Source organism: Amphiura filiformis, unplaced genomic scaffold (assembly GCF_039555335.1).
Source record: "Amphiura filiformis unplaced genomic scaffold, Afil_fr2py scaffold_21, whole genome shotgun sequence".
In the NCBI taxonomy this organism is placed as follows: domain Eukaryota; kingdom Metazoa; phylum Echinodermata; class Ophiuroidea; order Amphilepidida; family Amphiuridae; genus Amphiura; species Amphiura filiformis.
In genome coordinates, this window is record NW_027305485.1 from 336,454 (window position 1) to 400,469 (window position 64,016).

The following is a 64,016-nucleotide window of genomic DNA, read 5'->3' on the forward strand; positions in this document are numbered from 1 at the left end:
ATTGACCAAAATAGGTCAAATGCATAGTTTCTGCGACACCATGTGTAGATAATTGCGTACATGGATATTTTGGTGCGTACCAACGCGCTGGTATACACGAGTGTATGTTAGAGGTATAGGGCATTGCCACAGAATTCTCTAATTATGTGGCAATGCCCTATACCTCTGACATACACTGTTTGTAGAGGACACACGTCAATGGTGAGAGCACTGTGTATTGTTTATAGGAAAACGGACAGTAACTGCAGTATGGTTTATATCGCGGCTTATTTATAACGTTTTTGATAACTTTTTTGTGAGGTTTAAGATTAGGCCCATAGTCGTAGTATATTATTTAAAAACAACTCATGATTGATATACATACCAAGATTCGCTTTTTTTCATCCCGGGTCCATTGTGAACTTTTTCCAGTTACCAATGTAGCTCGGGCAATGTAGTACAGTTGATACAGATTATTGTTCTTTCCCAATATTATGAACCTGATGAAAATAGTCAGGGGTTAGAAGACAATTCACCCCAATGATGAGAATACTATTATATAATACCCGACATTGGTTTTTATACTGCACAACATATAATTATATCAACATGATCAATGAGCGGTTAAGGTCCATACGGCAAATCAGTAATAGGACGCTATTAGTTGGGGAGCAACATGTCATCAAGTACATTTTTGTTGGTGGCGAAAATAAATATGTCTAGATACTTTTAAGATAGGGGGTCATAACGAACAAGAAAATACATGTTGCCATAAATTATGAGCATAGGGCAGCAGTATTTGGGGTTGCCACAGGACTAGATTTTTTGCATGATTTTTCTTGTTCTTTGAGACCACTGAAAATATCTAGATAGGTAGTTTGCTTTCACCACAAAATGCTGACGGGACTTCATCTTGTCCCTCACTATAAATGGCTTCTCGTGTGGCGCTGCTACACTTCTGATCAACGCACTTCGATGCTATTGATCAATCGTGAACGACTGATCACCGCACCTCGACGTTATTGGTCAATCGTGAACGACTGATCACCGCACTTCGACGTTATTGGTTACACATAGACTGTTGACGTCAGCCAAAATGACTGGCCAATCATCACAATCAAGTAGATTCCTTAAGGTGGCGCACAGGATCACTCAAAGTGGGAAGTTTTGTTTGTATTGCAGGCCTATCTTTAAAAATAATGATGATAAAAAATAAAAATATAGGCCTACCTTAAAATATCCAAAATTTTGGTCCAAATTAAAAAAGTCAAATTTTGATCTTTTTTGACCAATATTTTTAAAATGAAGAAAAAAAAAATCAAAAATTTGAGAAAATCGAATCTAGTTTTGTGTCTTTAGAACACAAATATGCCATTTTCGCCAAATTTAGCTCTTTTCTCAAAAACTGCCCATTTTGGCAGGAATCTGCTGTGCTAGTTGGATTCCTTGCATCATTTCCTTTCTGAAAATGTATACTTTTATATACTTATCATTATTACTTTAAACGATACAATACAAAACAATGTCTAAAATTTCCCACTTTGCGTGATCCTGCGTGCCCAAAGGGTATATCTATTGCAAAACAAGTTTAACTCCATTCGAAGAGAATAATTATTACATTACAAGTTGACACCCGTTGTAATTTTTTTATTCGTATTTCTCCTGAAAAAAGAGAAACAGTGTTGGTAAAATGCGGGCTCGTACGGGTCCTTCCCCCGTTCGAAGCGAAATTGATTTTCAAGGCAGCGGGCTGAATGACGTAAGTAAATGAAGAGGACACTATTATTAGGGGAGAGTGGGGGTAATTCCGGACACTTTTTCATTTAAGCCTATTACTACACATTAAAACAACGTAAGTTGCAGTGGTGAATCACTAAGCTTGTATTTGTGAGTGAAATTTGCTATGTAGCATGTGTAATTTTGAGAACCTGGCATTTATCTGGATGAAATCTCATCTACCAGGTTTTCTCCCATTTTGATAAAGTATCCAAATCCTGTTGCAACACTTGTACCATAGCGTGTACAAATATCATAAAAACAAACATAATACAAAATACATTAGAATTAATATAATTTCAACAGTCTCTTGAAAGTATCAATGGATGGATTGCAATGGGGAGTTCATTCCAGGCTTGGGCAGCAATGATGTGAAATCGCTTTTCACCAAAGGCAGTGTTACTTGCTTTGGGAACTGCCAAGCGAGTGGTATCACCCCAGGCGGCGGAATGACATGATAGAGAGACACGGCAAAACTGCTCAGCCGTATGGCACTTTCCACACAATCGGAACACGGAAGTAAATTTGGACTGCATTTCGCAGCTGCCGTGATCACTGGTACGCGCCGTTCAATTTGCACACTGAGTGACCGGAGCCTAACCAACACGGCGAATTTGAAACGGCCACAGCGACTCTCACCCAGTAATAGTCAAATTTTTACTGTATTTAATTAATTTGAAGGTTTAAATGCGGTTGGAGATGGGAAGCCAGTGTAATTTGACCAGCAGTGAGGCAGCGTCAACGCTCCGACTGACAGCAAAGATGGCTCTTGTGGCGGAAGTTGGAGACGCTGTAGCCGACAGATGTCTGTGCCAGATGAGTGAAGAGAGCATTACAGTAGTCAAGCCTTGATGTAATATTAGGCTCGTGCAACATCATGGTGACAGGTGTCAAAGTCGATAAAACTACGGATGCGCCATAGAATCTTGATCTGAAAATTGATAGTTTGGCGGAGGTGGATTGTGATTAGTGAATATCATTGTCTGGTTATAAAATACACCAAGATTGCGGATTACTTGAGATGGTAATAATAATCGGGTGCATCACATACTGGTCTATCTTGAATTTTTGACTTTTTTGAGAAAATTGGTATATAGTTCTTTTTTACGGAGCTCTTCCAATACAACAAATTACAGACCTCAATTTTTCCTAGATAATTAGTTAGAAAATGTTAAATTTAAACTATCAATGATTTTTTCAAAATACGTATTTTCACATACTGATCTATCTCGAAAAACACGCATTTCTAGAAAATCGCAATTGAAAATCTTCGTATTAAGTTTACCTTTCTATAATTTAATTAGACTATGGATTTTTATGAAAGTGGTTTTAAATTAAAGCATATACTTAACAGATTTATTTAAGTGGAATCTTTAATTATATTTACGTATGTGATATTGCTTAAAACTACACTTAAGTTGTAGATCTGTATGTGAAATCGTTAATTTCCCGATATCGTATTGAAAGTGCATTACATACTGGTCTATCTCGAGATAGACCAGTATGTGATGCGTCTAAAGTCACGTCTTTGTCATGATTGTTCGCGAAATCGAGATAGCCCCAAGATAGACCAGTATGAAACGCACTTTAAATACGATATCGGGAAATTAACTATTTCACATACTGAACTACAACTTTAGTGTAGTTTTAAGCAATATTGCGTACGTAAATATAATGAAAGATTCCACTTAAATAAATCTGTTAAGTATATGCTTTAATTTAAAACCACATTCATGAAAATCCATAGTCTAATTAAATTATAGAAAGGTTAACTTCATACGAAGATTTTCAATTGCGATTTTCTCGAAATGCGTGTTTTTTAAGATAGACCAGTATGTGATGCGACCGACGGTATGATCTTGGATGGGCTTTGGGGTCTAAAATGACCAAATATGAGGTTAATTTGGTCAGAAACCCACATACAGGCGCACACCGACATCGCCCGGTTAATAATTACATTATACAACCAGAGACACTGAAATGAATACACGGGATCGATACACGTAAATGTGCTATGCACGATTGATATTCAGACGATAAATCTTTGGATACCGGGGTGGAAAATGATGAATATCTCCCGTAAATGATTTCGTATAAAGAAACCAGATGTGGTTCCTTGCACTTGAATATATATTTTGAACATACATGATAGTCGTTAGTTTGCGCTTTGAGAGAGTAGCTTGCATCTTGAGCTGAAAAAGTGACCAAAATTCAAGATTTTAAATAGCGCAGCGTAGACCCTCGTGGAGGTAGTCTCGGGCCAGACTGTATGTGGCTATCACGAACATACAGGATCGACGAGTGTCAGACCGACTGACACAAACTGGCTGTGTAGGAGACTATCGTAGAGGCAGTCTATAAGCAGATGACAATGGCGAATGTATGCTCGCTGACCGTACAGAGGTCAGTCACAGGCTAATGTCATTAGCCTTAGTCGGATGTCCTTCAGCCCACTATGCATTTAAAAACTATTAAACAGGTGGGAACACAATGGCCATGTGTGGCTGTGGATTCAACCTACCATGGCATTTTCTGCCATGAAGATATCGGGGCGATGACACTGTGAGGCGTCAACATGGGGGGTGATTGTATGGACCATCCCCCTGGCAAAATATTGGGGGGGGGAATTTATCCCGCACACCCTCACCCCCGGGATCTACGCCTATGGTGAGAGCTGTGGAAGAAGTTTGAGGCTGTAGACTGAGCCGGCAACTGAGCCTTTTTGCCGTCATGTATAAAGGCTAAAAGGATAACCCACTGGGTGCCTCCAATCCCCGTAACTTACTAGTTTAGCATGTTACTTCTCTAATAGCTACTCCCCAAAAGGCCATGTATTTTAATAAACTAGAATTTGGGGGAGCTGATCTGAAGCGTGACCAGGTCTAAAGTTGGTCAACTTCACACTATTTCACGAAGCTGGAATTTGCTATTTAAAGGGCCTGTGCGCCTAAAATTGTGCAATATTACCCTATTTTGGCCCCAAACATGGTGTTTTCGTGCTCAAAAGAAAGAAAGATGCACAGGGTTATTTGGTCCAACGTCAATACCACCAACAAGTTTAGATAACATAACACAACAATAAATTGTATATAGCGCTTATTAACATATACAGCATACGCACCTTAAGCCATAATTATTATAACATTTCTTTAAAAATAGATTAGTATTCATTTTCAATAAAATCTTAGCATTTACTGTCAGATATGTCCCATTCTAATTTTGAGCCGAACAAGTGAGGTAAAGCAAAGAAAATTGGAATTTACTACTAGCGCCAATGCATGTTACTCCGGCGGTTGTAATATGGTACGATCCTCTGGCGTGTGTGTCCCGTACGTAGTACCTTGTTGACATCGCATACGCGTTCGACTAATATTTCTATCGTAATAATAAAACGACGGTTCCGGCGGTTTATTCAAAATCTCGGATTTTGAGAAAACTACAGCACCTAAAGTCTTGATTTTTGCAGAGAATCTTTGTTTACTAAAGTACATTACAATCGTGTAAAAACCTGAATTAAAAAAAAAAAAAATTGAGGGCGTTCTCCTCAGCAAATGTTATAATATGGCTTTAAGAAGCAAAATAAACTACAAACTTTAGAAAACAACAACTACAGAACAAAGGACCGTACCAGACTATACATGATAAATAACAAATAACATAGAAAGCAAAATTTGGCTAATTTAAATATAATGTAAATAGCGCCCTCAATTTCCACACAAATGTACAGATTATAGAATTAAAATGCCACAAAAAAGTAAAAAAGGATGAATAATTTGAAATAGAAACGAAAATCTATGTTAAAAGTTGCTACAATACATATGTGTATATACAGTTTATTTGTGTGACAACTTTTGGTATTATTCAGGTCTAGAGTTGAACATGATAATGTTTTGTTAGAAAAATGGTCACATGACCGTGTCATATGTACCAAACATTCTTGCTTAAAATGTTAAATGCATTAGAAGTCCATTATCACTATTATTATCAAGGTTATATGTTGTTATGCTAAAGTCGCTATTTGCTATATCGACGCTGGAAATCAATTACAGGAAAGTAAATGTATCCAAAATTTTCGGAGCCTAATGAAAACCAACAAAATACTGCTTCTATATATTTTAGAAATATGTATCCAGTTACTGACAACCCAGCAAACACAAAACGTTTTCGACATCATTCGCAAAAGGTGATAAAAGGTTGTCAGAAAACGTTTAAATGTCGGGTTATAAAAAACGTATATTAAGGGTATAAAACGTTTTCATAACATTAATAAACATTTTATGATAATCTACTGCCAGCAAACACAAAATGTTTTACAGAAAACGTTTAAATGTCGGGTTATATAAAGGGTATAAAAACGTTTTATTAACATTCCAAAAACATTTTTGAAAACTTGATACAAAACATTCTAAACAGAATGTTATTTTGGGGTTGAAAAATATTTTGCGAAAATGTTTGCCCAAAATATTTGCAATAACGTTTTAAAAACGTTTTCATGACATTTATATAACCCGGCATTTAGATGTTATTAAAACGTTTTGAAAAAACATTTTAAGAACATTTTTGGGTTTACTGGGTGCAAATATTTTAACATAATGTTATTTAAGTGTTGACAAACTATTTGGCAAAAAATGTTTGCAAAATTAGTTTACAATAACATTTTGAAAACATTTTAGAAATATTCTTGCAGTGTGTTTTCACACAAAACGTTTTAAAACGTTTTCATGACCTTTATATAACCCGACATTTTAATGTTATCAAAATGTTTTTACCTAAACCAAAAGCCAAAATATAACTTATTTAAAACGTTTTTAAAACGTTTTTGTGTTTGCTGGGAAGCTACATTGACTGTTCTTTGTTCAAGTGTTTTTAATATTTAGAAGTTTATTAAAGATTTAGTGCCAGATATATATCATCATACATCACTCTCCTGCAGGTTGCATTTGTTGCTGTAAACTCATTTCATATTCAAGCAGGATTTCTATTATCTTGCAAACGTCCACTTATGTTACTAATGCCAGTCTGGATGCCACGGCTACTGCTAGAAGATAAGCAACGACAGCAAAGTTTTTTCAAAGCATCGCGCATTCCATGACGAAATTTTTGACAGCAACAGACATACAGGATTGGGTTGATACAAGAGTTCAGCATAAGAAAAGTAAACCCTATGCTGAAAAGTGTTTTGCTTTGTTTTTCATTTAAAAAGTCAATGTTAGTCATATCTTCAAGTATTTCATCCAGGAATCTAAATCGATGTGGCAATTGACAAACGAAAAAGAGTATGTTGTTGAGAACCAATGTACGAGTAACTTGATTCTGAGCTAACTGCATTTGTTCACTATTGTTTGTAAGTTTTCGGTTCATTAAAACTGAAATAATTTTAACTGAAATACAGCTGCTAATCAGAAAACAACTAAAAAATACACAAGTTGAGATTACTTGTGGATATAGAAGATCATGGCAAACTGAAATTCAACATTAATAGGGAGATGTGAGAATGCTTCGTCAGGAGGCCAAATGAAACAGGTTGGATGAACTTTAAACCCAGACGTTTGTACTGCACCAAGTGCTGAACCAATCAACCATACTGCAATTATCATCTTCAATGTACGCCTTCCCCCCTTCATCAGGCGATGTTTAATTGGTTTGCAAATGGCCAGGTATCTTTCCACAGAAATTAATGTGACAAATGCCAATGACACATAGTAGGGGATATCGACAGATATAATAAAAACATAACAATCTAAATTTGAACTATGCAGATAATCTTGGCTAACATCCGAGATCCAATAATCCAAACCTCCCCACAAAAATACAAATGCTAGAAATAAAATATCTGCGATGGCCAAGTTGCTCATAAAGGCAGTTAAGCTACTCTTCATTTCTGGAATTGTCAAGACTGATATCAAGAAGGTAACATTTCCAAATATACCAAAAGCACAAATGATAGGGATTATAAACATGTACTTAAGTGTAACAGTGAAAATCCATTCCATGGCTAAGGCCGGATCAGTTACATTGATGATGATATAATCTGCTCCCAAACAAGCGTTGTTCTTTTGAACGTCACCCATGATGAAATTTCTTAATGTCATTAACAATTTCTTTCAAAATCAAGAAAGAAAGTTGTGGTATGTTGGTATTGCAATCATTGATTTAACATAAGTTGTCACTTCACAGGCTTGCTACTTTCCTTACAGTCCATAGTGGCTTCGTTCAGCTTCTGTACCAAATATGGAAACAGAACAACTAGAAGTGCAGTACGGTACCTGTGAATTTTTTTCTATATCCCCAATTCTGAACAGATTACTAGGCATTGAGTCACTGATCGTACCAACCAATAGTGTGATTTTATATAAACATCTCAAAAAAAAACTAACCCCCTTAAATAATTGCCATTATTCAAAAATGGGCTATTGTATTACAAATCTGTAAAATGCGTTGGAAGCAAAATTTTGACACCTCATTTGTAGCAATTGACTAAATATTGACGTCACAGCGTACATTTAAATCAATGTAACCCAAGATTTGAAAGTTGCAGTAAATTGTATTGATTTTGTATTCCGTATTAAAAAAAAAAGGAAATTTGTGTAATGATATCTGAGTATTTTTGTGTTGTGCAAGTGCAACATTCAAATCTGGACCTCACTACATTAAATTGACCATGTTGACCGGTGTTTTATAGTTTTCTGGGCTATCGGGGAGAGCGTGGCGCAATGGTTAGGGTACTTGCCTTTAGTGCATGAGGTCCCGGGTTCGATTCCCGGCGGTGGCGATTTGCTGGGATATTGACTTGGAAAAAAAAAGTCTGAAATTAATTGGCAACTTCTGTAGATTAAATTCAGACTTCCGCTCTCCCATGTTCATTTACAGTTGGGTAAATGAATCATGAAAGTACTCCGTCCTTCGGAGGGGACGTTAAGCCGTCGGTCCCGTGTACAGAGAGCCATACCTGTACATGTATCTCGCAGCCAGTTTCGAAAAGAGTAGGGTGTTAACCCCTGACTGTTCCCAACCCGTCCCGGTGTTCAAATGGACCCCAATGGAAATAAGCTTCAATAGAGGCTTTCTTGGGTTATCCAGGGTTGTCAAAACCCGAACAAATCAAATCAAAAAAAAAAATCGTATCAAATGAGGTGTCAAAATGCGCAGACATAAATTCTGCTTCCAACGCATTTTACAGATTTGTAACACAATAGCCCCTTTTTGAATAATCGCCATTATTTAAGGGGGGTTAGCTACTTTTTTTGAGATGTTTATCTGTATTCGCTGGTCTGAGCATGATCAGGAAGAGTGTTTAGTGTTTTGTAGTCGAATGATGTTCCTCTTTTGCTTATTCTTAAAATTACTTTGGGTTCAATTGTAATAATATTTATTCAATTTCCCACAATGAAGATTGAATAGATTCATCAGGTTTGTTCAGTAAATAAACATTTTGTATTTTTTGCTTTTCAAAACCAAGTGAAATTTTACTCACTACAATATTTCGTCCTACGCATCGGAGGACTTCATCTACGATCTACTTTTGAAGTCTGCAAAAGAGACTAAGGAATACCGGAAACCACTCAACTTTTTTGCCGAAAAAGTGGATCAGATGACCAAAATCAGTCATACCTGATGAAGTCCTCCGATGCGTATAGGACGAAATATTGTAGTGAGTAAAATTTCACTTGGTTTTGAAAAGCAAAAAATCCAAAATGTCTAATGGAGTAGGCCCCCCTAATAATAGTAATAATAACAATAATAATAATAATAATTTTCCTCAATATATTGAACATGTTGAATGATTAAATAGTAGAATTATGAATGAAAGTGAACATAATCATGATCTTGAAAATGCCGTGTCAACAGAGAAAATGGATCTATCCATTGTCCATAAATAACTCGATGAATGTTTCTCATTTCATATCATATAACATAAATTACTTCATGTTCATGATTCGTCTGTTTTTACACTTTGCTGGTATAAGTAACATGACTAAAAACCATCTTCACGATAGATCTGTTTTTTCACGTAATTTATTCTAGATCTGTTATTTGTTCTCATCATTCCGACTCTGATGTTTGTATTAGTTGTATATTTTGCTTGCTAAGTGCTTAGATCGTATAAATCGTTATTGTATAATGTGCTATGTTATCACAATCTTTAGCAGTAGTGATGTTGCCTTATGACAATATCTGAGAAATATGTCATACAAAAGTAACAAAACCTTGAACAAATAAAGTAAAACGAAATATTGGCATAAAGATCAAAACAGCTTCTTATTCTAAGAGAATAAAGTTTCTATCTGAAACTGTCATGTCACAATATACATGATAACTGTGAATTAGTAACTATACGGCCCACAACTTATAAGTTCCCCCCTAATACTTTTTAGAATAAGTCAAAAAATATTTTATGAAATGTAAAAAGATACGTTTAGCCCTGTTTTACACATGTGGACCAAATATTTATAGCGTCACACGTCATTTGTAAAACAAATACGGCTACCCATATACCTTTTTACACGTTTGCATTTTGTCAAATATTTTTCGATTTATTTTAAAAAGTATTTAGGGAACTTCAAGTTGTGGACCCTATATATGGCAACTCTGTATCAAAACAACTTGTATCTACTTCAAAAGATAAAGCCTCCATGGATTTTGATTAAAAGATCAGATAACTCACATGTAAGGGATGCTTGGAAGTTATGTTCGGACCTATTTCCCAACTGTAATAATTATTTTGCCAATTCTTTTATTAAAATAAATATATACATTACTATATACTATATTTATTGCATGCTCAAAGACATGAAATCAGCATAAATATAATTATTTGGATTTATTTTTAACCATGTTTCAAATCTATATTAAAAACACACCTCATTCAATATTGAAAATTGTAAAAGTTGTAATTGAACTTCAATCAATAAATATACGGTCAATGTTATGAGATACATCACTTTCTGATACAGTTTATTTCAAGAGACATTATGATACTAGTTTTATGGTAATTATGAATTTATATGGTGCCCATTTTTTGTGGGAAAATAATTGAATGGGTGGGCAGTTTTAGCGGTGGGCACACTCATAGAAATTGTTCGTTGGCATTGTGCAGAAAATGATCCAATTACGTGAATTAAGTAACAAAGTACCAAATTGGAATAACTCAAAACAATAAGTAGGCCTACCAGTAACTTAATATGAACGAGTTACATCAACTTACATGTTGAGTTATACCAAGGGGGTGACACTAAATTCACGGTTGTTCTATAAGCAACGCAAAATCTATGAAAAATTCAGCTGGTTTACTACCTCGAAAGTGAGGCCAGTTATCGATCCGTTATAGCTCGTTATGAATAATTCATGTTCGACCCCTTGGATCATGTTAATTGAGTTTGGCAAATAACAACGTTGTTAGTCTTGCGAACTTTGCCTGTTCAATGAGAGTATAGCGCGCCCCCAATACATCTGGGCACAAACCAGGCGAAAACCAGGGCGAAAACGATCCAGTTTAATGAAATGGCGGACGGGTATTCCCATCAGGCACCAGTGATATGTTTTTTCAAAGAAAGTCTACTAATTTGATATGAAATGACATTTTGCAATAGCAAAGTCAAAATTAGGACTTGCGGTCAATAATATGAAGGAAATATGTGACAGAGGCAAGGTGGGATATACAAGTAGTATTTAAGTTATAATAACCTTTGATACCCGACCTGACCTTCCATCATGGCGCCTTATTCGTCTTATGTATTTCTATTATATGCTCTCAAGTAAAATAAAATACCAATCTGCACTGAGCAGACAATGTTACTTGGGTCCCAGCATGAATTATTGATTTTATACGGAGGTAAAGAAATGCACAGTGTATGTGCATGATGTGCAAGCATACTCCAAATATTTACGGTAAATCTGAATAGTGGTCACATGTTGACATATCATGCGGTCGGGAAATCACGTGGCAACATTTTAAGATTTAGTTAATTGCCATTTGTAATCTTTATTATTTATCTTTGTTAATTAACATATATTTCAAATGCTGATAAATCGTGGTTGGCTGCCCATAATATCTGTTAAATTCAATGTTTTATGAATATAATTCTACCACGCAGAGGGGGTCACGCAGCAGAATTTCACATCACCTGACTTAGATAGATTTCGAAGCTCTGCTCTTCAAATTCATGTAAATTTCAAAGTTTATACATTTAATATATTTAATATGATACTAATTTTTGTTATAACCAACTGGTACACGAAATATACTAGCTTATTACCTATACAGAAAGGTGATTATCAGCCTTCACTCAGCAAATTGACATGCCCGGCATATGCAGCCATTCTCCGTCTGGATAACATGACTGTCGGCCTCAATACGTCTGGGCACAAATTTAAATAATAATACGCTATTTACATATCAATGCGGCCTCATGCTAATTAAAGCTGCCCCATCCAGGAGTTCATCTATGGTTATACCATGGAGGTATATACATTAATTTATATATGGTTATACAATAACTCAACTAATTGGTTCTTTGAACCTTGTTTATTTTTCTAAGTTCGGATAACTAAAATGAAACATCATCAAAAATATTCACCTTTTGCGACAATTTTGCACAAAATTTGTTGATTTTGTACCCCCCCACCATTCACTTTATTGTTCCTCCAATCTGAGAAAAAAATACTGGGGAGCGCCGCCACTGATAAATGTGTCATTACTTTGGTTTTCTTTATGTTCATGTTGAGGCCTTACTTCCTACTTTCTGCAAGATCTCGAATCATCTTAGAGTTGATGTGACAAAAATCCATCCCCCTCTTATCCCCTTACCATCCCCGGGGCAAATAATGAATTTTTCTAGCTAAAATTATGTGACTTGAAATGAAAAATATTGTAAATTCCTGGGGAAAAGTCTCAGCTATAAAATCCGTACACTCTTCACTGAAAGGCCTATAATGTATACAATCTTAACTTATGAAATTGTTTAATTTTTTGCTGAACCATGAAATGGTATCAGCCTATATTAGTGTATGTTACTTACTTAATTAGTTAATTGAAACCCAATGGGGTTCTTGTCGGAACCAAAAAAGTTCTGTAGCCAAGAAAAAGGTTCTTTGTAGAACATTAAGCTTGAAGAACCAAAGGAATCTTAAAGAAAGAACCCTCAAAGGTTCTAAGTAGAACAGAAAAAAATGTTCTTTATCCAAGGAAATGATTTTTTAGTACCAAAAAGGGTTAACACTGCGTTTTACTTTTCTTAACTTTGTGATGCATGAGTCCCTGAATGAATGAATTAGAATGTCCCCAGGCCTATTTAAATCTTTAAGGTTCTTTATAGAACTTTTAAGGTTCTTTTTAGAACCTTACCGTATTACTGCTTAGGGTTGTGCATACAGGAAAAAAAAAGGTTCTAAGTTGAACCTTTTTTTCTGAGCCAGTGGCGTAGATTTCTTTTGGACATGGGGGGGGGGGATGGAGTTGGAATTTTTTTTTGAAGTAGGCTGGCCTATAGCCCGGGCCTATAGTGAATCATGGAAGTAATACACATGGAAGCTGGTCAAATACTACATCAAAGTGAGTATCATACTTGCCGCGATACTGAACAAAAGCAGTACAGTTGAAAGTGGAACAATTGAGTCATCGCATGGTCAACGTGTACCATGTCTAAAATCAAAGTTCCCGCTTAATAATCAATAGCAGTACGAGGTCGTGTACTAAGTCCTGACAATGGGCTGTGTTATATTACCGCAGTGCATGACTAGTTTTATGAACACAAACAGATTTTATAAAATCCCTGCGTAATGGTCAGAATGCTATCAGTTTAATTTATACAATTTTATTAAAAGTATGTAATTATGTGAAAACCTACCGATTAAATGTATATATATGCTAGACTCTCAGATAGCAGTTTTAAAACAGAAAATGAAATGAAATACAATTTAATTTACGCAAAATGTAAAGATAATACCCGACTCTGGCACATTCTGGTCAACAGCAATTTCGGGCAGCCCCGGGCACACAAATAGATGCGGGATTCATTTTATAATGTAAAGTATGTGCCAAGTGCGCATATCAATTATTACCGATAATTAGCGGTTTAGACGTAAATGCATGATTTCCAATATTTTGAAGTTTAAGAAATCCTGTAAGTATAGGGTAGAAATCGATATTTTGAATGGATTTCTGTAATTATGGATTACAAATCTAACATCCCTGGCACTTTTTTTCCGAATAAAAACAACATACTTGAAACATAATCAAGAAAAACACGATTTTTGCTCAAAATAATAAACCTGTAAATAAACGAACTGGCAATACAGGCGGCAAGTCTGATCCACATCAAAGACACGCTGACTACATTGTTATCACAATAGCTTGATACGTACCCTCTATAGAATGTTACGTAAATAATTCAATAGGTGTAGGATCGACCAGCTTCCATGTCTCTTATTTCCATGAGTGAATCGAGCACCTTTTAGCGACATAATAACTTTATGTTACTAATGCGTTGCCAACAATAGCTAACAATGTTGCCATATTGAAGCTAAATTTATGAAATATGGTGTAAAAGTGGAGTAAATGCAGGCGTCAACATAGGGGGGATGATTGTATGGAGCATCCCCCCTGACAAAATATTGGGGGGAATCCCCCCCCCCCGGATCTACGCCTATGCAAAGAGCCCACGAAGAGGAAAATAAAGAAACAAAAAGAAACCGAAAAAAACCCAAAAGAATGTGACGAACGTCTGCAAAACGAGTCTACTGGCCAAATACAGCAACAGTGCTCATAAGCTCTGTGAAAAAAATGTTTGCCTATGAGGATTTACACGGGTTGACCTAAGCCTTGTGTAAAATTATTGTCGGATCCGATATCCGGCCACTGAGCCAAGATGGTTCACTTTCAAGTGATACAAAATTTGTCTGATAAATTGGGCGTACGCTATGTCGAGGTAAGTTATTTGGGCACATTGAAAGAATAATATACAATCTGTCAGATCGCAGGTAACAATAGGTGGGCACTCATTTATCTATTAGCTGGCCCGGCCCGTAAAGCTACATGTAGATCGTGCATGATATGCATTGGTTTGTTGACATGCCCAAGTCCGATCGTTCCGATTCGTAGCTCTCTCGGGGTGTGTTAGCCTTGCCCTTGCCATAGGGAGGCCGGAGTGTTCGTAAATACTTTGGTGGGGTGGGGTGGGGTTGGAAATATGGGTGGGGGGGGGGGTAAAAAAGGGTCCTAAAGGTGAAATGGGGAAGATAAAAAAATTCAGTAAAAATGTGAGGGTATGGTCATGATGAAGGTCCGGCATGTCCGGGCCGGGGTACCGGGTACGACGGACTACAGGGTATGTACGACAAGGCCATGGCACATGGGCATGGCCGGCATGCACATTCTAAATTTTTAGCGAGCATGAATGTCATGAATACGAAGTATTTCGATTGTGCACCCCCAAGGCAAGCTTAAATTCAACAAAATTTGCGCACTTTGTCTTTGACTAAGTTACAAGAACTTGCTAGTTGGGTGTCAGGTGTAACACTATGACTCCAATCCAATGGCAATGACTGTCACGATTGCTGAATAGGGTGCATCTCTACAAGTCTTATTGCCTGCCCTACATCAACCCATGAACCCTACAGGCTTAGGCTTAGCCTAAAGCCTAAATTCGGTAAACGAGGACTGGAGTCAAGTCTAGCAAGTTGCACCCTATTCGGTAATTGTGTTAATTATGGTACCATATTAACTCCAAACGGTAATTTTCATTAACTAGCTAATATTAATAACATATATTTTTGGTTTCTTTTTTAGGACATGAAGCATGGAAGGAGGGGATCAAAACATTTTATACCATAAAAAGGGGGATAAAAAAATCCACCTTTTTTAGGGGATCAACAAATTTGGTTTGCAAGGGGTTCCAACTTTTTAAATTCCAACCCTCCACCAAAGTATTTATGAACACTCCCTTACATGATTACGACTAGAAGTGGGCATGTGGGTGTACAACCTGTGTTACTTTCCTATTCGGCAAGGATGGCAATTTTGTCATCCATGTCTGTTTTAATACAAACATAGAGAGACAAAAGACCTGTCAAAATGGTTCCGGTTATCCAAACATGGTACACTCTTCAGTATCAGATGCGGAATCAGGACAGAAGGATGGTCCACATGCACAATAGAGTGATTCATGGAGCATGAGCATGATGAATAGGCCTGGGATAAAAAGCTGTGAAATGTGTCCTGTGAAGTGTGTCCACAACATGCATCTTTTGTCCACTTTGCCATTAAGATTTTGAATGGAAACGGTTCAGGCCCAGAACACGCGCACGATCGTGTCAGTAAAATGAATATATTTTATTTGCCTGATTATTTGAACTAATGAAATTATGACCACTTCTCATGATGTCATGCATCATTGCATGTGTCAAAGGGGACATGATTGTTTGTACAGGGCCTTCCAGTTTTAGTCAATTATCTCAGCACAGAAAATACCATAGATTTGCCTTTTCTTCTTCTTCTTCTTGGGATTGAGTCAGTAGTTACATGAAAATATATCGAATGAACCCCTTTCATAAATACTCAACATTCTATGTGCTGTTACTTTCCTCCACAACTAAGAAAACAATTATTGCATTTCAGCCCCAAAACTACCATTTCCTTTTCCTGTCTAAAAGTTTTTCCAATTCCATATCAAATACATATTGGGCGATTTCACAAAAGTTCATTAGTTCAAATCTGCTTCCAGAAGATATGATGCATGCATAAAGCACAAAAGAAATCTCCAGTTGAAGTGTATTGATTAACTCAATTTGCTTTGTACTTGTTCCATGCATCATATTCATATGTCTTATTCGAGAACTCGAGCTTCAAATTTGCACACGATAGTTATGCATTCGATGCTAGAGTATGTTGCTATTATTTTTCGGCATTTTTTGCAACAGATGTTATTTATTCTGTTTAAAATGTTGAAATTTGGATGAAAGTTATTTTGATGAGTTAACTGACATAAGTAAAATTTGCCTATTTTGAACAGTCTAAAATTTTGTTGAAGTGCAATTTTAGCAACATTTTTGATGTGATCACCTGTCGTGAACTGAATGGCTGTGTTTACTTCTGACCTTTTATATTGCTTTACGCGGTGTCATACTTCAGCGAATCTGACTAGATTTTGAATGCAAAGATCTCTATCCTCAAATGTGAAGCTATTGGTGAGCAAACTTGTGACCAGACTTCTCGAGCAAATGTCTTCTGTGGGCAGATTTGAACTAATGTCAACTAATTAACATTGTTCATGCCCGGCTCTTGACCAATGATGCATGCAGCACGCTGTTAGTATTAATGTTGGAATCTCTGAACTGTTACATAGCGAGTATATACATATGAACTTGATTTCCCTGATAAAAAATTGAACTTTCGGAATACAAGAGGTACCAGTATAATTTATTTATGGAATTTTTGTGATTTTCTCCCCGTGAATGTAAGAAGTTACAGATAAGCATCCCCTTCATGTCAGAGGGCACAAGAAAGAACAGCCAAATCCCAGTAAAACATCCAATGGTAACTAGAAGCGATCTACCGCAATTTACATCATGCCGACCGAGCGAATCGCATCACAACCGACGTAAATGATACATATTATAATAATTCTCGGATAATTTGAAAGCAAAGAATGTGTGCACAAGCTTTCCACACACATATGATGTTGTAAACTAAATCTACACATGACTTGGCACTGTTGGCATGGCACCCTTTTTAAAGGGTGCCACTTTGAAATGTGGAAAATCATTTAAAAAGGTGGGGTATCACGGACTTTAAACTTTGTTGGTATAAAGGTGGATTGATAAAGGGTGGGAGTAAAATAAAAAGGTTGGAGTTGTTTCAACTTACAATATATTTTTATTGAATGATAAAATCATCCTAGTTTCCAAGAATAATTGCCAAACCTGCAAAGCATATCGCAAGATAAAATTTGATGCATGTTTACATGTTTCCAGCGCAAATCCATTAGGCTGACATATATTATAAATAACTATAGTTGCAAGCACCGCTCGTGCTTCGCGCTTTGCTTCGCTCTTTGCTTCGCATACACCCGTAACAAATGTTAACAAGTTACAGGGACTTAAACACCAGGCTTAAACAGCGGCATTACATTGGCTACAGCTTTTTGAGGGATTTCAGTGTATATGCAAATGGTGGATAAAGCATTAAGTGATGGGATCCTGACTTTGTACATAAAAAGGGTGCCAGAAAAATAAAAAGGGTGGGGGTCTGACCCCTCTGCCAGCAGTGCTTGAAAAAACAAACCTAATGACGCTACACAATTGTTAAAACCCCAATCATGCTCCATGATGTAAGTTGTGAGAACTTAGGTTAAATTTGACTCTTTCAATACAATATGTAATATTTTTGTATGTTTGTTTTATCACAGCTCAACTTTGTCATTTGCCAGTGCTTGGCATTGCTATGCTCCTATATCTTCAGATGGTTCTTTAAACCAACCAAAGTGTCAGCAACAACCCGTCATGCTGTACAGCTCGTTGTCGGCTTCTTACTGGCCATTTTAGCATTTAACATGTAAGTCGACTTTATAATGAACGACAGAGATAAAAAGACTAGTTCGCATCCGAAATTCTGACAACTAGACAATCATGGCGCCGCCTTTGCCCTGACGTCAGACGCGATCTAGTCTTTTTATCTCTGTCTTTCATTATAGATATGTTGCCAATGTTGTTGTTATATTTAGTTCAGAATCATAGGGAGCCCAACCAAGAGGTTAATGAAGTCCAAGGAACAGATGCCATGATAAGCATACTCCACTAACCCATTTTTTATGCCTCCACCTGAGGTATTATGTTTCCTGGTTGTCCGTCCATCCGCCCGTCTGTCCGTCCGTCCATCCATCCGAGCTTGCGAGTGCAATTTCTCGGAACTGGTAAGGTGTATAGTGATGCAATTTGGTGGAGGGGTGGCAATTGGGGGTCTCCAAATTTTAGCAGGTTTTTGTCGCAAAATATGGTAATTAAGTACCTAATTTGCTTAATTTATGCATATCAAGCAAAATAACCTTGTGTACAGATTATCTGGAGATCTGTACGAGTTACAGTGATGAAGCAGAGAGTAGCACAGCCAGAGGTTCTTGACCTGATTTGCTTTTCAGGGCAAAATTTGCATAATCGCAAGGTCATTGTGAGGTTATTTGGGGTCATCCAGGGTCAAATGGCCATATATTGTTGCAGGTTCATGAAATTTGGTGGGAACGACTACAGTAGGAAGAAAAAAATGTCAAGGTCATTTTGGGGTCATCCAAGGTCAAATTGCCATAGATTGTCGCAGGTTCATGAAATTTTGTGGGGATGACCAGTGAAACAAGCTAAAAATGTCAAGGTCATTTTGGGGTCATTCGGGGTCATGTGGGGTCAAATCGCCATAGACTGCTGCAGGTTTATGAAATTTGGTAGGAACAGCCACCTTAGTGAGACAAAGAAGTGAAGGTCATTTTGGGGTCAAGTGAAATTGCACCGGTTAAAATGATGGGCGTCAAGGTGGAGGCATTGCGGCCGACACTTTGTGTCGAGAACCGCGCAGGTCGAGAACCGCGAAATTCTAGTTTTTAATCGCTTAATACCGAAACCAAAACCAAAATGTTTTATATAAATATTTTGTTTTAGGTCCTATCCTTATTAAAACCCAAGTTTCCCATCCCCCCAACTTTATCCTAATTTTACAAACCCAGCTCAGTTCAGCTAATCTTTACCCTAATGCAGAACCTAACCCAGGGAATAAATTGCTATTGCTGAAATGTGTGTAGCAGGTTGTCCAAAATGGCTGAGCATTTTGCTCTGCTACACCAGGTAAATCGAATGCTGGTTGTCCATCAACAATTATGTAAGACTTTTAGTTAATCTTTGATCTCATATGAACAGTTTAAAATCCTACTGGAACCAAAATTGGGTCATAGCTGCATTATGGGTGTCTTCATGTATTGGTGGTATTCCAAGGTCACATACAGAGGTCAAATGTCATTTGAGGTCAACTTGTAAATAGGCTGAAAATGACAAATCTGGACTCACATGAACAGTTGCAACCAATTGCAATCATTATTATGTTTTGATGAATCCAAGTGTGTGAAAATATTGGATCCAAAACATAATAATGATTAAATTGATGCTTTACGTAATATTTATTGGTCTAAGCTATGAGTTTTAAAATATTGGACTCGACTATGTCTCGTCCAATATTTTAAAACTCATAGCTCGACCAATAAATATGGGCTCAATTGTTCCTATTTTAATATCAAACTTGGACCATAGCTACACTTTAGGAACTTTCATGTATTAGTGGTGTTCAAGGTCACACTGAGGTCAAAGGTCATTTGAGGTCAACTTGTAAAATAGGCTGAAAATGAAAAAAAAATTGTCTCATATCTTCGGATGACTTATCAAGGACCACTCTATTTTTAGTAATATGTAAATCTGGTAATCGTCAGTATGTGGAAATTAAATTTCCAAAAGGATTATGACGATGACTCTGACTGTTTGTTCTTGTCTTTATTTCAATAGGGGATTATTCCATGTGCTAATAGATGCAACTGTGTGTTACATCATGATGTTAACCATCGATCCCCACTTGGCTCAATACTATGTGTTTGCGTTCTCCATGTCGTACATGTCTGCAGTCCATATTTACCACCAATCACTGGAGTTGGGTGTCTACAACTTGGATTACATAGGGTGAGTACGGCTAATTACTAATACACACTCTTAGTATCGTAAATTCATTTATAACCTCATGAAATTAATATTTAAGATTTATTTCATCCATTATACCGTTGAAATTATAGCCAAAAATGTTCATCGCTAAACCTAACATTTAGTCAAACATCTTCTGTGACCTGTGCCTAACCATTTTCTTCTCCTTAAGGGGTACTACACCCTGTCCAATTTTGTGCCTATTTTACATTTTTCTCAAAAATTATAGCGCATTGGTGACAAGTAAGATATGTATATTATAGGGGCAAGTACTACAACTACTGCACTCGAAAAAAATTTTCGGCACAGACAGCAGTTGTGGAGTTGCAGTCAAAAATGAGGGAAAACCAATATTTGATCAATAAATCAGTAACTACTTGCCTTGAGTTGCTGAATTTTCAGAGCAATACTTACAACATGCATATCTTAATTGTCACCTCACCAATGTGCTATAATTTTTGAGAAAAATGCAAAAATAGGCACAAAATTGACCAGGGGTGTAGTACCCCTTAATGCTAGCCCTTAAAAGTAAGTTTGGTTCTTGTCCTCCTCTTAGTACAATTTCTGGGATTTGCCAGATTTTTTATTCTTTTATTTTCACTTGGGCAGTGTTTTTGTGGTCCTATGGGGTTTATCCTTGAGAATCTCATTTGAAAACGAAAGAACCTTCCTCATCAAGCACTGTTGGAAAAGACCAAAAACTACTAACAATACAAATTTTACATTGAAGGTAAAAAACCAAAAAAAAACCCAAAACAACAACAACAACAACAACAAAAAAAGCAAACACAAAAGAAACGGCAAAAAAACAAACAAAAAACAAACAAAAAACCACCTCCCTCCCTTCATGAAAATCCTCTGAACAAGAACCAAAAAATTAAACCTGCCAAGTACTGGAACAAACATGATATTATATTCTAATAATGTGTAACCCTAATTGTAATTTATAAAACGTAATGGGTGAACTTGCCAATTTCAATAGTTCATGCATTACATCATCCAATACATTTATTTTGCCTTTGAACAAGGACAAGCTTACACATAGAACTGTTTATTATTAACATTGTCCACATACCAGCAAAGTATTAAATATTTTGTTGATATAGCAACCCAATTGAATAGGATTGTGCAAGTGAGTGGTTTTGACCTTGGCCCGCATGTTGGTCTTTCAACCATGGTAATTCTAGTATGGTAACTACTAGTACATGTTTTTGCTGAACAATGAAATGGTATCATCAGCCTGTAATAGGGCGATTTCACAAAAGGTCATTAGTTCAAATCTGCCTCCAGAGGACATGATGCATGCATAAAGCACAAAAGAAATCCCCAGTAGTGTCAAATGAAAGAGGAAAAAAGTACAGAATATAATAACAATAATTTCCCCACCGGGGGTGACACTCCTCATAAGACTCTGGTCACAATATTCCTATTTTGAACTCACAAGAAGGTATGACCCCCTGGGTGACAGTGGTACAAAATGTATACCACAATATAAATATACTGCTGAAGCCCAATTGTTCAGCTATGGGTGCGGTAACCGCTCTAGTTTTTTCACTGATTTTGGGGGCATTTTGATTATTGGTGTATACATGTATTTCCAATACCAGGGACTGTCTTTTGGACTTTGCAGGAGAGCATTAAATAGCTCCTCTGGAGCCTGCAAGCAGAGCTGTTTAGAGCATTTACAATAAAATGCAAGGAGAGAATGGTCAACTAAGGAGAGTTAAAAATCACTCTCCTATATCAGATTTAAGGAGAGAAGGGGAGAGAAGCAGAGAGTGATTGCTCTCGCTCTCCTCAAAAGGCAGTCCCTGAACACAGAAGACTTTTATACATGTTGATATTTTGCGTTTGCGTGTTGCAGGCCCCTGATCCCCATTTGGCTCATGATTTGTATCGGGAGACTTTCATTTACAGTGAATTGAATTTGGGCAGTTTGATTACTATCAATTTTATGCAGTGAAAGTTAATCAGGATAAAATGTATTTGCATACTATGTGGTTCCAACTTGACAAATGTACTTTGGTTCTTTCTTTGTACGTCTTCATCATGAGGCATGTTCAGATGGGTACGGTGAGGCCACACAAAAATGGTGGTGGTGTTACGTATTTTCAAATTATGATCTGTTCAATTCATCATACCTCAGCTAAACAAAAAGATTATGTCATGGTTTTGGTCTCATTTGAAAGCTAAATAATACCACTAAATAACCTGTAAATACTAACGAAGCTGTGGTTGATTGAATTGCGAGCAGTCAGGGTGGTGGAGGGGGGAAGCGGAGGGGGGAAGCGGTACACACAAACTCTATGGGAACGCGACGTTTCACGTGTGTAACTTGAATAAATTCACTGCTACAGGTTTTGGTTTTGGTCTTAATTTACAGCTAAACAACTCTGCCAATTGTTTTTAATCATTTTGAACTGTTTATGATTGGTTTAGGCTATAAAATTCAAACTTTTACGTACAAAGCCACCCGTTTTCATATTAAACACTTACATGTAAGTAAGTTATGCGGATGTCTTCAAAATCTAATAGTTGCTGTAAAATTTGTATTACTTATCCTATCATAGTCAAAGTATACATTTTCTGATAGGAAATTTGATGAGGAATCTAAATATGGACTTACTTTTTCTGTATGGGTTAGGGGTAAAATGTTGCAATTCAAAATATGATAAATTGTAAAAAATTCTAAGATACTTTTGGACACCCTGTATTCCGAGATTACCAAACAGCTGTGATTTTTTTTTCTTCCAAAGTCTGTAGGCTCCTTCTATCCTCTAACTAAATAGATGTTGTTTACTTTCAGTTTATTACTGCAAGTTAGTAATAAGCAATTTTTGTCTCGCCTGATAAGGCAGGAGACTATATAATCACTTTTCCGTATGTATGTGTGTATGTGCGTATGTGTGTATGTGTGTATGTGTGTGTGTATGTGACAAATTTGGTTAAAGTTTTGGTTAAAGTTTGCTTTCCGCCTATTTTCTTGGAGACTATGAGTCGCATACGTTCCTCAAACTTGGTGGGTGGGTGCATCTTGACCCGAGACAGAACCGGTTCGTATTGGTTAGTGGGTCAAGGTCACTGAGGTCATCTAGGGGTCATCTGAGGTCAAATTAGTAAAAACTATCATATGGCCATGAAACTTGGTGGGTCCAGTCAACATTTAAAGCCAAATTTTTGGAAGGTCATTTCAAGGTCACCAGAGGTCATCTGAGGTCAAATTAGTAAAAACTGTCGTATGGGCATGAAACTTGGTGGGTCCAGTCAACATTTAAAGTCAAATTTTTGGAAGGTCATTTCAAGGTCACCAGAGGTCATCTGAGGTCAAATTAGTACAAACTGTCGTATGGGCATGAAACTTGGTGGGTACAGTCAACATTTAAAGCCAAATTTTTGGAAGGTCATTTTGAGGTCACCAGGGGTCATCTGAGGTCAAATTAGTAAAAAGTGTTGGATGGGCATGAAACTTGGTGGGTACAGTCAACATTTGAAGCCAAATTTTTGGAAGGTCATTTCGAGGTCACCAGGGGTCATCTGAGGTCAAATTAGTAAAAACTGTCGGCTGGGCATGAAACTTGGTGGGTCCAGTCAACATTTAAAGCCAAATTTTTGGAAGGTCATTTCGAGGTCACCAGGGGTCATTTGAGGTCGAATTAGTAAAAACAGTCGTATGGGCATGAAACTTGGTGGGTACAGTCAACATTTTAAGCCAAATTTTTGGAAGGTCATTTTGAGGTCACCAGGGGTCATCTGAGGTCAAATTAGTAAAAACTGTCGGCTTGGCATGAAACTTGGTGGGTCCAGTCAACATTTAAAGCCAAATTTTTGGAAGGTCATTTCGAGGTCACCAGGGGTCATTTGAGGTCGAATTAGTAAAAACAGTCGTATGGGCATGAAACTTGGTGGGTACAGTCAACATTTTAAGCCAAATTTTTGGAAGGTCATTTTGAGGTCACCAGGGTCCATCTGAGGTCAAATTAGTAACAACTGTCGGATGGGCATGAAACTTGGTGGGTACCGTCAACATTTAAAGCCAAATTTTGGAAGGTCATTTCGAGGTCATCTGAGGTCAAATTAGTAAAACTGTCGGATGGGCATGACACTTGGTGGGTGCAGTCAACATTTGAAGCCAAATTTTTGGAAGTTCATTTCGGGGTCACCAGGGGTCATCTGAGGTCAAATTAGTAAAAACTGTCGTATGGGCATGAAACTTGGGGTCATCTGCGGTCAACTTAGTAAAAACTGTCGGATAGGCATGAAACTTGGTGGGTCCAGTCAACATTTAGAGCCAAATTCATCAGCCAGATAATCGTGCCCAGCCGATAACCGCCAAATTCATTTACCGGTACCAAAAGTAATTGAAAAAGCAGGCGGTCGCAAAAGCAGGCGAGACTCGTGGTTCGAGAACCGCCTTTTTTTATTCCACCCTGTATAATTTCAAGGTCACCCTGTATAATGAGTTGAAATATGTATTGTTACATTCCTTATGCCTTCAGCTTTCCAAAAATGTATACTTTGGCTAGTTTAGGGTTGATAATTGTGGAGATATTTTAATTTGAAACTCGATTGGTGTAAAAATTCATATATTTGTGATGTAACGCTACGGGTGGCGAGTTCAAAACACATGGCCGTAATAGAATTCTTGAAGATCGGTGTACTTGAGAAATGCGATTCATAAGTCAATCCCCAACTGTGTGTGCATACGACTCCATTGAAGACTGTCCAGAAATTATTGGGGCCCAATGGTACTTTTCCATAGCCACCAAAATTATTGGGGGCCGACCCCCCCCTCCCCCGGCCACCCCGGTTTAGGAGCCACTGCAAAATTGGCCTAGAAAAAGGGGTCATTGATACGATCGATACCAAAAGGCTGAAAAAGCCACCAATGTTTGCGGCACGTTCCTGTACGGTCATTTGTAAGGTAGGGACTAAGTCTAAGTTTTTTTTTTTCGGTTTTGTAGTGTCCCTGGACCTAGACCTAAATGCTAGGATCATTCATGGTTGACCTAAAAAACAAATAAAAAAAACATTCAAGATGTTTTGTATTTTTAATATGAAAATTGATACTTTGTATTCATGTCATACTCTATTAATGATTTCAAAATGCATTCAAATTCAATGCATTTTTTTTTTTTTTTTGGTACCGGTACCCGCCAAAAATAAACGGGTACCGGGCACAAAATTACCCGAAAATCCCAACCCTAGTCATTTGTACTGAGTCCCCCCTCCGGATTTTCCCATGTTTTTCTCAAGAACCATGTTGCTTTTTAAAGTAGAAAGCCCTCCATGTGGATATGTACCTATCATCAATCTTTAAATGGTATGTTAGTTGTCAGCAGCAATTGAATTAAATAGCAGAGTCACATAGGAAACATGTACTCTGCTAGTGCTGAGCACTGCGAGTGATTTCAACAGTATCTCGTAATTGATGATCAACTCTTACACAAACAAATGTCTCAGATGTCAGAATAGCTAAAAATAGACAAATTGATGATATATGTTTGTGCTTTCTGACTTCCTACCTTTTACAAGTAAACTAAAGCAGACGTGACAAGTTGCTTCTAAACGAAGAGCATTTTGGCTAGATATACTTTACTTAATTATAATATTTGTCATAGTATAATTTGTGGATTTGTCACAGTGCATTTACTTTAAACAAGCAACATTATAAAATGTTTTTGAACTGTTTGGCTGGTTTTTTTTATTATACATTGTTAAGCACCGGGAAAATGCGCAATTTTTGAGAGCAAATTTCGCGCACCAGTTTTAGAAAATTCGCGATTTGCGCGATTTGTCCATAATATTCCCAAAATGCGTGCATTTTCCCAAAAAAGTTCAAATTTGTAGTTTTTAAAAAAAATTTAAATGTTATATTTTTTCCTCGAAATCGGAAATCCTTCCACAGCAGGGTGGAATTTCGACGCTTGAGTCGACTTCGTGCAGAGACTCCCGTAAAATGCCTTCAGTCAACTTGAACGGCTCATTCACTCAGCAAACTTACGTTCAAGTTCAACACCGGAATTCAACCACAGATTCTCAACACATTGAGAATCTGTGATTCAACACTCCCCATCGCGAAAACACAACCAGCTTTCAACTCCGCTCATTTCTAACAAATTAATCAATACTACCGATTAATCAATAAAAGTTTCTAACCAATGTAGTGATTGGACATCTATCCACTAACAACACGATAATCACAAATCAGCCAATCATGTTCTGGTTTCTATACACGACAGCACTGCGACCCGAATTGTGTGCTCACTTCCGGGTTCATGTTTACGACTGTCAATGCACTGTGCTTTTTTCTGCATGGATTGTATTGCAGATCGCCATGGATTCTTTCAATTTTAGTAAAAACTTACGTTTTTTGGAAAATGAATACTTTAAAAATGGATATCTTAGAAACATTTAAAAATTCGCGGCTGAACCTAAAATGCGCGATTATACCCAAAATTTGTGAATTTCGGCGTTTTTTGCGCATCGCGTATTCTCCCGGTGCTTATACATTGTAGACATTTGTCAAGTTTTTCACCTCCATAACTCTGCTGGTTAAATTAAGAATAAGATAATTCAGAGTTTTTAGATTGAGTGAAATAGATCACAAATATAAAGGACAAAGTCTAGATGATATATTTTCATATCATGCATTTTTTAACTGCTCCCAATTTTAGGAATTCAACTTGTGGGACATATTGAATTGATTCAAGAATGGATTCTCTCAGCAATTCTCCTAATTAAAATGGTTAATTGCAGTTTTGCAAAACCAGACAGTTGGTGAATCTAGCACATTGTGATGAAATAAGCCAAATCGGCATTAAGATGCAACATTTGCATTGAGGGACAGCAGGGGCGGATCCAGGAATTTTTGATAGAGGGGGCGCCTTTTGGTCGACGACGAAAAAATGGTGTTAAGGGGGGTTACCTCCTCGAAAACTCAACGGTTTTGGCCCATTGTTTTGCTGTTCATGGCCGAATTTGTTCATTTTTAAAAATTTCTTTCATTTGTTGTATTTTTAAGTTAGGCCGGCGCCCTTTGCTAGTCAAAAAATAGAGGGGGCACCCCCCCAAATCCGCCCCTGGACAGTTTTTGCAGGTTTGGGACACTTTGCACTATGACTTATTGGGAAAATTGTTTCTTGTGCCTACAAAACTATTGTTTAAAATGTTTTACTGGAATAAAAAAATGAAAAAAAAAAAAAAAAAAAAAAAAAAACATGGTGATTTCATGATTATTTAAAAATATTTTTAATATAACATTATTACAATACAGTAGTAAATGACTGAATAATAATTAAAGCAATTCCCGATTAGTCAGAGTTCAATGTGTCCTAAAACTACCAAAACTTAAAAAAATGTGTAATGCTGATGTCGCTTATTGCCTCTTTAGTTCAGTTTACCTTCACAAAATTGTAAAAACATGTTTCTGTTTGATTTTTCTCACCAATAATTAGCAACATCTGTGGAAAAATATTCATTAAAGTCGTCATTTATGCTGGTAATAATTTTACCATGCCTGTGTGTGGTATTCATAAATCAAGGCAAATTGCTATTGGGCTAGCTTTTAATATTTATGAAGATGTTTTGTTTATTACTTGGGTGGCGAAATTATCAAAATATGATAAATAATATTAATATTGTTATTATTTATATTGTTATAACTTACTATATCATAATTATTACTTAATAGACAGATGGCAGTCCATGTTAGAGAGATCAGGTTTTTTTTGGGGAGGGGGAGGGAGGGGCAACCTACAAACTCTTACCTTTTGTGATTCGAATGGATATAACTTGGGGGAATAAAGTCACACCATCAAGTGAGGTATCAAAATATTATGCACTTTTTATGCAGAATAAAATTCTCGGGAAAATTCTCCATCTATCGGCTACTTAATTTTGTGATTTAGTTTTAGTGTCTTTTTAAGAAACCACTTTTGAGTTCTAAGTATAAAAATGGATGAAATAAAAAGGAAACTATGCACAGGATTATTTTATACCTTGAACTAAAAGTATTACATTACTACATGAGATGGTATCGGCCTATTCTGTCGGTCGGACATCCGGGCTATCTCTAGTCTCGGGCCCAAACTGCATGTGGCTCACGGTTTGTTGTGAACAACAGAAACCGGCTGTGAAGGAGGCTACATAGCGATGTTGCTGGAGTGGCATTCAATTTCGGAAAAAACGACACTCGACCATGGAATTTAAAGTTTGTCAGTATATAAACGGTAAATCAAGTAAGTTTCTTTCACTCTGAAGACTTAGAAACGGTTGTTTGATTCCACTGACTATTTGCGATCGAAATTTACATAACACCAATGACAGAAATCATCAACAAAAATCAAATTAGGAACTTGTTTTCACTCGAACATCATCAACCGGAAGTGACGTGACACGGACCCGACAGAATATAAGTGTACCTTTTGGTCTGAAATGGACATATCTTGAAATGCCACAAAGCAGTGTCCGAAATAAGGAAAATATGTGACATGATCAAGGGGAATGAGTCACATGTCGACCCTGGTCGAAAATGAGTTTAACATTTGTTTCTAAAGAGGACATTTAGAGCTTTCAGAAACTGAAAACCCCATGTTGATACGGCTTTTCTTTGTGTAGTTACATCAATTTATCAATCCCCGAAAACAATATGAAACAAAAGAATTTTAACACTTTCTTTGCCAATATCTCAAAATCAATATTAGCGACATCCGACTCATTTCTCTTGATCGTGTCACATATGGAGGTTGTCCCGAGGACAACTTAAGCATAAATTCTGCTTGTCCTCAAAACATTTTGGTTGTCCCCAAAATGTGTCATATTTTTTTAGGTAAAATATAGTGGTTGTCCAGGGGTACATAAGTACATAGCTCAATTTGGTTGTCCCCAGTGATTTTTGGACAAGAGGACAAGAGGATAAGTGTTTATTTCGAATACTGCCACAAAGATATGACCCCCTACATTGTATGTTTGAATCTCTCTTTAATTGTATTCTCTTCTCTCTGTCTCCCTTTACTACATACAGGCCTCTGATGATACTGACTATGAAGTTGAGTAGCTTATCTTGGAGCATCCATGACGGTAGGTGATGATAGACATTATCATTGCATATAAACTGAGCTCAAAAAGAAACATATATTTTTCACAAGGTCATATCTTGAAATCCTGTCAATCAAAATGAACCAAAATTACACACAGGATTACTTTAATACTCTACTCTACAGTGCATTTTGCTGTTGTGTCAGTTAGATAACTGCTTGGTTACTGACATGTGTTTAGAGTAGAGTATTGAAGTAAACCTGTGTGTAATTTTGGTCCAATTTGATGGACAGGATTTCAAGATATGACCTTGTGAAAAATTATAAGTTTCTTTTTGAGCTCAGTATATTTGCTAGAAAGATGTGATTGCATTGGAAAAGGCATTAGCTATAGTATTATGCATGTATTGAGCTTTTCCAGAAATGACTGGATCCCAAAATAAATTTCAAATTCATTTAAACATATCATATCGCACATGTTGGGCAGAAAATTGTGTTGGATTGAGCTCAAAAGAACAAAAATTTTTATTAGGATTTTGTGGAGCATTGAGAAAATTAAAGTCAAGAAATTTCAAATTGATGGGAACATGGTGTATAGCCTCCATTTGGATGAGGCTTAGAGGCTGATATGATTTAAAACAAAAATCCACCAAAAAACAAAACATTTTGTTTATTCTTTCCCAAAGTGCTGAAATAATATTAGTAATAGTTGCTGGGAAGGGTTTCTGTCCATTGTTTAGCTGAAATAACAATGTAAAGTGAAAGAAACCTTACTGGTTATTTTGGCCATTTAACATGGAGTTCTATGGAGAACTTAAAGTCATTATGACTTGATGTCATAATTACTATAAACAAATTTTACAAATATGCCGAAAAATCAGGTTTGAAAACAGTTACCCAATTTTGATATTATAAGATAGTACATTATGGCTTTAAAGGTGTATAACCCAATTGACAGATTCATCCCCCAATTTACACCATCAAAATGCAGTAAAATATTGGTATTAGATGAAATATTTCGCTCATAAACCTCGGGAAATTTTAAGAGTGAAATATGTTTAGTTTAAATGGTGTGAACAAAGAAGTGATAGAAATTAGTAGCCACAATAGGAAGTATGTACATGTACTACAGTATTCAAATTCTATGGGGCATTGTTACATGTTTTTTTTGTTTCTAATACCCAAGCACTGTAACTCAGAAAACAGATTGTTATAATGGTAGGCCTCAATTTATAGATAGAAAACACATCAAGGGTTCAGAACTAGAAAGCAGTAACTCACTATGACCAGCTCTCACAAAATGAGCATAAAGTTGGCTCCTTGATTGGCCTTCAAATATCAATATTTCTGCCACAATGTCTTTTGTTTTTTGTTGAATTTTGTCATAATCAATGGACTGTATCTTCTATAGTGCCCTGGCGACTTTAGTCTCATTTTGTGGGTGATTGTGAGTTGAGGCTTTCTGGCTCTCAACCCTCGACATAATGAAAAAATCTGAACACCACCTTTAAAATCATTTCCCGAGTCAGGGGCGGATTTAGGGGCGCGAGCAGGCGCGCCCTCTATTTTTTGACTAGCAAAGGGCGCCGGTAACTTAAAAATACAAAAATTGTAAGAAATTAAAAAAAGGAACAAATTCGCCATGAACAGCAAACAATGGGCTAAAACCGTTGAGTTTTCGAGGGGTAACCCTTTAACACATTTTTTAAATAAATCGACCAAAAGGCGCCCCTTTATCAAAAATTCCTGGATCCGACCCTGCAAGTATTTTACATACAGAGCTAATCAGTTCTGTGTACTTCCAAACATTGTCAATCATGAGCAATGTGATTTTATCAACTAGGTAATTTGGTAAGAATATTCCATGTTAACTGCCCACTGATTGAATCGCGGTAATTCCTCAAATAAAATATATTCTGTGGCTGTATGAGAGAATGGGTCTCAATTGACAAGTTCTTAAATGCAATAATATAATTTGTCAAACTTTTGATTAGTAATTGTCTCTTGATGTTTTGATTTAGTATTAACTGAGTTCAGTTTATTATTCCTATTTCAATTGTCTTTGTAAATGTAAAAAGCAAATCTGTCTAACAATTGATAATTAATTTTCTGTGAATGTTTTTTGTATGTCTTCAATTAACTAATCAGAGATATGTGAAATTTCTGTTTTCTGATTAATTCCTGTTTGGCATCAGAAGAAAGCTCATTGTTTTTTTTCATAAAAATTATAAATTTGAGGCCTTAGATATATGTTTTTGTTATGTGGTAGGAATAAAAAAGTGGTAGGCTCACCCCCTTGTGGTACATTGTATACCACCAATAGTGTCTATGGACCATTGTGACACACACAATGGCTTATATCCAAACCACTAGAGCAATTTAACTCAATACTTGGAATGATCAGATTTTTTATTGATACACCTCAACAAAAATTATACTACCCTCCTTTAATATTTATTTTCAGACAGGCAAAGTAACATGTAACCTGTGTGAGGGAAATGATGTTGTTTATGTGCTGGAAATTATTGCAGTCATGGTTGAATATCTATGTCAGAGTGAGACGTGACATATAGATGAATGTGTAAATCCCAAAGAAGATATCTTACACTTCCCACAATGCATTTCTTTCATTTCAATTTTCTGTACTGAAATACTATCTAGTGCGACATGGTTGGATAATGACAAAAAGTACCGCAAATTGAACAGAGCACATGCAAATCTTGCAAAATATGTTTATTACTTGACTAGCGACCCATGTTTTATAATAGCCAGTCTATTCTCAACATGAAAACAAAGAGAACCTGTACAAAGTAATAGGAGTGTCATTTACTGTTAAATGAGGTGATGTATATTGTTGCAAGGGATTCTGGGAAGGGCAAGATATCTACTGTGGTTGACACCATAGGAAATATTTGGTTACATTACGTATAGTGTTGTGCGACAACGTATGACTGCTTCATTTCAAATTTGAGTTGCCAGCACAGACAGTGAGGAAGATTATATGTGTATACTGAAAAACAAATTAACAAAGGCTTTAAAATTGGGTGGAAATTTGAGTAATTGATCAATGTACATTGTTAGAAAGTAATCAAATTGGTATTGTTACGATAAAGATTGAATAAGGCGATGAAAAAAATCTGATCTATGGGCAGACAAGACTTGACAAGTAGGGTCGGTAAATTGGGATTTAAAGGAAAATCCCTTTAAAATCATAAACTAAAAAATCTAAAAAAATCTGAATATTTTGCAAATATATTTGAAAGATTGTTTGCATTTTGGTCAAAAACTATCTGTCAAAGTCAATCCACTTCTAAAAGGGCCAAAAATACTACTGTTTTTAATTTAATACTAACTAAAAGCTTGCTCTCTGCCCGTTGCTCTCATTGTAAATAGCTATCTATGGGGGATGTGCCACAGACATTTTTGGCATATTTCTGGCATAAGGATGGCCCCTTTTTTGGCGTGAAAATAGATTTTTTTAAAAACCAATTTCTCAAATTCTTGAATTAGTCCAATTTCACGAATCTGGAGCCAAAATTTCAAAAAATTATTTCGAGAAATATTGTCAAATGCGGCTCCAAATCTGGTAATGGGTCTCTAGTATTTATATGGGTCCCTAACTAAACCAGACTTGAGTCCTCTTCCATCTCAACCCCAAACCAAACTGGCCTATACATGTATTTTTTAACCCCAACACCCATAGATACCACAAAAGACCACAATGAAAACCACTGTGCATGCGCGACTGAATCCCAGGGTTTGAGATGACGCAATCACCCTAAGTGCTATGCTCACGGAATCGCTGTCCGGGCAGCGTAACCCGTGTGGCTACTGGTCGGTGCTTGGCATGCGGGGGGTCTAAGGTTCGAATCCCTGGGGTGCCAAGTTACTTCTTTGTGCATCTTCAGTGTTAGGGTAGCTCTAGTATAGAGCCTCTGCCAATGCCCAATAGCACAAGTAATTATGAGGTCTGTCTATACCATGTACAAGCAATCTGAGTTCTGACTGGGCAGCTACGTGTCTCGATGTCATGCGCCTCGATGTTCACACCTCGGCGCTGTGCGCCTCGAAGTCGGCGCTTCTTCTGTTGGACATCGTGATACGTGCCTCGATGTCGGCGCTACGCGCCTCTACTGTTGGACATCGCGATCCGAGGGAACTGACCAAGTTCTATGTTAGGGTTAATGTGATGAAGACATGCTTTCCTGTTTATTTTCCAGGCTGTGCCCGAGATGAAGATAAGCTTACTGATCAACAAAAGAAAATGATAGTCAGGTATGTATTTACCCTTACACCACATATGGAAGACAGGACCTTAATCTTTCACACAGGGGTGTAGATTTCAAATGGAGTCACCTATTCAGGTAACCTCATTTGAAGTTCACACTCCCTAAGTGGGAGATTAAGGTCATGTCTTGCATAGGAAGTGTATGGATTTTAACTGGACTAGTACATTTTGAGCACGGGTTGAAGTGGATTTAAGTCTTTAGATTTATTTTTCTAGAAAAGTACATTTTGTATAGTCAACAGGTTTTAAAGGGGGTAACCCTATTGGTTTTGGATATGGATTGTCTTTAAAATTACATAATAATATCAAATATCGCCTCCTTTATGCTGCTTTGTGAAAAAACGAGAGCATTTTCAGCGTAAATGTGAATAAATAGCCAAATTTGCAATCCAATACCTTGGTATACGTGAATTGCATTCTGGGCAGGCAATGACGAATGCTGACATGCTGTACAATGCCCGGCCCGTATTGAACGGAAAATGTTTTTTTTTCGTACCGTTTCAGAAAAAAAAAAGGAAACAAAATATATTTCCCCTTGCAATATGTACATTTCAAATGAATATAAAAAAGTTTGGGTAAAATGGAGAGGAAAAAAAAACCTTCCGAGACCGGGTTTTGAACCGGGTACCTCTCGGGTAAAAAACGAACGCGCTAGTCAATTGAGCTATTTAGCACACCACACTTACTGTTGCCGTTTTCATAACTATATACGGCGCACCGTCTCCTCAGCAGTTAGTGTGGTTCGCTTTTTTCACAGAATGTGTATGACGCGACACCAAAGTAGCTGTTGCGGTGACTGATATTTCGTTCATAATTCACTCCCAGAAATCCAAAGTATTTACCATTGTTTACAAACTGGTATACCTGTAAAAACCGCTGTGATTCATGATTTCTCCGAAATACATCGACTTGGAGCGTCAAATTTCAGGATAGTAATGAGAAAAATAGTATCTATTATGTGATACCAAAACCTCATCAACAATGAAAAAAAAATCGGGGATGATGCTGTCGATCGGGTTACGGACCTTTAATTTGATGACAGGCATTTCAAAGCTTAAAATATAGTTTATAAGCAGGGACAGGCGATTTCTGCGGAACTTTTTTCGCGCAATTCCCGCAATTAGCTATTTTTTTTTCCTATGGGCAGGGATACATGATTTGCACTGAAAAAAGAGTTCCGCGCAATTCCGCGCAATTTGCAATTTTTTCCGCGCAAATCGCCTGTCCCTGGTTATAAGTAAGTTGGGTATGACAAATTTCTTTTCCATTTTTGTCTCCAATTTTATGTACCCAGTATCCATTTAAAAAAAAGATATATATCATCAAATAATCCAAACTGGTTTCCAGGGTTCTTATTATCAATGAATGATCATATTTATTGGCTGACATATCTCACTACTGCACCCAGGCATGAATCTGTCAATTTAAACATGCTCTAATTCACAATTGAGAAATAAATAAAGCTTCTAAGCATGCACAATACACCTCATTTGTTCCAGAACAAATGCACACAAAATTGTGCCAAAATCCATTTTTCAGGATTTGTCTTGATTTCAAAAACTTATTTTATATCGTCATTACATCCATGATAGAAGATTAAATTTCCCAATATATTAAATTTTCTTGACCATATAAACTAATCAATGTCAAATAAGCAAGTGTACATTAAATTATCTGATAATTGTCCTATAATTGATTCGGAATATGAAATTACATTTCAAATCAGTTGATTTGTACACAGTGTATGACGCAGTACTCTGTGGAGCGCTTGTGTGTTGTCGTCGTGGAACTGCATGCGTATGTGGTGTGGGGTCGCAATATATTTAAAAGAACTAGTAATTGGATCAATTTATTTTATGGTTTCACTCTGCTGTAAATAATCTGGGAACTATACTTTGATCAGGACAAAATTGGCAAGGCCTGCAACATATTGCCCCCCCACTGCCAAGTAAGAAAAGAAGTATAATGCAAATTGCCATGCACCATGTAAATCTTCAGTCCATGTAAATACATGGACATATGTGACGTGTCATGTCAAAAGGAGACACTTTTGGGCAGGTTATCAATTTTGAGGTTTTTACATATCTTAATTATATAGATATTTCGCTCCATAACACTGTTTTCCCCAATGAAATCGGACATTCCTAAGCGAAGATATTTAGTTCGGAAGTTATGGTATTATAAAATTGGAAATTGAGATATCGGCCTTTAAAAATATTATTGACAATGTTGAGAGTAGGAATTACCTTGAAAAATATCTCAAAAAATACAAGATGCCAGTTATATTCCGGTCTGAAACTATCAGACAATATTTTCAACATTAATAACATCACAAATTCAAACAAACCCAAATTGTGAAAAAAATCACCCCGGGCAGATTTTTGGCTATTTCTCCAATTACGATCCTGCCCAAAAGTGTCTCCTTTTGACATGACACGTCACATATGTGATGCGATCAAGCAAAATCAGTCGGAACTCGGAAAATATTAAATTTTCAGTTTCTTATAGGATAGTAAAAAGCATTTACAAAGCTGTATTTTGCAGAAAACCCCATTGAAATTGAACAACCAGTTTAAAAGATATTAGCAATTAAAGAGTTTCCAAAACAAGAGGAAACAAAAGGAATTATTTCCTTTGTTTGGCTATATCTCAAAATCAATATTTCCGAGTTCCAACTGATTTTGCTTGATCGCATCACATATATACATGTATACTTGTGTTGATAAATACATATACAAATTGGAATTTTTTGATTGAAAGGATTAATAAGAAATTTTTGATTTGATTTATTTAGTAAAGTACAAATTTAAGTATTATACAGATTATACATGTACATTAGATTGAGAGAAATAATTGTGTTCATATATTATTTCTTTTCTTTACGTAACTATGGAAACCTTGTAAGCGGAATATTTTGCCAATTCAGATAAAATCAACATTTTTGAAATTGCTTTCTAATTACAGATATGAATTAATGTGATACTGGAAAGTTTAGTGAATAAAATGTTTACTTACATAGAAAAAAATCAAATCCGCTCTCCCTGTGCGGCACCTGGAGATTTCCTGATTTCAGCTGTGAATATCTTGATAATGCTTGACTTAAAAATTTAACAAAAAAAATTAAATCAACTTGTCTCAACACAGTGCACTATATAAAAAAGTTCAAACCCATAAAAGCCTCAGCACACTGATAAAAATGTGCATGAATTTGCATATACTTTATTCATTCCAATAAGCGCCCATGCCCCAATAAGCGCCCACCCAGGGTATTTTCAATTTGCTAAAGGGTACCATTCATGTTGAAATTACAGATAGATATCGATACAGTGAAATAGCTGCAGGACTACAAGTCCTGCATAAACTTGCAAAACATTTTCTGCATCAGAAAAGCTATTAAAACGTCTCTACATACATAAATTTGTCTCTAAAAAACGCCCTTTACGAAAAAATTAGGTAAACGAGGTAAAAAATAAGCGCCCACCCAAAATGACTTTGTTAAGCGCCCTGGGCGCTTATTGGAATTAATATGGTATATATACTTTATATCACAAGGGGAATGTCTATAACAATGTTGCATATATTCTTTTCATGATTTATTTGCCATACACAGTCTTAAAATTTGAGTGAGCCAGTAGATTACATATTTACCATGAAGTACTACTACTGGTGATTAAAACCACAGGTTGTTGTTACATTATATATAGCAAGCATGCAGGTGTTTCTGTAGGGATTGAGTGAGGCACTCAACATATGTATGGGGTCTCAAATGGAGGCTGTTAGAACGGAGTGCGTTTTAGAGGAGAGTAGAAACTAGTTGTCAAGAAAAATGGTCAGATGGGAAATATTGTGATTTTGTTTTGTTAATGATAGATTGCCTGATTTCATATGTAAAAGCTGATAAGTGACATTTTCAAACTTTCTGTATTAATTTAAGTTACAATGCTAGCTTTTAAAGGAGGATTTTGTGATCCTAGCATCCACTTTTTATGACATTTTCAGTAGATATCCACAAAAAAAGCTTATTCCCAAAATTTCAGTTGATTCTGATTTTGCGTTTGCAAGTTATGCATGATATGTGTATTACGCTGCTCCATAGGCCACTGTTGTAATTTTGTTCTGGTATAAATTAAAATTTGACAATATTTTTGCTAAACGAATTAATCTGCAAGAAATTTTTGGTACATAAACATTATGTAGCCAGAGGTTCCAGTGGTATAAAAATCTCAACTTTTTTTGAGAAAAGTGGGGATGAGGCTGTGGATCACGAGATGCCCTTTTAATTGACACTCTACTTAAAAAAAAAATCAATGTATAAACAGAGGGGGTGGGCATAATACCCAAGTGGTTACGGTAAGTATAAAGGAAAGAAATCAGTATAAAGGGAAGAAATAAAAATGGAAATCAAACACATAAATATTGATGATGTATTTTATACTTTTCATACAGGAAAGTGCCAAATCCCCTGGAGTTCTACAGCTTCATATTCAATGTACCCGGTCTGCTGGTTGGGCCTGTGTGTTACTTTACACATTACACAGAGTTCATTGACGGAACTAATTTTATGCACAGTGTGAAGAATGAGAAAGGAGAGGAGGTCATGGTGTACAAGGAACCATCATCAGTGGTGAGTAAGCACATTATTAGGCTATTCCAGTTAAAATGGATGACATGAAAAAAATAGCCCCTGGTTCACAGGGTTTTACAGGGAACCAGGGGCTATTTTCAAGGGGCTAAATGGCCCCTGGCCCCACTTATTTCCCAGCCTGGTTCACTCTTCCACACAGATAGTGTGAATTTCAAATGGGGTTACCTGAATGCGTGACTCCATTTGAAATTGACAATCCTGTGTGGGAGATTACAGATCATGTCTTCAATAGGGGGTATGGATTAAAATTAATACAATGAAAACGACCAAACTTAAAGGTGCAAATTATCGTTTGATTTTGGATTCTTGACAAAAAAACACTATTTGCTCTCCAAATGGGAGATTCACCATAGCGTTACACACAAGGCCAATTTTGAGTTGGCACTCTTTGGGTATAATCTCTATGGGTTTGCTACAATTTTATAATATTTCTACTCTTTTGCAGCGTGCTGTCACTGGGAAGTTGTTGTTTACTGTTATGTCAGCACTGGTACTCATGCTAGTAGTACCTAGATTTCCTATCTGGGGAAATGTTGGTAAGTAATAGGCCTGTTTTATTCCATATATCACTAAGGCCAAAAAAAAAATTGTTTGTTTGTCCATAGAGGCTTATGAAACAGTTGGGTCGGTAGGTCGGATTTAAAAAAAAATTTTTTTTTAGACATTGCACTTGAAACTGACAATTTGAAGACCGGTAAATAAGTCAAAACACACAGCACTTTACTGGTTTAACTCTTGAGATGGTTCTGCATGTTATACTGTTCATTGCATTTTCTTTCTTTAATTTATACTAACCACAGTTTTATACGGTGTCCCATCGATGCCATACAAAAAATCAAATCAAAAAAAAAAAAAAAAAAAAAAAAAAAAAAAAAAAAAAAAATAATAAAAAAAAAAAAAAATTTTTGCCTAATGTGGGACCTAGTATTAATTTAGTGACGCACTTAAGCCACTCTTTGGTTCTGTTACAGGTGTGAATGGTTTTTGGTGATTTATTTCATGTACCGTATAAAATGTACTGTTGGTATATTTAATTCTTGGACATAGGTGTACGGACTGTACGTGCCAGGCATCAAGTCAATGGTTGTGCCTATTTCACAGGAGCTCTGACCTCATCAACAGGCTGCTTAGGCCTAAAAAAAAATTGGAAGACCTGAGCGCAAGAAGACCGTAAGTCCACTTGGCCCCTCAAGATGTATACACTAAAGTTACGTATAGTTTCTTAGGGTTTTATAATGTTTAATACATGTTCCAGGGTGAAAGCATCATGAAAGGTTGTGAAAGATTTGTTTTGGCCCCTGAACATGTATAAAACATTACCAAACTGTACTGAAACTATACGCAACTTTAGTGTATACATGTTGAGGGTGCCAAAATGGACTTACGGCTCTTGCACTCAGGTCTCCATTTATTGTTTGATTGGCGTAACATAAAAAAAAATTAGGGTAGGTAGGTCGGGATTGAGTCGTGCGTAGTTCACTATGTTATACACTTGTGGGATACACTCATTGCTTTCATATGAGACCTGCTTCCACAAAACCCGGAAAAAGTCACCAAGGCTTGGTTTCAGATACAGTCTAATAAACATAACAAAAATCACTAGAAGCCAAAGGAAATTTGAAGCTGAAGATGTTGAAGATGTATTTTTGAAGGACAATATATTGAGTGATCTTAAGGGGGTACTACACCCCTGGCCAATTTTGTGCTTATATTTGCATTTTTCTCAAAGATTATAGCGCATTGGTGACAAGTAAGATATGTATGTTATAGGGGCAAGGACTACAACTACTGCACTGAAAATTCAGCAACTCAAGGCAAGTAGTTATTGATTTATTGATCAAATATTGGTTTTCCCTCATTTTTGACTGTAACTCCATAACCGTTGTCTATATTGAAATAAAATTTCCAGTGCAGTAGTTGTAGTCCTTGCCCCTATAATATACATATCTTACTTGTCACCAATGTGCTATTATATTTGAGAAAAATGCAAAAATAGGCACAAAATTGGACGGGGGTGTAGTACCCCCTTAATGATATATCATTTTAAAGCTGACAATCTGATTTACATGTAGACATATCTCTAATCATAATTTCCCGACTTTATGCGGGTATCGTGGGAACAGATACATGCAACCAGTGATCTCATCATCTTGGGGAATTCACTTTGCAGTTGCAATGGGCTATTCCATATACAATCCACGCTACCCCTGTGGAAGATTTAGCTGAAGTCTGCCACAGAGGGAGTATAAGTTTCAAATAGAATAGACCATTGGGTAACTTCTATTTGAAATACTCACTCCAGTTGTAGAAGATATAAGTTAAGGCATAATACAGGGGGAGTATGGGTTTCAAAATGATTAACTCTGAACAATTACATTTGAAATTCATACTCCCCCTGTGGAAGATATTTCCAAAATCTTCCACAGGGGTAGTGTAGATTTTAACTGGAATAGCCCAATGTGCAAAGCTATAGATAGAGTTTTGGAATTAAATCTAATACTGGAACTTACTTTTTGCAACTATTGCGACGTTGCGTCTGGAACCACCAGACTTCATCTGGCAACTGACCCGTTGGACTGGTCACGTGATAGACGGGTATGTATCGACCCGATGGCCCGGTCCTATGCATGAGATAAATTGAAGCGGAGTCCCCTTTTCTTGTTCAGTGACGGTTGCTCAATGCGTTCCCAAATGGCTTCTTTTATGCCTCTCCTATGCCATTGTTCCTCCTTATCAAGAATAACGACTTCCTCGTTCTTAATTGAGTGTCCAGTGTCCTTTAAATGGAGGTAAACAGCGGAGTTTTGCGCTTCGTTGGTACTTGGTCTCCTATGTTGACCAATGCGGGTTTTTAACGCCTGTTTGGTTTCTCCAACATAAGCCGCAGAGCAATCGGTATCACCGCACACAACCCCGTACACTAAGTTTGAGCGTTTGTCCTTCGGTTGCTTGTCCTTCACATTCACAAGTAACTGGTTTGAAGGATGTTGAGATTCCAAAGGATTTGAAGTGGTTCTTCACGCCTAGCCATACCTAGCCGTCTATTACGTGACAAGTCCAACAGGTCAGTTGCCTGATGAAGTCTGGTGGTTCCAGACGCAACGTCGCAATAGTTGCAAAAAGTAAGTTCCAGTATTAGATTTAATTCCAAAACTCTTGTTTGAAACTACTGGATGACTAAGAACATTCACTCATTTGTCAAAGCTATAGATAATAAGGGAGTTTTGATGATTGGCGAACATCTAGTCCTGAATTGAAGAAGATAAATTGAACTTGCACAACCTCTTCATATTAATGCCCTGCGGTGCAACCTGAAAATTCCAAAATACCCTGGACCAACTTGAAAGTGGATTAGATTAAAAAAATTTAAAAATCTATGCGTTGGAGCGAATCGGGAATAAATAGATGGGTTGGGCCAGGTCGAGGGTGAGTAATCTTTCAGTTTGGGTTGGGATCAGCAAAAACAAAATATACTATAGAAAAATTATCAAATTTGTGTACATCGTGGAACATACTCTTTGCGTGGCTGTGCGTAGTAAGCAGTTGTACGCAGATAGCCTCACTAATATGGACGCGTAGAGGAGCGTTGTACGCACGTGTAGTTAGCATGATTAGTCGCGGAGTAACAAGCGTAGTTGAATGTTCCACCATGTGCACAAATTTAATATTTTTTCTATAAATACTAATGTAATATTAAATAAACAATAGTACAGATGTGTCCATCCGTGATGCGAGAACTGAGTGAGAAAACTGTGTTCGCTAACCTGAGTGGGAGTGCATGTAATATATGGCATGCATAATTCATCATTCTTAGTTTTCAATTTACATTTGATCTGGAAAAGGCAAGCACAACTTGGGATGAGGCTAGCACAAGTGTGGATCTGCCGGTCAGGTGTGCCAAAAAATCAAATAGGTTCGGATTGGGCGCGAAAATTCCAAATTGTTCAAGATGGGTCGGACCACATTGGTCTTATTTGGAGAATGGCAGGACTGTGGTGGAAAAAATCTCGTCCCGCAGGGCATTAGTTCATACAGGCTGTCCAAAATAGGATTGTGATATTGATAATTTGCACCTTACACAAGTTTGAAACTACAGTGGAAACTCATTGACATGAAATCTGTTGACACCAAATTCCTGATGAAACAAAATGGTTTTCAAGTCCGTCACATATAATTTATCCATTATTAACACCCGATAATACAAAATCCTGTTGACACAAACTGAAATCCAAAGCCCTGACAATTGTGTTAAGGAGGTTCCACTGTATATTTATTTAAAAACATTGAAATGTTATATAACCCTAAAAATATATAGGCCTATCAGCAGAGCAGTGTTGTCATGAGTCATGACCTTTACCCCACCAACATGACCCAACATGACCAAGACTGTGGTTTACACCCTCTAAAGGAAGTCACCAAACTATGTACACAAAGTAGGTCAATTCATTTCGCATGCAAATTTTGATGGCCTTTTGTTAGTGTTGGACAGGAAGTTCCTAAAATCCTACCTGAATTTGACAGTGTACAAATATTATATGGTTAGGCCAAAAAAAAAAAAAAAAAAGATTGTTTGCTTGTCCTCCACCGACCGACCCTAATCTGGAAAATCTGGAAAAAAGGTGTTTTTTTTTGTTTTACTGTACAAATGAATACTGACCCTAATTTTGGAAATTCCAGAAAAAGTTTTCTTTTACTTTCAACATTTTTGACATCCTGAAATTTTTTTTTTACAGTTTCTACACACTTCTAAACTGTTTTAAAAACACGAATGAAGTGGTATACATTAGAGAAATATCCCAATTCACAACTATTTGGGACCGACCGACCCAATTCTGAAAAAGTTGTGGAGGACAAGCAAACTATCTTTTTTTGGCCTTAGAGGGGAAATAATGCGAACTATGTTTCCCGAGGTACTGGCTTTGGGCCTACATTTGTATCACCCTAAATCCGGAGGGTGTGGGATAGACTCATAGTCAGTACCGAGGGAAAAATAGTTGCCCTGTTTCCCTGATATAAACCATGTAGTATTTGTTTTATTACACCAAACTTTTGATTTTGGGGATGATGTTGATATCTAGATAGGAAAACTATCGCACAGGGAAATAGGCTTTGTCATTTGCGACTAACCAATTAAGTGGCATGATTTGCTCATGAATATTTATGAGGTGTAATGATAACATAAATTTATGTTATATGTACTAGGACCTATTTATGGTATACCATGATACAAACTTACCAATGCCATGAGTGTCAAAATGTACATGATAGTAAAAACAGAATACCGTAAAGGTTTGCCTAATGGCACTATGGGGTCACTTGACATAAGTGGAATTTTAGGCACAACCTAACAGTACCTTCCCGTAAAATTATCACCAGCAAATAAGGGCACAGAAACTTTATTCTCATTGGGATTTCAGAGGAGGGAGCTCTGTATTTGCTCATGAAATTTACCCCAAGGCAAAGGAGCCCAAGTTCTGTTGATTCATTCAACGGCAACATTTAAACATGTGATCACTTAAATGTCCTATCTTTAGTTTTTAGGGTCTTGTTGTGTTTTCTATTATAATCATGTTTTTGTTGGTGTGTCTGTGTAGGTGGGGTATGGGGAGGTATATGAGGTGTGTGTGTGGGGGGAGTGTATGTCCACAAATATGTGAAACTTCAGAAGGTAGTAAATATCAAGTATAACATGTAAAAGGGCACACAATTTGGTATATATATTACAATGAGTGATTATGATTTTTGTTCTGTGATCTTTTGTAAAATCAAATTAATGATAAACTGAAAATTGAGCTTGATAAAGTCAGATTGAAGTCTTACAATACTGTTTACTTAGTAAAAAGTGGTTGATACTTCATTTAAGTCCAGGTCGTGCATTTTTGGTTGTAGATTCCCAAGATTTGATGTATTATTTTCAACAAGTGTTAGTTGGTATCAGTGAAACTAAATCTGTTGTATTCCTTGTTCCTTGCAGATGATGACTTCATTAACAACGGGTCATTTTTGTACAAGATTGGATTCTTGATGGTGTCCATTGAAGTGGCCAAGTCAAAATATTTTTTCGCTTGGGTCTGGGGTAAGTATTTCTATTTCTTTACACATTTTTATGATGTAAAAAGAACCTAGCTGGGGGCACTTGGCATTGAGGGTATATCATCTGTGAACATGGTCTTTCAAAAAGCACATTCAAGATGTACCGTAAAAAATAGTTAGCATATATGCTTACTATTGAGCGCTTTTGAAAACATGAAATTGTACCAAAGTCTGGTGCTTTACCAACTGAGCTAATGGGGTTGAGGCACACATTTGCAGGTTTACTTATTTGTATATAAATATGTGTATCGATGATTTGCTCAAAACCCTGTATACTTTTGTGGATGTGGCTCTTCATGTTGCACATATGCTAACTATGATCGAGTTTTTACGGTATAATCTTTGATCTGAAAAAGCATTCCTACATGTAAGCATTTTTATACCATATACATAAAGCATTGGCAATATTTTACTCTTCAAGCAAGTGAAAGAACAATCTTCTTGACTCTAAACCCTGCATTTATACCAGGGATTTAATTATACCACTGGCAAACAAGGTCAGAATGTTTATGCAAGGTCATAAAGTTTTGATACATGATTCTTTCTTCTCCTTTGAAATACATAAGATACAATGCAGTCCCGTATTTGTTGATTCATAAAAATAAGACCACCACTAATTCTGTTTACACTTGACATTTCAGCGGACGCAATCAACAATGCCGCCGGTATTGGATTTAATGGTTACGATAAACATGGCAAACCAAAATGGGATGGCGTCACAAATATCAGAATATGGAATTTTGAGGTGAGACACAACTTTTTAAAGTGCAAAATAAGACTCGCTTCTTATACCAGGCTTGGTTTCTCATTTAGCCACTCAAAGAAATCAGGCAAAATGAAAATCCATTTTCCAACCAGGGAAAACTCAGGGAATTAAAGAAAAAACAGCCAAATTGGGGAAAACTCAGGGAATTTGAATGAATTTTTTCGACTGATACAGTGCACAGCATCAACACCCTATGTTATAAATATTTTGTCATACAGGTCCATACTCCGTTGGTGAAATCAATATTCTATTATTGACATAGATAAAGAAAGTTTACATAGGCCCTATGCATTGTGATATACACGTGTGATCGAATATTATAATACAAGCACCTGGATTTTAGGTGAATGGGCTAAATGTGTTCCTTTATATAATTGTAATTCTCAAAATTAAATATATCACAATTTTAACTTACGATTTAAAAATTGTTACGCCAAAAATGCAGTAAAAATGTATCCAGAGCAAACAGCAATGGCCGCTAATTAGTGTATTTAATTTCAAGTTAGTGTATTTAAAAACAAAACCTGGGTTTACCTGAAAACAAATCAAATTTCCTTGTAATAGCAACACCATATGGGATACTAGAGCATGCGCAAATCGTATATAACGTGTAGAATAGAACTTGGCGGTATCTCATATGATAGTCGTACTATGCTTAGCCTGAGTCGCTCGGCCTATCTCAAACAAAATCGCCATGCGTAGCTATTGAAAAACGAGAGGATTCGCCGTACTATCACGGCAATTTTTGACACAAAGATATAGGGATGATGACGCTGTGCAAAGTCAACGGTGAAAGTCCACATTTTCACAATGCTGGTAAAGTGGAAATTTTTTTCATGGAATTTTAAAAATTTGTCAGGGAAATATCAGGAAAAATCAGGGAATTTTGTTTTTGTGTAATGCTGAGAACCCTGATTGAAATACAATCAGTGGTGCTTATATGATTTTTTTCTGGGGAGGGGGATATCGAGAGGTCAGTGACACAAAGCCAAACTCCATTTTGGCCATTCTGAGAAAAAATGAGTTTAAAGATAATGATCCACATTGACATATTTAGTTAAGTCTATGTTTCACTGGTCATTGATTTCAATGGGGTGCTAAATGGAGTTACTTTTCTGTGTCTATTGGAAAGTGCTCATGTTTCTGAAATTTTTTGCAAAAAATGGAGTTATATACGTCTTTGTGTCACTGACCTCTCGATATGTTAAATGTTAGTGTCCTTCAAAATTTTAAATTTATTTTCATTGTTCTGAGACTGCACTTGAAATTGCTCTGCATCAGATGAATTGCACTAAAACTTTCCAAAATGGGGTGCAAAAGTGCACCCCAAGGTAAAAAAAATAATTTGAACACAGGTGAATCAGAATATTTTGCAAGGATAAGGAAAGATTTACTTTTGTTTGTTTGTTTTATTTTATTTCTTCTTTAACCTGGGACACTCAATCAGTTGAAAACCCAATTAATCATCTGTTCTTCCTTGAGGCCCAGGGATCAATACAACATTTACATAACATAATTATTAAGGTTTTAAAAATACTACATACATTCAAATACACAATAATATTGCAAATTTAGATAAATACAATGCTTACAAAATAAATCAAATTACAATGTAACTTTACAACATGTTTAAAATACTATTAATACTACATACATAGGCAAAGCAAATAGAATAAAGGATCAAATAATATGGGGGACCCAATAAGCATTAAAACTACTTAAAAGATAAAACACTACAAAAATCAACCTATGAACCAGCATAGCTATAAAACATTAATATTATTCAAAACTATTGATTGCACCAAATACAAACTAAATAATTCATTTAATGTCAAATACAAATAATTCAATATGGAAACTGATTGCACAAAATAGTAGTAAGGCCCAGCATGATAGTATAAATACAACTCAAACAAATCTTGTTTTGCAAAATAAACGAATGAAGCCAAAATATGAACAAATTTAAAGACTACAATTTAAGAATCATAAAATTGAGAGTTGTATATTTACTAATATCTTGAGTCATATATTAGCTCCAGTCCTTCAGCAATCAAACAGTAAACTTGATATTTCATTCTCGTTTCAGACGGCTACAAGCTTGAAGGTCCTAGTGGACAACTGGAACGTAACGGGTTCCACGTGGCTTAGACACGTCTGCTACGACAGAGTACCATTTCAGAAACAGTTAATAACGTTTGTCTTATCTGCTGTGTGGCATGGCTTCTATATGGGTTATTTCATCACATTCTTATCAGCTTCATTATTTGTGACGGCTGCAAAGAAGGTAAGAGGAGATTCATAGGATGCATAATATTAAATCCAGAGAACACAGACTCCCTATACTGCCACTGGCGTACAGTAGCGCTGTCAGCTATGGGGGAAAATTGGGGATATTCAGGCCCATGGCAACGGTGTCGGGAAAAAATGAAAACAATCAGCATCTCATCTGAAGGTAGTGTGCTTAGGTCCCATCAAGTGCATCTATCAAATGCGTCTAGTATGTAATGTCATGCTCACATGACAATAATTGCCTCGAGCCCATCCCAAGCGAAACCGAATACCCCCAATTATCATGCGGGTATCAACATGGCAATTGAGTCCAGGTTCTCTAGTTTTAATTCTGTGATTGGATGTGATCGTTTCTGAGCCTATGCTGGAATTCTTTTTATGCACATGTGTTAGGGGGTTATTGTGATAGTGCATTCGCCAGCGAAGTGATTACATAACTCCCTGGTAACTGGATCATGCACCTTTTGGAATTGGTAGTACATGCCATAGACTTTGTGTTGCGATCAATTTGATCGTGGTGCAGAACAAAAAAGCGTGGTCCAGTTGACATAGTGATAATCGGATTACACGTAACACTTCACCGGCGAATTCCTTCTGTGTGTGTATGTTTATGTATTTTATGCCTCCACCGCGAGGCATACTGTTTTTGCAATGTCCGTGCTTCCGTGCTTCCTTCCGTGCTTCCGTACTTCCGTCCGGATGCTGTATCTCGGGCATGGATGGGCGGATTTACTTCAGATTTTCAGGATAGGTGGGTCATGGTCAGAAACCCTGGACACTTTTTTTTGGGTGGGTTTGAAGGTCATATACTGAGGTCAAAGGTCATTTGAGGTCAACTTGTAAATTTGGTCTCATATGAACAGTTCAAATCCTATGGGCATGAAACTTGGTGGGTACAGTCAACATTTAGAGCCAAATTTTTTGAAAGTCATTTTGGGGTCATCTGGGGTCACCCAGGGGTCATCTGAGGTCAAATTAGTAAAAACTCGTATGGGCATGGAACTTGGTGGGTACAGTAAACATTCAGGGCCAAATTTTTGGAAGGTCATTTCGGAGTCATCGGAGGTCATTCAGGGTCATCTGAGGTCAAATTGGTACAAACTATCATATGGGCATGAAACTTGGTGGGTACAGTCAACATTTTTGGAAGGTCATTTTGGGGTCATCTGAGGTCAAAGTATGAACAGTTTAATTCCTAATGCAACCAAACTTGGGTCAATGCTGCATTATGGGTACCCTCATGTATTGGTGGTATCCAAGGATTTAATAACTGTTATAATAAATTTAAATCGCCCCATGGTGGAGGCATCCCAGTCGACGCCTTGCGTCGAAAACCGCGACGTTTCTAGTTAGGATTTGTGTTATTTCCTGACTTTTAGAGCCAGGAGTATTGCAATACTGGGCTATTCCATTTAAAATCCACAACCCCTGTGAAAGATTTTGGTAATATCTTCCACAGGGGGAGTATGAATTTCAAATGGAATAAACACATTAGCAGCTCTATTTGAAACTCATCCTCTCTTTGTGGAAGATTCAGGTTGAATCATTCTCAAGAGGGTGTATGAAATTCAAATGGAGTTTCCTAATGTGCTCATTCCATTTGAAATTCATACTCCCCCTGTGGAAGATATTTCCAAAATCTTCCACAGGGGGCATGTGGATTTTAATGTAATAGCCCAATGCTTGTATTGTATATCCTTTTTAACCTTGATTGTATATTTTCTTTGTGTTGTGATTACAGGTTCGCATTAATTTAAGACACCACTTCCAGTCATCGGTAGGCCTCAGCAGATTCTACGATGTCCTCACATGGGCGTGCACCCACCTCTGTCTTGCATATTTCATTGCACCATTCACATTCTTGAGATGGGATCCATGTATTAAATATTTCAAGTAAGGCAATTTCATCAATTTATTGTTGATTTAACAGTTTTAACCTGCGAACAAAAGTTGCTCCAGGTCGTCATTAGAAATCGACTTTTGAAGTTGAGGTCAATGTTTATATTACTTGACCATCCCATATTCTTAGTCAGTGGGAGTGGTCTATTACGTAGACACATAATCTGATTGGACAATCGCATGATTTCGGGTGTCGTCTATCAGGCCGTAGACGACCCCTACATCATCATGCGTGTTGATAACGCGTAACACGCTCATAGAGGTGCGCATATGTATCGCGTTGTATGCGTAGACGCAGTGCAGAATACTCGCACGCGCTAACAGTACACGCAACAAAAGATGTGTAGTTGTAAACAAGTTTTGTTCAAATTTTAAAAAAAGGGAGTTTTTATGACGGTAACTTAATTTTTGCTTTAAAAAATAGTTTACAGTTATTAAAATAATATTTAAGTGACTAAGAATGAGAATAAACGATAGGAATTTTTATTTTGCCTATCCTCTACCTATGATAGACGACAGGCAGGTCCAATATTTTTTTATCGTAGTGGATACCGGCTGCGCCGGCATCCACTACTCAAAATAAAAATTCCTATTGTTTATCCTCTAAATAATAGATGTGACCTCACTAGCGTAGTAAAGAAAGCGTCTCCTTTGGTTGTATTCGCTGCAGAAGTGATAATGTAACAGGATTAACTACCATAGCAATACATGTAGATGAATACAAGTTTTGAATATATTGCCCTGCACTACAACGTTCACGCGAACCAAAGGTTCTCGCAAAAGCCCTTTGCGAGAACCGACACAGGTTCCTGTAATTGATTGCGAATTTGAACCCCTGTACAGCCAGAATGGGAAGCATTCGTCTTCTTCGGTTGTTTTTTAAAAGAAAATGTACTGAATGTACGCTCTTATCATTATCATTTTCAGTTCACTGTATTGGTTCCTGCACATACTGGCCATTGCAGCTTTATTCCTTCCCGGCAGACGACGCACAAAACCACCATCAGAAGAAACCAGCAAGAGGCCAGAAGTTCTGAATCACAATCTCCCACCACACATATCCGAGTCATTCAACGGTAGCCTGCAATTTGAGGACAAGAAAGAACGGTGAAAAGGGAATGGGCGAATCAAGAACAAGTGATTTGTATATTTTATGTGTTTATTTATTCATGCTTGTCATATCAGTTATGGTCGGGTGCTAGAGGTTGAAAGATGAAGACCTCTGATAAAAAAATGATGAAAATTATGTGTGTAACCTCCAATATATCTGCGCAAATAAAATTTGTTTTAACAGAACCGTTATGCTTATAAATCAGCATCAGACTCTTTAAAAAAATTAATGAAATCAAAAACAAATATTTACGGATTTTTTGATTGAGGGATTATGAAAAAAATGCATTAATATTCAATTTTTGTTTGTAGTTTTGTAAAACATTGTCAACAAAATTTGTGATTTAGAAACCTCAATGACCTTAAATAAGGAAAGGAAAATAATTTTTTGTTATTCTTTTATTTTGTACATTCTTTCAATTCTACAAAACTGCCCATGCACTATTTACTACTATAAAGAAGTTTGAATTTGTATATAAACTGAGCTCAAAAAGAAACTTATAATTTTTCACAAGGTCATATCTTGAAATCCTGTCAATCAAATTCTACCAAAATTACACACAGGTTTACTTCAATGCTCTACTCTTAACACATGTCAGTAACCAAACAGTTATCCAACTGACATAACAACAAAATGCACTGACATGGAACAGCTTCCTGGACCACATTCACAGCCCAGCCATGTTTCATGAAAAAAGTGTATGAAAAGCAGAAAGCAGCACCGTTTTATCATCAGAGCAAGGATCTTGTGTGCATTCTCACAGATTTTTTGTGCTGGGTGCCAAATGTTGGGCTATGAAAGTGGAGGAAGTCCAGGAAGCTGTCCCATGACAGTGCATTTTGCTGTTGTGTCAGTTGGACAACTGTTTGGTTACTGACATGTGTTTTGAGTAGAGTATTAAAGTAATCCTTTGTGTAATTTTGGTTCATTTTGATTGACAGTATTTTAAGATATGACCTTGTGATTCACAAGAAAATTATAAGTTTCTTTTTGAGCTCAGTTTACATCAATGTAATCTGCTGGAATACATTTATGCAAATTTGTGAAGTAAACTTAACCCCCTGAACACTACCTGCCGATCTAAAATTGCCTCTTATTGGTCAATTACATGATATCTTCACTTTAATCACCAATCAGAATGGAGCTTTGCAAATAATTCACCCCAATTTTTTTGCATGGTGAAATTATTCTGAACAATGTTGCTGATTGGGCCAATTGATAATGAAAACTTCTTTTAGGCCAATAGGCAGGTAGTTCTCATGGGGTTAATTTGAATATATTCAATGTTAGTGCAATTCTTAATTGGGGCATTGGATAATAGTCAGCTGAACGATGAGTAAAAAATGGGGTGTAGTGATGGACAATGTTGAAACGTTTTGGTAATCCTAATTAACAGTAGTTAATAATCCTGTCTTTCCAGGTTTAGTAGTAATGCATCGAAAACAAAAGACAGGACTTTAGTTTTGAGGCTTATGATGTATGTTTCAGTAGTAATTTATATGGTGACGGTTGTGGAAGTTGATTGTCAAAACACAATAAATGAAGAAATACAAATTAATGATTTGCTTTGGCATTATATCCCAATGTGAAAATTGTAAAATATTCTTGCGTACGCGTAGTGTGCGACTATGCGCATATTGAAAGTGAGATATAACATGGCTCAGATACATGGATAATCCAATCAGATTGCCAAGATAACTGTTTATGATTGTGCTTTAAAAAGCATTTGACCAAAAAGTAAGCAGTTTTATTCTTTCTTTGATTCGCATTTTGAAGACTCGAAAACTTCATAATACTCCATAAAAGTTATGAGGGGACCCACCTTTTTGGATTGTCATTCATTGGGACCAAAATAAATGGACCTTCAGCATTTTTGTGTGGCAGTTAAGCGTGAATGTGTGCCTCATACGTTTGTGCGTGAAGAACATTAGGCATAATCAACAAATTTGCACTTGTTTCGAACATAAGGCAGTCTCGGCTTGAGACAGGGTAGTAATATGCACACCCTAAGAACTAAACTGGAACAGTCACATGGGGAAAAGAATTTTTGAGTTGTGAGGTATGCGCTTCAACTTTTCAATGGCGTACATGCAAGCCTGTGAAATTTATACAATACAGTTTTTGCAACAATAGTAGACGAGATCTTTCTGCCAACTGAAATATTTAGAATTGGTGTATACAAAGCTGGTAACAATTTGTTTTACAATTTATGAAGTGTATTAGGCAAAAAAAGTTCTGTTTCCTGTAGGTGGCCGAAATCATCAATGAACACAAAAATTTTATGGATTTTTCAAATAAAAACCAGATATGGTTCAATTGCTTTAAAATAATCCCAAAATGTTAACAGACTACGGGAAACAAACTCTTTTTTGTGCGTGTTGCATTATATTCTATTTTTCACCTTATTTCAATTAACTTTTTTTTTTTCGTATAAGAAATTAGCTTTCCAGATATTTTGATAAGTTTGGGCAATTGTCATTTTTATTTTTCATTACTTTGTGATTTTGGTGGAAGAGAATATAATATATTTTTGAAATGTAGCAGAATGTGGCTAATTCTCCTCTTGATGTGAGTGAGTTATAAATCTCTTCCTGAGGAATTAAAGCCATATTGTAACATTTGCAGAGGAGGACGCAATTATATCGTTATGAATTCGGCAGACGGCCGAATCCGGATTCGGCTTTTGGTAAATACATTTTAGGCATGCATTACTTTTGAATTAGAGAACAAGGGATCAATGCTTTACCTATAGAGGGCAGCATATCGATTTTTTTAACGTTATCGTCTTTGACCGTACTGCGAGTCACCGTTAGCTAACCCAGTATGCCGCCCTCTTTTGAATACTTCCTATGCTGTTATCATCTGATCTCCGTTAAGAAATTGATATGCTGCCCTCTATTGTGTACAGCATTGATCCCTTATTCTCAAATTCAAAAGTAATGCATGCGTAAAATAAATTTACCAAAAGCCGAATCCGGATTCGGCCATCTGCCAAATTCATAACGATATAATTGTCACAATTTAGAATTTTACACAATTGAAGTGTACTTGAATAAACTAACATACCCTGCAAAAATTAAGGCCTTGGGTTTTGATTTTTAAAAAATGTGTCCTGTCGTTGTATTATTCTTATGATCAAAATATTAGTTGAATGCATACGCGATGTTTATAACACTGTACGTACGTATGAGATGGTCATAATACATTAATAGGACCGACCTCTCGGTCACCATAGACGGAGTGACATGCATGGGTGCTGGAATAAAATAGCGACTTTCTTTGTTTTGCCTCATTTTGTTTAGCTCAAAATTAAAAGGGGGCATTTCTGTGAGTGAAACTAACATTTGGTAGACAAAGAATCCATTTCTTATACAAATGTTACAATATGGCTTTAAAACTGAAAATTGTAAGAAAATGGTGCACAAGAAAATGAACCTATACACACCTTTGTGCAAAGAGAGTTTGTATTGCTTTCCAATGAATGTAAAGTGCAGAGTTCCAGATAAAGATGGAATGAACTTTGACCTTGAAAGGGAGACATTGCATGGTTGCAGTGTTATTTTTTTTTACATAAAACAAAGGACTTCCATATTTCTGTGTATAACATATCATGTAGTAGGTAACTGTGGAATGGGCTAGTCAAGTTAAAATCCATACACCCTCTATGGAAGACATTACCTTCATCTTCCACACAAGGGGTGTAGATTTCAAATGGAGTCACTCGTTCAGGTAACCCCATTTGAAATTTGCACTCCCTGTGTGGGAGATTAAGGTCATGTCTTCCAAAGGGGGGTGTATGGTTTTTAACCGTAATAGGCCAATGATGAATTGATCAGTAGTCTGTTTCTGTGGCAATGTAATGAGTTGATTGAATGATCTTCAACTGTCTGCATTTTGAGATGTTTTTGTCTTTTGAATGTGTTCTTACAATTTTTGCAATAAAGCTGGCGAAATGATCGTTGCTTGGATACAGCAACTGTGGGTAACAAGCAACCTCTTTGAGATGTAATAAAAAGCTTCTTTGGAGTGATTTAAGCAAAAAACATAATAGAGGCTGTCAGTGTGACGTCACAGTGGTCATCTGGTGGGTATGTGGGTACTAGTAATTCTGTTCACAGTTTCAGGGCATGAACAACAGGTGCATTAGGTATAGAGCAATACTAGAAGTCAGTTAATCTATAGAGGTCAATCATATCAAGCAAGTGAATGAGGAGCTTGTGGGTATGAATCATGTTTACAAACACTATTGTCATGAGACACGCTTAGAAAAACGTTGACGGCCTCTATAGTTATTAATAGCCCATTAGGTCCATTTGAATTGAGGACACCAGTGGAAGAGAACACTGCCATCTTGATTCGGTGTTCGTTTGAAACGTATTATACTTGGATGCTTACGACCCATCCGATTCAAGCAGGCGCATGTAACATAAATGCAAGATGTATAATTTATGTAAGAACAAATTTTAAAAGGCATGTAGGGTCTCATATGTGCATTCAGTTTTTAAGTGAAAGATTGCCTTGTTATCATGTCTTAATGTATGTAATTTTTGTTAAAGCTTAGTGATTTACATTTGGGCTGTTCTAGTCGAAATCCATACACTCCCTGTGGAAAAAATGAACTTAATCTCCCACACAGGGGTTGTAGATTTCAAATGGAGTCACCCATTCAGGCATAGGCCATAATGGTCTATGATTCAGGTAACCCCATTTGAAATTCACACTCCATGTGTAGAAGATTAAGGTCATATTTGCCATTGGGGTATATGGATTTCAACTGGAACAGCCCATTTTAGAGTGTATACAAAGGGACATGGGACCATTAGTGGGAATATTTCTCTTGAGCATAGAATGGTCTATGTCTTGAGTTAGCTGATGTGACTGACGGGAGATTCATGTTGGTATGATTAAGCACCAAAATGAAAATGATGATTAGGGAGCAGTCATTATTTACGCCAGTGAGAATGGTGGAATGCAATTTTTTCCTGGAAATAAGGGGGAATATTTTATTTGATAATCAGGGGAACCTGATATTTTTTGTAATTCTTGAATGGGGACATAATTTCTATTTTGAAAATATTTGAAATTCCTCCATTCCCCTTTGGTGTAAATAATGACCGATCCCGTAATATTTACAAGGATTCTTTACAAGTGGGAAAATGTATACACTCGTAAACGGGCATATCCAGGGTGTGTGGAGGGTGCGCGTGTACCCCATGTTTTCTGAAAAATGCAAAATCAGCATATTTTTGACACATTTCGAGCATTTAAGCCCTGCTGGGGTACATGTAGTCAGATTCTGGATACGCTGTCAATGCAAATCACACAGCGTCGTTGGGCAGGAAAAACCTCCTATAATTGTCACTGGCCCCTGAACATGTTTAAAGCAAAACCTCCTATGTAACCTCTTGGCAGTATTGTTTTTAACATGTTTAAGGGCAACAAGTACATAAGAGGTTTTCCTGCCCAACAATTACAGGCTATTAAAAAGTAAATCGAGATGATTGTTTTTGTAATAATGCTTGAAATTTTGTCAGCGATTTTTATATAATGTATGAGAAGGCCTTTATTGTACAGGAAAAGATCCAATGACCAATGAGGTTAATATAGGAGACGACGGATGGCATAAAGTAGGCAACCTAAACACTACCATGCCGCCAGTATTTTCATATTTGTAAAAAGTATAAAAAGATGAAATAGGAGAGATGATGAAAATAAACAAAATCAAGCTTGTCAAACAGATAGGCCTGTAATTATGTTATATGGAGTAAAGATGATTCGTTTCATGATTTTCTATCGTATTAAAGCATTTAATTCTGCTGCAAAGCAAACTCGCCAACATAAAACATGGTGAGAATGAATACAGAAATGAGGATGAATTATAATGCATTTTGTCATTGCATATGCACATCTTGTACAATATATCTTTGCTTCATAGCAAATGATTTTAGCTATAGTCGAGCTTGTAAATAGAAATTGCAGTGTCTTATTAAGTTTGTATGTAAACAAAACCAGCAACCACCTTGTATACTATCCACATGCATGGTTTTGAAACCTCACCAGGTTTTTACAAATTTGATAGTTTCTGTCAATGCAGCTGAGCAACAGAAAGCAGCTATTTCGTTGACTCTAGGCAGCTATTTGTCAAACATGCCTCCTTCATTGGGCTATTCCAGTTAAAATCCATACACCCTGGATGGGAAATATGACTTGAATCTTCTACACAGTCACAGACAGTGCGATTTTCACATTGAGTTACCTAAATGAGTGACTCAATATGAAATCTGCACCCCCTGTGTGGAAGATTAAGGTCATGTTTTCCATAGGGGGTGTATGGATTTTAACTGGAAAAGCCTCTCTTTGCTTCAGGATTAAGTTTGAGCATGGAAGTAATAAGACATGTCTGTTGCTTCCATGGTTTGAGTATGATGCACAATAAGCCAAATTGGCATTGAAATTTGCAATGCATTGTGGGACAGTTTTTGCAGTTTTGGGACACTTTGCCCTCTGACCTATCGGGAAAATTATTTTTTGTGCATACAAAATGTTATTTTAAATGTTTTTCTGGAATAAAAAAAAATTGTTTAAAAAACATGATTATTTCATAAATTAATTATTTACAATATTGTTAATGATAACATTATTACAATAATAAATGAATGAATAATAATTACAGCGATTTGCCCGATATGTCAGAGGTCAAAGTGTCCCAAAATTGCTCTTAAAAACCAAAAGTTACAATGCCGATTGGGCTCATACTACATGACAAAGTTCCCGTTCACACCAAAAGTGGTACGAACGAGGCTTGTTTGAATTTAACTTAAAATGGCTTCCACTAGAGCAGAATTTATTTTCTTTCCATTGTATATGACTAAAATTAAAAAAAACTGTAACAAATAATGTTAATGTAATCACTGCATGTTGTGTGAAGCAAAATTTTGTGTCAGTTTGGTGCAAAATAGCAATTTGTATATTTTTAACTATATATATATATTTCAATAAATTGTCGAAAAGAGTGTAACAAATTATTATGTATTATGCATGAAACAATGCACACAAATTTGATATTATATTGTAAGAAATGCTCATAAATGTATGAATTTGAGCAAAAAAATTGTAAGATGCGATTTCTTCAAAGAGGTTAACACTAGGTGGCACAAAGCTCTCTATAGCCATGTGCATAATGCTATGGGAAGACCATCATATTGGATTGCCTCATATATATCATCACGTTACACATTTTATGTTATGTAACATGTCGACAGCTCAGTGCCAGCTATGGGTAAGTGCAATAGCTGCCCTGTGATTATTTGGCAAATACACAGTATATTGTACTCATCTACACATGGCAGCTATTGCACTTACCAACTTCTGATACTGAGCAGTCGATGTGTACAGTCAATGCAGGATTTTCTAACTAAACACCTCAACAAAAGATGGGGGAAGACTTCACTCTGTAAAAACAAAGCAATATTTATACGCAATTATTATATTTAAATATCTGTATGAAAATGGTGTTTTGATTCTTGTATGCTACAATTCAGCACTTATGATGGCATTCACTATGGCTGTTAGAATTATACCCCGGTGGGGTCACTCAACTTGCAATAGTGACCGCACGATCGTTACCAAAATCGCGGAAAAAGGGGTCTTTTTAGGGCTTGTCCGCGGACAAAATTGTCTGTGAAATTGGAAAAATAGGGGTGTTTTATTGCACAAATATCAGCGAAATTGGAAAAAAGGGGTTCTTATTATTTTCTCCCGATCCCGTGGATAGCTGGCCCCCAGGAGCTGGCCAGATAAATAAATCACAGGAATAAATTTATGCAGTTATTGTATTTCAACAACCACCACTATGTATCTCTGATTTATATGCAAGGGGTACTACTTGAATTCTGTGATGCCCTGTTGATTACTAAAAAACATTCATAAAAGCCTTCTCCTTGAAATGTTGAAATAGAGTCAAAATTGCAAATGTGTCCTCGGAATCTAAAAAATAGGGGTGTTTCAGAGTACCATTTTGTCCTTGTTTTGAAGTAAAAAAGGGGGTAAAATTTCATGATTTGTCCTTGAAATTGACTGCGAAAGGGGGTAATTTGTACTTGTGGTAACAGTCCTATGCGTCCCCCCTGCCAGGGAGTGACCCCACCGGGAATTATACCCTATCTATTGAAAATAAACTTACACCTATACACAGGCAAGGTAGCTTATTTCCTTAACTGGTCTTTCCCTACAGAAACACGCTTGTATCCTGCGAGGGCCTGACAAAGTGTCGAAGCGATGTCTATAAACATTCATGTATATTTCAACATGCTGGCCTTATTGATGGTAGAAAAGGAAACATTTTTATACCCGTTTAGCAAGCTAATTACATATAGATGTTTTGTGAAAACTTATATTTGTCCACAAATTCACCTTTCGCTGCTGAGACGAATATACCTTTAGGTATATTCGTCTCAGTTTCGCTGAACCTCTTGAATCTTTTGCAAGATTCCTACACACTCAAAAGCAGGCATTGGCGGACTACTCCATTTAGGTTATTCCTTCATGTAATTTTACACAAAATTAGGGTTAGGGTTAGAGTTAGGGTTAGTTTAGGGTTAGGATTAGGGTTAGGGTTATGATTAGGATTAGGCTTAGGATTAGGGTTAGAGTTAGGATTAGATAACACGAAATAATTACATGAAGGATATCAACCTCCATTTTGCAATCCACACCCCTTGTGGAAGATTTAGCTGGTTTGTCATGGAGGAATTTGGAATTTTTTTGTACACATTTGTCAAAATGATGGATGCAACAGCCAAAATTTCTCAAGCCAATATTTTATGTTGACATTTGATTATATATTTTTTTAATTATTATGAGTAATCCACCAACTATAAACCACATGCTACCTGTAATCTTTGTGTCACCCAAGCAGCACGGGGCAAAATGCCCCCAGTCAGAACTCTTGCCCCCCTGTTTCCCCCAAAAAAACCAAAATTACGAAGGTTTCCACTTTTTACGGTAATTTTGCGCAAACTTTGTTGATTTTGCCCCCCTGAAATTCACTTTGCCCCCCCTAATGCCCCCCAAAAAAAATTTCCTGGTGCCGCCACTGCACCCAAGGAGATTAGACCCAAAGAGTACTACCAACTCTAAATTTGATATGCGTGTAATCCTATGGTTAATCCGCCATATTGGGTTTGTCGGTCATGGACGGCAACTAGTGTATCTCTGGTGTTTTTCGCCAAAGCCAGAAATCGAATAATAATTTTCATCTTTAAACTTGAGCATTACAATCAGTGTGCATATTTTGTACAATGTGCTACATGCAGAATGCAAACAACCACATTGTGAATCGTGGTTTGACGGCACATCGAGAAATTATTCGGATTCGGAAGTAAACTATTTGCCCTCCATGAGCGATACATAAGCATGGCGGAGTCGTTATTCTTTGATTTCATCTCAAGTTTGGTAGTGATGTAGGTGTGTATTTCGCTGGTCGCAGTATTGGATCGTACGTGCTAGCCTAACACATGCATACAATTCCGGCGTTTGTAGTCGCCGCCAGGTGTGCATCCTGCAACACAGGCAGCGTCAGGTTCTGGAACATGTAGCAGCAAGCAAATGCCAGCGATTGGGCGGTTTGTTGGCATGCTTTTGGCGTGGAAAAGAAGCTGCATAAAAGCAATGATCATATACCAAACTGAAGGTAAAACAAAGTATAGTGTAGATGTGAATACCAGACTTGTAGTACCCGTACCCATGGCCTGGGACCCGTACCCGTATCCGTACTCATGGCTTGGGATCCGTACCCGTACTCATGATGGGTCCCAATACTACAAGTCTGGAATACTATATGATCCATGATGCTAATATGTACCAAAATGTTTCAAATACGAGATATTATGAAATAAGTAGCAGAAAGCACCAGTGTGATAAGTTTTTTGTACTATAGCCACATGCTATAAACTAATGTTCTGATGAAGTTGACAATACTGATAGAACATATATGTAAGAAATAAAATGTTTTGTGATTTAAAGTAATGCTGATTCAATGTGAGAGTGTTTCTTGTAGTACTGCTCATTTGAATTTTTCAGTTGGTCTGTATGTAGGGGATGGAAAGCGATTTGTTTTTATGCGAGGTTATAACAAATGGACAATTTTGGCATTCCTTGTAATGCATTGTGAAATTGTATATTGGATCATGCAGGCTTTGATTTTAAGCCTTAACCCTAACCGCCTAAGGGCTTTTCGGCGACGGGAAGGGAAAGAAGGAAGGAATAAAGAGAGAAAAGAAGGAAAGAAGTTGTTTGCTCTGGGTGGGATTCGAACCCGAGACCTCTCGCATGCCAAGCACACGGTCGGCGACACCTTGCCACGGGTCTTGGGCTTCGCTGGCCAGCGAAACCGTGCCTATATATCACTTCAAGCGATTGCGTCATCACACCACGTGGGATGCATGCACGAACAGCGCATATATCAAGTAGTATTTTGTAGTATACGGTACGGTTAGGGTTAAGGAAGCATATATTGAGTTTCGATAGTGGTAACCTAACCCTAACCGCCATGGGGCTTTTCGGCGATGGGAAGGGAAAGAAGGAAGGAATAAAGAGAGAAAAGAAGGAAAGAAGTGGTTTGCTCTGGGTGGGTTTTTTTGAACCCGAGACCCCTCGCATGAGAAGCACACGGTCGGCGACACCTTGCCACGGGTCTTGGGATCTCCCCGGTCATGAACCTCAAGACTATATATCACTTAGGGCGATTGCGTCATCACACCACGTGGGATGCATGCACTGAACAGCGCATATATCAAGTAGTATTTTGTAGTATACGATGCACGGTTAGGGTTAATGTACGATTTCCGTCAAATCTTGATTTTGTTATTCTTTATTCAAAATGTTGAAATACCGGTAATATTAGTAATAACTGATGGGAAGAGTTGCTGTCCATTTTAGGCTGAAATAACAAGGTAAAGTGAAAGAAACTGCACTGGTTATTTTGGCCATTTAACATGCAGTTCTATGGGAGGACATATTATCATAATTTTTAAATTATGATAATATGTCGAACTTTGCACTGTTGACCTACAAAGACATCAAATTTGGCCGATTCCATTTAGGTGCAAGTTGGGACATGTGTAAACATTACAAATATTTAAAAAAAAACAGGTTTGAAAAACATTAACCAATTTCATATTATAAGATCGTACATTATGGCTTTATAATGCATATTGGGTGATTCCAGTAAAAATCCATACACCCCCTATGAAAGACATGACATTAATCTCCCCCACAGGGAGTGTGAATTGCAAATGGAGTTGCCTGAATGAGGGAATCCCATTTGAAAGCTACACTTCCTGTGTGGAAGATTAAGGTAATGTCTTATATGTATGGATTTCAACTGGAATAGCCCATTAACATTGATGTAATTTCATACCCTGACACAAAGCACCATGGCAGCGAAATCACAATTAAAGGCACTATCGAAATTTATTATTAAATTTATTATAACATTATGAAAAGGTGATCATAACAGTTATACGATACCTTCTGTAATCTCCAAAACGATACATCTTCCATAGAAATGGAATAGGTTGATTCACACTTTCAATGTGTGATAAACTAGATTAGGCACTTGAAACTTGATTCTGAGTTCAGCGTCCTTATGAATTTTGCAAAATTTTTAAACCCCTTTTTTTATTTTTACTATGGAAAACCTTGACAACTAGTGGAAGAATTCATCTAAATATTTGAGCATTAAAAATATACAGATTTTTGACCCTTGCTCTATCCAATTATTTCAATTATACCTTTGGGATACCAGGGTAGACTAGAAGTGAACTTAACCTAGCCATGGACATTGTTTATGTTGTAAATAATTTAAGATAGGAGATACTACAAAAGACCTATTTTTAATAAATTGGTACCAATAATAATTATTTCAATGTTCTGCATGATTGTAATTTTTGTATAAATGAGTCACCCCCCCCTCCCCCCATTTTTCCCCTATCCTCAAATGTATATGGAGAGGTTAGTACAATTGGAGTGAAGAAGACTGGCATGGTATATTTCGGAATACATTTAGTTTGTTTTAAAACTTGATTTAAACAAAAAGCAAGATAATTATACTTTTATAAACGTTTATGTGTGTTCGTGACATTATGGGACCCTGAAATACCCAAATAGAATGAACAAAAGTGCATAAGCATTCGTAAAAGGCTGCGTATAATGAAACCTTGAAAATAATGAATAATGAAATAGTTGCTTCATTATGAGCTGAAAAAAAGGGACGCTAAACTCGATATCAAGTTTCAAGTGCCTTATAGGTTATCAGAATCATATGATTATGATGATCAAAAACAGACGATGGTGGACGATTTTATTCAATGTGGTAACAGCCAAAAGCGTAAACAAAACAGACAATATGACGGTAACACTGCCTGCACGTTGGACGCAATTATTTTTTCCCGAGCCAAGATGCGTTTTTAGCTCTATTGGCCCCATTACAGAAAAAAAATGCACAAAATATATTTCCCAGTGCAATGTATACATTTTCACATGAAAATAAATATTTTTAGATTCAAAGAAAAAAGAAGAAGGAAAAATTTTCAACCATTGCCGGAGGTGGGAATCGATCTCGGGACCCTCTGCGTGGGAGGCGAGACTCTTAACCATTACACCACGTAGTCGCATTGTTTACACGTGGGGGAATTTTCAGTATATATCGTAACATATCGTGCGTTATTCATACAAAAAATTCAAATAAACAGTACTTACAATGAGGTTCACTGGCGAACCTCGACGGATTTAGACTGATAAAATAGTGCTTGATAACATGCATACACTTTTGGAATTATTTGAGACATTTTTGTGTTAACGTAAAAACCAATGACGACGTCAAAATTCAGTCAATCTTGGCCGGCCCCCCTTGATCAAAAAGTAAACCAATAGAACCAGACATAATTCACTAAAATGGACTTGGTTTCACGAGATGAACAAAAACAATTCTGTCTCATCTGAAAAATCTTGGTACTCAAGTGCGTCTCTCAAATGCGCCCTTCATACATGTCGCGCTTGCATGACAACGAATGTTTTCGAGTGCATTTCGAAGGAAACCAAATACCCCAAATTTTGCTCCATGCCTGTCTCAAGATGGCGGTCAAGTCCTGATTATCTTTAATTCTGTGGGTTTGACACAAATGCAATTAGCAGCAGGACCAATCGGTCAGAATTTACAAACGTTACCAAGGTAATATTAAATAGGCCTGTTGTCAACTATATAAGAAATATGTTTTAGGCTGTGTTAATTGATTTGTTTGAGACTTGATTTGCTCATAAATGCTGAACATGTTTAATTTTAGAGTCCACTGTTACCATGGTAACATTTGAGGCGTCCCAAAGAATAGCCTAGCAGCAGTGTGAGCAAGACT

General features: G+C 36.8%; 1 protein-coding gene across 1 annotated transcript; it reads left to right on the forward strand.

The window, feature by feature from the left end:
• Nucleotides 1-14,597: 14,597 nt before the first annotated feature.
• Nucleotides 14,598-58,027, forward strand: LOC140143344 (lysophospholipid acyltransferase 1-like). The gene is made up of 12 exons (XM_072165200.1): nt 14,598-14,681; nt 18,159-18,304; nt 20,290-20,460; nt 29,501-29,556; nt 33,734-33,788; nt 38,248-38,425; nt 38,892-38,982; nt 44,421-44,522; nt 45,181-45,284; nt 47,392-47,589; nt 49,336-49,487; nt 50,421-58,027. Exons 1-12 carry the CDS (start codon nt 14,622-14,624, stop codon nt 50,602-50,604), a joined length of 1,497 nt encoding a protein of 498 aa, XP_072021301.1. The 5' UTR covers nt 14,598-14,621; the 3' UTR covers nt 50,605-58,027.
• The last annotated feature ends 5,989 nt before the right edge of the window (nt 58,028-64,016 follow it).

What these genes read in the sequence shown, in the direction of transcription:
- LOC140143344 (XM_072165200.1), top strand. Translation starts at nt 14,622, where the DNA reads ATGGTTCACTTTCAAGTGATACAAAATTTGTCTGATAAATTGGGCGTA. An exon ending in ACAAGGAACCATCATCAGTG is followed by an intron (nt 38,426 to 38,891) that starts GTGAGTAAGCAC and finishes ACTCTTTTGCAG; the next exon opens with CGTGCTGTCACTGGGAAGTT. An exon ending in TTTTTTCGCTTGGGTCTGGG is followed by an intron (nt 44,523 to 45,180) that starts GTAAGTATTTCT and finishes TTGACATTTCAG; the next exon opens with CGGACGCAATCAACAATGCC.